At 38.7% G+C, this 72,089-nt stretch overlaps 2 non-coding genes across 2 annotated transcripts; one reads left to right on the top strand and one right to left on the bottom strand.

The window, feature by feature from the left end:
* The first annotated feature begins 25,969 nt into the window (after window positions 1-25,969).
* Window positions 25,970-26,077, top strand: LOC148577670 (small nucleolar RNA R71). Its single transcript, XR_015903280.1, has one exon. It is a non-coding gene; the product is annotated as a small nucleolar RNA R71 (small nucleolar RNA).
* A 4,363-nt stretch (window positions 26,078-30,440) lies between these two features.
* Window positions 30,441-30,548, bottom strand: LOC148577671 (small nucleolar RNA R71). Its single transcript, XR_015904229.1, has one exon. It is a non-coding gene; the product is annotated as a small nucleolar RNA R71 (small nucleolar RNA).
* Between the last annotated feature and the right edge of the window lie 41,541 nt (window positions 30,549-72,089).

The raw sequence follows: 72,089 nt of genomic DNA on the forward strand, positions 1-72,089 counted from the left end.
CATGTAAACTCCTTCTGCGAATTCCATTTGCTCGTCCAATAGTTCTGCATGTTCTATTTGTCTTCGATGCATCTCATGTATGTGTGCACATTGATGTGTTTGGATGTTGATTAGCTTCTAGATGGATTCTTGTTGTTCATTTTGCCTTTGTTCTATCCTGTGGAATGTTTCACTCCATTATTGTCCTTGACTCAGTTGCTGCTCCATCATTTGCTTTTGCCACTCCCCTTGTTGAGTCATCCATCTTGAGAGTGATTCCTCTTGCTGCCCTATCATCTGTAGTTGAAGCTCTTTCTGTGCTCCTTGGCTTTCCAAATATTGTCTAGATAGGCCATCAATGACTTCCTGTAGTTGGTGCATATCCAAAGTGGCTGGTGCTTGCCCCTCTAAGATTTGTCCTTCTACTACTTGAGGGGCGGGCCTCTTCCTTTGCATCCGTTGAGGCAGGGGGGATGCGGCAGCATGCATCCGTCGAACGGTTATTGGAATGTCCTCTTTTATCCACACGGGATCCTCATCTTCAAACACCACCCCAGCTTTCTTGCATAGTCGGTAAATAGTGCTGGGATAACCTAACTTTCCTATTGAGTCGCTTTTCTCTGCCATCTTTCTAATGCCTGCGGCTATGAGTTCATGTACCTTGATCTCTCCTCCTTTGAGTATACAGTGCACTATTGTGGCTCTCTTGAGATTCACCTCCGAGTTGTTCCCTGCTGGGAGGATGGACCTCCTTACAATTTCAAACCACCCCTTTGCTTCCGGAGTGAGGTCTGTTCTCTTGATGAACCTTGGTCTCCTATCCGCATATCTTTCTCAGTCAGCTCTGGGTACACAAATATCTTGCACAATCTGGTCATAATTGGAGCTGTTGTCCATTCGTGAATGATAACTCTCTTTTTCAAATGGTATGGACCATAGCTTTAATGCTCTCATGACACTCATGGGACTGAAATCCACAATCTTTCCTCTCACAAAGCTTGTATATGACTTATCTGCCTTATCGTATCGGACCGCATTTGCATAGAATTCTCTTATAAGATTTGCATTTACCTTAACCACCGGATCAGTGAGGAGCTCCCATCGCCTCTTTTCTACCTTCGTCGTGATTTCCGGGCACTCATTCTTTCTGACTTGAAATCCAAGTTCATAAATTATTTTCTTATCAACCATCCACCCGTACTGCAATGCATGGTACAAGCTTCTAAATTTCTTTTCATCATACGGGTGTTGCTCCATAGGTTCCTTTCCCTTCCTTCTTTTAGAGCTCGAAGATGCCATGAAAATGTGCGAAGGTGGTAAGGGTGTGGAGACTTTTGGTTATTTGGGATTGAGTGTAATGAAGGGAGTGAGGGGGAATGTTTTTAATGTGGTAAGAATGGTTTGGTTCTGAGAGGGGGATGTTAAGCTGGGCGTTTGGAATGTGAAGGGGGTATGGAGGGAGAGCTACTTATATATGGAATTGATGGGCAAATGAAGGGTTTGGATAGATGATTTGAGTGTGAGATGGACGGATGGGGTTCAGCACGGAGAAAGGACAAGGATCATCAACTTTATGAAGGGTGTTGTTCGGTCTTCAAGGGTCTCATCCTTTTCAATGTTGCATGGCAACATTTTCCAATGCGTCCCTCCTTGAGGCACGTGCGTAGTACCCTCCTTTTGTGGTGTCCGAACCTCCCTCATTTAATTGTCCAATCAATCCCCTTCAATTCTCCTTTCCCTTTTCCTATAAAATAAAATAAGAAAAATTAATATAATTGAGAAATCTTATGTCTAGAATAATAAAGAAAAATAACTAGATTGTTTATTCATGAACACCAACTAACTAACTAACTGTGTATCCTTATATGCACATTGGTGGCACCTTGGGTGACACCAAACTTAGTTTTTAGCACTGTGATGAAAAAGTTTTGTTCAAGGCTCCAAGACTAGCATGCTCTGAGTTGCATTCATGCTCCCTTGGCATGCTCTGAACACCAAACTTATTCTTCACTATATACTGCATAATAAGGATTTCACCATGTGTTTGTCAAGTTTGGGTTAGAATTCATGAATATTGACTTATTCAATATTTTCTAAAAGCATATAAAACATGGGTTGCCTCCCATGAAACACTTCTTTAGCGTCACTAGCTTGACGTTTCTCCTTCATCAGGGAGGTTGATAATGCTTCAAGTCCTCCCCTCTTGCTGTGGACCTATATCCATTGGTTGTATCAATGATCTCTACATGTTCCAAGGAGAGAACTCTGTTGATAGTGAAGACCTTAGGTAATTGAGATGGTACAGTGGGGAGATCAGGGGGATATCTGGGAAGTAAGCTGAGATCACTTTATCCCCTGGAGAGAAGTCTTCGGTAGGGATCTTCTTGTTCCTCCACCTCCTTGGTACCCTCTTCTTTGTTCCTTTGTCTGGTGCCTTGCTTTTTGTGGCCTCTTCTTCTAAGGAAATTTTGTTGCTGCCCTCATATGCCTCTGGTGGTTTATGTTCCTCCAGTTTTTCCTTGAGCTGTGACAACTGCTTATTTACTTGTTCATCAACCAAGGGGATCTCCAGATGTACTTGTTGTTCTTTAGTACTTGTCTATTCCTTCAGTGTCTCACTGTGATCCTTCCTTAGTTCCTTGTTCTCTTGATCTGTTTCTTGTGAGAGTTTGAAGACATTAAAGCTGAGTTGTTCATCATGGATCCTCAAAATTAGCTCCCCTCACTCCACATCTATGAGTACTCTGGCTGTAGCTAGGAATGGTCTTCCCAATATGATTGGGTGAGTGTGACTCTCTTCCATGTCCAATATGACAAAGTCTGTTGGGAGGAAGTATTTCCCAACCTTTACCAACACATTTTCCACCACTCCTATTGCTTGTTTTTGAGTTTTATCAGCAAGCCTGATGACTACATCTGTGGGCATTATCTCATTGATCTGCAGCCTCTTCATAAGGGATAAGGGCATTAAGTTGATGCTTGCTCCTAAATCACAGAGTCCCTTATCAAACATGGTTTCTCTGATGGCACAAGGAATGTAGAAACTCCCTGGGTCCTTTCTTTTTGTAGGCAACTCTGGTTGAATGAGGGCGCTGCACTCCTTGTTCATCACTATAGTTTGGCCTCCCTTGAGTGAGCTTTTCCTAGGAAGCAGTTCCTTCATAAACTTGATATATGCAGGCATTTGTTGGATGATCTTGATGAATGGTATGTTTACATGCAGAGATGCAAACAAGTCAAGAAATCTTGAATATATTCTCTTCTCCACAGCACCATTGAGTAGTTGGGGAAAGGGTGCATAGAGTCTCAGCAGCTCCTGTTGTGAGATTTTTGGTTCTTGGTGATCTTTTTCCTTCTTCTCTGCTGAGGTCTCTCCAGGTTGTTCTGGCGGCCTGTTTGGCTTGTCCTCAGTCTCCTTATCACTTGTAGTGACCATCTTACAATCTTCCCATCTTACTTTCTTTGTTTCCCCTCTGAGATTTTTCTCTGTGTCACTTGGGAATCCCTCTGTAGGTTTGGGAATCTGCTCAGAGAGATACCCTACTTGAGATTTCAACCTCTTGATGGTGTCTCCCTGGTTCTTAAAATTTGCTCGCACTTCCTCCTTGAACACCTTGTTGTCTTGAATCTCTTTGCATATGCCTTCAAGCAGGTTCTCAATCCTTGAGAGTCTATCATCAGATGATGGTAGGTTGGGATTGGAGGTAGAAGGATGAGGAGTGTTATTTTGGTTTTGATATGGATGTGGAGAGGTGTTGTTATGGTGGTGTTGATATGTTCTCTGTGTGAATTGTTGGTGAGCTGCATTGGTGTTGGGGTTGTGACGTCTCTGATCTTGGCCTTGATCTTGTTGATTCTCCCACACAAAGTTTGGGTGGTTCCTCCATCCAGGGTTGTAGGTTTTGGAGTATGGATCATGGTTTTACCTAGGTGAATTCCCAATGTAGTTGGCTTGCTCCTGCTCACTCTCTGCCTCTGCATTCACTCCCTCTTGGGTTGTTGATGAGGTGGTGATTGCTGCTACTTGGTTCCTCTCCCTCTTCTTGGTGAGGTCAGCTAATTACTTGGTAATGAGCTTGTTTTGGGCCAGCAGAGCATCTACATTGTTTAGCTCTATCACTCCTCTAGTGTTCCCTCTGTTGGAGGCATAGAAGTAGTCATTCTCTGCTACAGTTTCAATGACATCTATGGCCTCCTCAATGGTCTTCTTCTTGTTCAGAGATCCCCCGGATGAGTGGTCGACTGCCTTCTTGGATTCATAAGAAAGGCCTTCATAAAAAATGTGTAGCTGCACCCATTCATTGAACATGTCTGGTGGACACCTCCTTGTTAGGTCCTTAAACCTCTCCCATGCTTCATATAGAGTCTCACCATCCTGCTGCCTGAATGTTTGCTCCTTAGCTCTCAGCCTGTTAATCCATTGAGGAGGATAGAATCTTGCCAAGAATTTGTTCACCACATCTTCCCAGGTTGCCAAACTCTCCTTTGGGAAGGACTCTAGCCATTTAGATGCTTTGTCCTTGAGTGAGAAGGGGAACAGAAATAGTCTATAGGTGTCAGGATGAACACCATTAGACTTCACAGTGTCACATATCCTCAGGAAGGTGGTTAGATGTTGATTGGGGTCTTCTTGGACACTCCCTCCGAATGAACAGTTGTTCTGAACAAGGGTGATGAGCTGTGGCTTTAGTTCAAAGTTGTTGGCATGTATGGTTGGCCTTTGTATGCTACTCCCACAGTTTCCTGGGTTTGGGTTGATGTAAGAACCCAGAACTCTTCTCTCTTGCCCAGCATGATTTGCTAGACCTTCTCTGCCATGGTTGTGAGCCTCTTCTTCATGATGGTTTTTCATATTTTCTTCCATGTTTGGTTCAAAGTATTCCTCCTCTTCCTCAGCACCAACTACTCTTTTTCCTCTTGCTTCCCTCCTTAATCTAAGGAAGGTCCTCTCTGGTTCAGAATCAAAGGAAGTTGAAGCCCCGCTTCTCCTCCCTGTCATACAACCAACAAGGTACAAGTAAGGAAACAGATCCAGAAAAAATTCTGTTAGAATTACTATTAGTGTGAGTGATGCAATATATCAAACAGTTAGTGGGTTAGTGAACTGAATTGTAAATAACTAAAAAAAAATATAATAAACGAAAAAGTAAGGGGAAGGGAAGAAATTAACTAAAACTGAAAGTGAATTAACTCAACAGAAATTTAAAACAAACAAAAGAAAAATGCTCAATCTAGTGATCCTCCAACTTAATAATTGTTGATACAAAATCAATCCCCGGCAACGGCGCCACAAACTTGATACGCACAAAACCTGTCTCTCAACAAATTTTCTTCGGCAAGTGTACCGAATTTATCGTCAAGTAAAAACTCACAATAGAGTGAGGTCGAATCCCACAGAGATTGATTGATCAAGCAACTTTAATTAGAGGAATGTTCTAGTTGAGCGAACCAGAATTTGATTTGAGATTTACAGAAAATTAAATGGCGGGAAAGTAAATAGCAGAAACAGTAAATGCTAAAAATGAAGAGCTGAATGTAAATGGCGGAAAGTAAATTGCAGAATCTTAAACGGGAATGGGGTAATTGCTCATAAAAGTAAATGGCAAAAATTAAAGAGAATGGGTAAGATCAGAAATGGGGAGTTCATTAGGCTCAATAGATGTTGCATTCTCCGGATCAAGTTCATTTTCATCTCTTCCTCAATCAATGCATTCATTGATCTCCTTGGCAATCTTAAGTGATCGAATTCCAATTTCTTGGTAATTCAATCTCTCAAATCTTGATCAATAGCCAATTCCTTGGTCAATTGCTCATGAGAAGAGATGAAGTATGGTCATTGATTATACCACATGCATTTCCCAAATCAAGTGTTGGTAGGATTATAGTCACATATCCATCCAAACCCAATTTGGTCCAGCATGAGAAAGCATTTCTAGCATGATCTCTTCATTCCTCTTTCAAGGTTCAGAAGAGATCCAAGTATGAATAGCTTCTTTTCCAAGATAACTACCCAATTCGATGAAGATCGAAAGCTTTCAAGTAAAATCAAGAGAAAAGATAGAAGAAGGAGAATGAAAAGTAATATTGATCCATCAAATTACAACAGAGCTCCCTAACCGAATGAAAGGGGTTTAGTTGTTCATAGCTCTGGAAAATAAAAACCAAGATGGAGAATACATGATGAAAGTAAAACTAGAAGTGCAGAGAAAGTAAAATACAGAGAGTAGTTCTATGCCAAAAGCTCCCTAAAGTTTTCAACTCCCTAAACTAATTCAAACCTACTCCTATATATACTACTCTTCTAATCTTCTAGTTGGCTCTTCAAGTCTTGGGTATGGGCCTCTGAATCTTGAGTTTGAAGCAGTTATCCCTTTTCCTTGGGCTTAGCTTTTCTTGCAGAGAGAAAAGGTGAAGTAGGCAGGGACTTTGGCTCAGGATGTTAGTGGTGTCAACGTTATGTGAAAGTGTGGGTTTGAGAACGTTAGTGACAATCACCTTTTTCACTAACGTTCCTAACCCAAATATGATCACGTTATTGGGACTTACCTTTCCCAATAACGTGGAGAGTCCGCCCTTGTCCCTACGTTAGAGTCCACGTTAACTAGGTTAACGTGGCTTCTAACGTAGTAATGCCAATCCTTCGAGAACGTTAGTGACACTTACCTTTGTCACTAACCTTCCAATGTGCCCCTATTTCCCACGTTAGAGTCCACGTTAACTAAGTTAACGTGGCTTCTAACGTAGTCATGCTAGCCGTCTCCAACGTTAGTGACAAAGGTGAGTGTTGTAACAACCCCGATTTTCGAGTATGCGAGTTCTTTTCTGAAAGTACGAATTTCTTCGAAAGATCAGTAAGGGGAAAACCTTTGATATATCATCAAGTATCTCAATCCTCATTGTCATTATGTCATATTTAAGTTAGAACCTTTTCCGAGACAAGCTCGATAACGCGGTCGCGAAGAACCTGGTTTTTGAACCGTATCGGTTAGGAGTTTTAATTCGGTTTTTCGTAAATAGTCTCAGTTTGACAAACCAGACTCGATTTATGAGAGAAGAGAGATAATAGGATGATATTATCATTATATTAGTATTAGAAGCTTCTTGAATAATATTATAAGGTTACCTGGTCAGTTTTAGTTAAAAATAGAAAACCGGTTTAACCGGGTTCACAATTTACTGTTGCAGCTTAGCACCAGCACTCTCTGATGACTTTAGCAATGCTAAGGCCTCATTATACATGTTTTATTCTCATAATAAATATGTTACTAGTGTCATTTATGCTAGTAGCTCAGAAAATAATTTTTAGAGATGTTTTCACAAGTGTTCCGATACACCTAGTTTTAGTAGATATACATCTGAGATATTTTAATATTATTTTAATCCACCTCCAAGCCAACCAATCACAACTCACCCTACACCCCCAAAACCCCCAAGGCTGGCTCATTTTCACTTTGTGGCCGAAAATAGGTAGAGAGAAAAAGAGAGAAAAGTTCTTAGTTCCAAATCTTCAAAGCTTGATTTCTGCTGAACTAAAACTCAAATCAAAATTCCAATCCGACCAAAATGATCCTCTCTTCTTTCTCTACATGATTGTATGACTTATCAAGGTTGAGATCAAGGTGAGTTGGCTGCACCATCTCTCTTTTGATTCAGTTTCAAGGAAACATGCTTAAATATGTCTTTTCTTGATGTGATTTAGGAGGAAAAAGTGCTTAAGGACCACCTGAAAGTTTGATTGAATTAGGAGCAGCAAGACCAGGTAGGGTGCCACGAAATTAATCTTGATTATTTGTGTTTGAGATGTGTGAATGTTGTATAATTTGGCTGTGCTAAAAATTGGTTGCATATATGATTGATTCTTGGTGAAAATTTGGTGAAATTTTGAGGAAATTTGATGAAATTCAAGCTTTAAAGTTCATGTTCTTGGGCAGCAGGAAAAACGAAACCCTAAGCTTAAATTGAGGTTCAATTTGTGTTGAAATCATGTAGAAAAGATGGGGTTTTAGTGGCTGCTAATTTATTATGAATTATAGTAAAAATCGGTTGCTGAAAAGACTGAAAAACGGGTAAAAACAGAGAAAGAATCTGAAGAATTTATGAAGAACATGAAGAACACTTTGAGTGTGGTGAAGAACAATGAAGAACACCTTTTTGATTCATAAAAGGGCAAGGAAGTAAAATTTTTGGTGTTTAAGGGGTTATATGGTAATTTCTGGAAGTTAGGGTGGTAAAAGTAGAAATATTAAAAGTTACGGGTGGTAAAAAGTGAATTTTAAAGGTTAAAGGTTAAAGTAAAGTTAATTTTCGAAAATATATTAATAAAATAATAAATAATAATAAAATATTAAATAATAATATTTAATTAAAAATAATATTTTAATAAAAATAATAAAATAATGCGAAAAAGGCAGTTTTCTGTAAAAGCTTTAGAAAGACAACTTTAAGTGCAGAATCTCATAATTATCTTCATAAAACACCTAGGGAGTGGTAAAAAAACATATTAGTGAGGCAAAGATAAATAAAAGATAAAAAGTTGAAGAAAAGATAAAAATCGAAGAAAAAGTCTGTAAAGTTTTAATGACAGAAAAACAGACAGAGACTAGTGAACGAATTAGGGCAACATAGTTAGTCCTGGAATTGCGAATAGGGTTAGGTATTATATGAAAAGTTAAACTGTTTCAGTATAGACTTAATGAACCTATACTTGGGATAGGCTAACTGTTCATACCGAAATTTATATAAGCTTTAAATACATACGTTAAACTGAGAAATCAGAACAGAGTAGAGAAACACAGAAAACAGAGTAACCAGAGTAAGGTAAAGAGATAAAGAGAAAAAGAGTAATATAGATACAGATGAATAGAGTAATCAGAGAAGAGAAAAGAGATACAGAGAAAAGAGAAACCAGAACAGAGTAAAGAGATATAAAGAGAAGAGTAATATAATAAAGAGATATTTATATATATTAGTTGCTTGATGCAACCCAGAGCTATATTTAATATATATTAGTTGCTTAATGCAACCCAGAGCTTCTGTAGGGAAACTAAGTTACCTACAGCTATTTTCCGCTTCCCCAGAGCAGAGCAGAGTATATATATTTTCCTGCAGTAAGCAGAGGCTGTCTCAAATGAGCGGCTATTATTGTATGCGCATTTATTTAGGAACGGAAAATCGTATTCGGGAAATCGGGATTACTCGTGACCGGATAAATGTCGGGATTGCGGGCAGCCAACCGACACATGAGCTCATGGCCTGCGCTAGGGCTAGACATGCATCATTCTTGTCTGCGCATCACTCTCTGTTGCATTCTTTCTTGTGAGTGAACTATTTCTTTATGTTTGTCTGCTTGAGTGTTATGTCTGTGCTTTATTTCCTTGTGTTCTTCCGTTTGTGTTCTGTTATCTATTTTTTTTATCTATTTAAAATTACTCTTCACTAGTTTACTGTATTCTATTATCCATCTGCTAATCGAATACAAATAGATGAACGTAACTAACAACCCCGACCCTACTAAGAACTCCCCAGTTCTTACCCCTTCACTCCCTTCCTCCCCCCTCAGATGGAGACGGGCGTGATCTTCTATGAGTTCGAGGACCCTTACGTCTACGAGGATGCGGTACATCACAGTTACTTCATCATGGGATTGGAGCCTCGTATTAGACGATATGCGTTACCTAATCAAGCTTTTCAACATCCTCTGTCTAGCCCGCATTTTGACCCTGATGCTCCTTACGACTTTCCCTTATCCTGGTTACACCCTGACGCACCTGGACATCCTTTTCCTGATGATCCTGAGCACCCTATACCAGCTCAACCTTTGAATGAGGCGGTACCTGAGCCTATCATTCCTGATGAGCCTGAGTTAGCTGGTGACTACGTACCTGTGATACCACCAGAGTGGGATTTTCCCCCTGAGCCGATCCCCGACTTTCCACAGCCTGATGAGCCGGCACTACCAGATGGTGGGGTAGCTCCTATATACGCGAACGGACCTGTGCTCGCGAATGGTTTTGTACATAGTGACAGCAGTATTTCTGGTGGATCTGAGGGTATAGCTGTAGCTGTGGATGATGATGATGAGGAGGATCCCGAGATAGAGATAGAGCAGGATGAGGAGATAGACGAGCCTCACGGCGATTCTCCGAACGGCCACGTGTAGATATAGTTTGACTGCGGAAGGGGCATTCTTTTGATGACACTCTAGTCTGACATTATCTGATAGTTAGTCTCTCACTTGTGTTAGTACACCTGAGAGCTAGGAGCTATATAGTGGTTAGGCTAGCCTGGGCGCCAGTTTAGTGGCTTTTTGTATGGGCCAGGCCCTGGGAGTGTCGTGTATATATTAGCTACGTAGGATGACGAGGATGTAAACTGACTTGATCTTGTGTAAACGCTGCATGTTTTGTTATAGTGTACATGATGTATATTATCAGTTGTATTTCTATGTTTCTTTATGCCGCTTTTCTATTACTCCCAATGTATGCTTGTTTATTTTACCGGACCATCCGCAAAAATTAAAAAAAAAATTACTCGTAAAATTGGCATCATTCTAACAAGGAACAGGCTCATATATTAAATAAATAATAATAATTAGGAAGGATAAGTTAGTAACACTTAGCTTCTTGTATGACCATGGCATACTGGAAGTTGGGTCGTTACAAGTGTCACTAACGTTGGCTCATCATCTCTTTATCCACGTTAGCTCCCATGTTAACTAAGTTAACGTGGGAGTTAACGTTGCTCATGGTGGCTCTTGGTGGTTCACCCCAACGTTAGTGACAAAGGTAAGTGGCACTAACGTTGGCTATCAATTGCTCTCTCCACGTTAGCTTCTACGTTAACTAAGTTAACGTGGGAGTTAACGTGGCTTATGGAGGCTTGGCCAACGTTAGTGACAAAGGTGAATGTCACTAACGTTGGCTTCTCTTTTGCTTCTTAACGTTAGAGTCCACGTTAACTAAGTTAACGTGGCTCTTAACGTGGCCACTTATGAGCTTGGCCAACGTTAGTGACAAAGGAGAGTGTTACTAACGTTGGCCTTGTTGTCTTCTTCCACGTTAGAGTTCACGTTAACTTTGTTAACGTGACTCTTAACATGGGCTTATGATGGCTTCGAGGGCGTTATTGGCGATTACCTTTCTCATTAACTTTGCGAGTTAGCACCCATTCCACATTAGAGGTCACGTTAGTGGGACTAACTTGACTGCTAACGTGGTTCTTCTTTGCTTCCTTTCTCCAAACACATGATACATGCAAGAACATTTTGAATGTCAAGATGAACACCAAGAACACTTTGAATGTCAAGATGAATACCAAGAACATATTTTTGAAAATTTTTTAAGAAAAGAAAAACATGCAAGACACCAAACTTAGAAATTTTTAATTTTTAGACACTAACAAATTGAAAATGCATATGAAAAACAAGAGGATTTATCAAGAACAACTTGAAGATCATGAAGAACACCATGCATGAGTTTTTCAAAAATTTTTAGTGAAAACTAAAAATATGCAATTGACACCAAACTTACAAACTGACACAAGACTTAAACAAGAAACATCAAATTATTTTTGATTTTATGATTTTATTAAAATTTTTGGTATTTTTCGAAAATTATTTGGAAAAAGCAAAATAAGGATTTCAAAATTTTTAATAGGAATTCCAAGAATCTTGCAATGTTAGTCTAAAGCTCCAGTCCAGGAATTAGACATGGCTTACTAGCCAGCCAAGCTTTCAGTGAAAGCTCCGGTCCAAAACACTAGACATGCACGAAATTGTGATCCTTAACAACGGCGCCAAAAACTTGGTGCTCGGAACGTAATTCACACACTTTGTCACAACTTCGCACAACTAACCAGCAAGTGTACTGGGTCGTCCAAGTAATAAACCTTACGTGAGTAAGGGTCGATCCCACGGAGATTGTCGGATTGAAGCAAGCTATGGTCACCTTGTAAATCTCAGTCAGGCGGATTCAATTGGTGTTGGAGATTTGATAATTAAAAGATAAATAAAATATAAAATAAAGATAGAGATACTTATGTAATTTATTGGTGATAATTTCAGATAAGCGTATAGAGATGCTTTCGTTCCTCCTGAACCTCTGCTTTCCTGCTGTCTTCATCCAATCATTCCCACTCCTTTCTATGGCAAGCTTTATGTAGGGCATCATCGTTGTCAATGGCTACTTCCCATCCTCTCAGTGAAAATGGTCCAAGATGCGCTGTCACCGCATGGCTATTCATCTGTCAGTTCTCGATCATACTGAAATAGGATTCAGTAATCCTTTTGCGTCTGTCACTATGCCCAGCACTCGCGAGTCTGAAGCTCGTCACAGCCATCCCTTCCCAGATCCTACTCGGAATACCACATACAAGGTTTAGACTTTCCAGACCTCAAGAATGGCTGCCAATAGTTCTAGCCTATACCACGAAGACTCTGATCTCACGATCAGAAGGCTAAGGGATACACATTCAAGCTTGTTTGCATGTAGAACGGAAGTGTTTGTCAGGCACGCGTTCATAAGTGAGAATGATGATGAGCGTCACATAATCATCACATTCATCATGTTCTTGTGTGCGAATGAATATCTTAGAGAAGAAATAGGCTTGAATTGAATAGAAAAATAGTAGTACTTTGCATTAACTCATGAGGAACAGTAGAGCTCCACACCATAATCTATGGTGTGTAGAAACTCTACTGTAGAAAATACATAAGTGATGAAGGTCCAGGCATGGCTGAATGGCCAACCCCCCTAAAAGTCTAAGATAGCATAAAACTAATCAAAAGAACTCACTAACATGATAGTAAAAAGTTCTATTTATACTAAACTAGTTACTAAGTTTACAAAAATCAGTAAATGATGCAGAAATTCACTTCCGGGCCAACTTGGTGTGTGCTTGGGCTGAGCATTGAAGCTTTCACATGTAGAGGTCTTCCTTGGAGTTAAACGCCAGTTTGTAACCAGTTTCTGGCGTTTAACTCTGCTTTGCAACCTGTTTCTGGCGTTTAACTCCAGAATAAGGCAGAGAGCTGGCGTTGAACGCCAGTTTGCGTCATCTAAACTCGGGTAAAGTATGGACTATTATATATTTCTGGAAAGCCCTGTAGCTCCAGAAAATCCACTTTAAGTACAGGGAGGCCAGAATCCAACAGCATTTGCAGTCCTTCTTCAACCTCTGAATCTGGTTTTTGCTCAAGTCCCTCAATTTCAGCCAGAAATTACCTGAAATCACAGAAAAACACACAAACTCATAGTAAAGTCCAGAATTGTAATTTTTATTTAAAAACTAATAAAAATATACTAAAAACTAATAAAATCATACTGAAAACTATGTAAAAACAATGCCAAAAAGCGTATAAATTATCCACTCATCAGCCAGATTCTCAACCCAAGGAGAGTCTGGATACTTGGGATAAAGTGGTCACTAGATTTCTGACTAAATATTTCCCACCACAAAAGCTAACTAAGCTAAAGGTGGAGGTTCAGACCTTCAGACAAAAAGATAGTGAAACCCTCTATGAAGCCTGGAAGAGATTCAAGCTGCTAACCAGGCAATGTCCTCCAGACATGTTTTCTAAATGGACTCAACTGGATATCTTTTATGAGGGATTATGTGAAATGTCCAAAATGTGTTTAGATAATTCTGTACGTGGTTCGTTGTACATGAAGAAGACACTAGAGGAAACTAATGAGCTTATTGAGTTGGTTGCTAACAACCAATATTTATACTCATCTAACAGAAATCCTGTGAAATCTGGGACTCCTCAGAAGAAATGCGTTTTGGAAGTAGAAGCTTTTATGCTCTTCTTGCTCAGAACAAAATTTTGTCTCAACAAATAAATTTGATTACTCAACAATTGAGTGGGATGCAGGTTTCAGCTGTCAACACTCAGAATGTACCTTAAGAAGCCCCTTATGACATTACTAGTAGCTCTATGTAAGGTGAGAATTATGATTATGCTCAATCTTCTTCTGAAAAGGTCAATTACATGGGGAATGCTCCTAAAAACCCCAATAATGATCCATACTCTAAGACCTATAATTAGGGGTGGAGAAATCACCCAAATTTGGGGTGGAGAGAGCAACCTCAGAGACCACAGAATTTTAAAAACAATTCTCAGGGCGGTTTTTAGCATAATAATCATAATAACTGCCAGTTTTAGTCTCATAAACAACAACCACCTCAGCAGGAAAATTCTCAGCCCCAGAAGAACACTGATTTGGAAGTAGTACTAAATAGTTTTATGCAGGAAACTAGAGCTTCCATCAGAAACTTGGAGGTACAAGTAGGCTATTTGAGCAAGCAAATACCTGAAAGGCCTCCAAGTACATTTCCTGGTGATACAGTGTGAACCCAATAGAAGACTACAAGGCCATTCAATTGAGAAGTGGTAAAGTAGCTGGTTTTGAGACTTAGGTCAATGAGGAGCTAGTTGAAAAAAGAAGCTCCAGATAATCCATTCCCAGTCTCTCTTGATACTCATCCTACATTGCCAAAGGCTCCTAAGTACAAGCCTAAAATGCCATATCCTCAGAGACTTCAGAAGGCTTCTAAAGACAAGCAATTTTCTAGATTTTTAGAAGTCTTCAAGAAGCTTTAGATCAACATTCCTTTAGCTGAGGCTCTTGAGAAAATGCCTCTCCCTACTAAATTCATGAAAGAACAGTTGACTAACAAGAGGAATTGGAAGGAAAAAGAGACAGTGGTGTTAACTAAGGAATGCAGTGCTATTATTCAACATAACCTTCCTTAGAAGATGTAGGATCCAAGAAGCTTTGTAATTCCTTGAACCATCGGAGATGTCACCATTCAGAGAGCTTTGTGTGACGTTGGAGCTAGCATCAACCTCATGCCACATCAGTGATGAAAAAGCTCTAAATTGAGGAGGTAAGACCCACTCGTATCTCTCTTCAACTTTCTGATCTTTCTATGAAATTTCCTATGGGGTTGTTGAGGATTTACTTTTGAAAGTGGGACCATTTATTTTTCCTGCTGATTTTATTATATTGGATATGGAAGAGGATAAAAAGTCCTTTATTATTCTTGGAAGACCCTTTTTAGCTACAGGTAGAGCTCTGATTGATGTGCAATAGGGTGAATTAACCCTGGGGGTCAATGAAGAACAGGTTGTCCTTAATGTATTTGAAGCCATCAAACACCCTAATGATTCTAAGGGGTGTATGAGAGTTGATGTTGTTGAGCCACTTATTCAAGAGGTACTAGAAGCTGAGGTACTTGATGATATTTTGGATCCCCTCTCTGAGTATGAATTACTTGAGAATGATGATTCACTACCCCAGAAGAACATATTGAGCACGCCTACGGTGGAGGAAGAAGTCCCCAGGCTTGAGCTCAAGCTTTTGCCTCCTTCTCTGAAATATACATTCCTGGGTGAAAATGATTCATATCCAGTGATTATTAGCTCTTTCTTGAAACCTGGTGAGAAAGAGGCACTGATTACAGTGCTCAAGAGCCATAAAATATCTCTTGGGTGGACCATTGGTGATTTAAAAGGGATTAGTCCAACCAAGTGTATGCACAAGATTCTTCTTGAAGATGATGCTAAACCGGTTGTGCAACCACAAAGCAGGCTCAATCCAACTATGAAAGAGGTGGTCCAAAAGGAGGTAATAAAACTATGGGAAGCCGGCATTATATACCCTATTTCTAATAGCCCTTGGGTAAGTCCTGTGCAGCTAGTTCCTAAGAAAGGAGGGATGACAGTGATCAAGAATGAAAAGAATGAGCTAATTCATACAAGGACCGTCACATGCTAGAGAATGTGCATAGACTACAGGAGGCTCAACACTGCTACAAGGAAGGATCACTAATAGCCTTTCATTAATAAGATGCTTTAGAGGTTAGCTATTCATGCTTTTTATTGTTTTCTTGATGGATATTCTGGATATAACCAAATTGCAGTGGACCTTCAAGTTCAAGAGAAGATGGCATTCACATGCCCTTTTGGAGTATTTGCTTACAGGAGGATGCCATTTGGACTCTGTAATGCCCCAACAACTTTTCAGAGGTGTATGCTTTCAATTTTTTTTGATATAGTTGAAAGGTTTATTGAGGTATTTATGGATGACTTTTCTATTTTTGGTAATTCTTTTAAATCCTACCTTAAGCATTTATCTCTGGTTTTGAAATGGTGTCAAGAATCAAACCTTGTTTTAAATTGGGAAAAATGCCATTTTATGGTTACAAAAGGTATTGTTCTTGGACAGTGGATTTCAAGCAAGGGGATTGAGGTTGATAGAGCCAAGGTGGAGGAAATTGAAAAATTACCACTACCAACTAATGTTAAGGGAGTCCAGAGTTTCTTGGGTCATGTAGGATTTTACAGAAGATTTATAAAGGATTTTTCTAAGATTGCTAAATCATTAAGCAACGTACTAGTTGCTAATGTTCCTTTTGTATTTGATACTAACTGTCTGCATGCTTTTGAAACTCTAAAAGCAAACCTTACCTATGCTCCCATCATAGCTCCCCCTGATTGGGATTTGCCATTTGAATTAATGTGTGATGCTAGTGATTATGCTATAGGAGCTGTTTTAGGACAGAGGCATGGCAAGCTTATGCATCTCTTTACTATGCTAGTCGTGTGTTAAATGATGCTCAAAAGAATTAGACAACTACAGAAAAAGAATTATTAGCTATTGTGTATGCTATTGATAAGTTTAGGTCCTATTTAATTGGTTCTAAGGTTATTGTTTATACTTATCATGCTGCTTTGAAGTACCTTCTAACCAAACAGGATTCTAAACCAAGATTAATCAGATGGGTGCTTGATGAGCAGATAATTTATACGCTTTTTGGCATTGTTTTTAGTATGTTTTTAGTAGAATCTAGTTACTTTTAGGGATGTTTTCATTAGTTTTTACGTTAAATTCACATTTCTGGACTTTACTATGAGTTTGTGTGTTTTTCTATGATTTCAGGTATTTTCTGGCTGAAATTGAGGGACTTGAGCAAAAATCAGATTCAGAGGTTGAAGAAGGACTGCTGATGCTGTTGGATTCTGACCTCCCTGCACTCAAAATGGATTTTCTGGAGCTACAGAACTCAAAATGGCGCGCTTCCAATTGCGTTGGAAAGTAGACATCCAGGGCTTTCCAGAAATATATAATAGTCCATACTTTGCCCAAGTTTAAATGACGCATACTGGCGTTCAACGCCAGCTCTCTGCCCAATTCTGGCGTCCAGCGCCAGAAACAAGTTGCAAAGTGGAGTTCAACGCCCAAACTGGCACAAAAGCTGGCGTTCAACTCCAAGAATGACCTCTCCACATGTAGACTTCAAGCTCAGCCCAAGCACACACCAAGTAGGCCCCGAAAGTGGATTTATGCATTTTTAACGGTAGAGTTTCTACACTCCATAGATTAAGGTGTGGAGCTTTGCTGTTCCTCAAAGATTAATGCAAAGTACTACTGTTTTCTATTCAATTCATCTTATTTCGCTTCTAAGATATTCATTCGCACTTCAACCTGAATGTGATGAACGTGACAATCATCATCATTCCCTATGAACGCGTGCCTGACAACCACCTCCGTTCTACCTTAGATTCAATGAGTGTCTCTTAGATCTCTTAATCGGAATCTTCGTGGTGTAAGTTAGAATGATGGCGGCATTCAAGAGAATCCGGAAAGTCTAAACCTTGTCTGTGGTATTCCGAGTAGGATTCAATGATTGAATGACTGTGACAAGCTTCAAACTCGCGAGTGCTGGGCGTAGTGACAGATGCAAAAGGAGGGTGAATCCTATTCCAGCATGATCGGGAACCTCAGATGATTAGCCGTGCCGTGACAGGGCATCTTGGACCATTTTCACAAGAGGAGGGGATGTAGCCACTGACAACGGTGATGCCCTTGCATAAAGCCAGCCATGGAAAGGAGTAAGACTGATTGGATGAAGACAGCAGGAAAGCGGAGGTTCAGAGGAATGAATGCATCTCCATACACTTATCTAAAATTCTCACCAACGATTTACAAGGTGACCATAGCTTGCTTCATACCAACAATCTCCGTGGGATTCGACCCTTACTCACGTAAGGTATTACTTGGACGACCCAGTGCACTTGCTGGTTAGTTATGCGAAGTTGTGAAAATATGTTTAGACCATGGTTCTGTGCATCCGTTTTTGGTGCCATCGCCAGGGAATCATTTTCGAACAATAATTCACAACCTGAGTAGCAATTTTGCATACCAAGTTTTTGGCGCCGTTGCCGGGGATTGTTCGAGTTTGGACAACTGACGGTTCATCTTGTTGCTCAGATTAGGTAATTTTCTTTTTGTTTTATTTTCAAAAATTCTTCAAAAATCTTTCAAAAATTTCTCATTTGTTTTCGAAAAAATTTTAAAACAAAAATGTTTTCAAAAATATATTTTTCTTCAGAATTTTTAAGAATGAATTCTAGTGTTTCATGAAGCATGTTGAAGCCTGGCTGGCTGTAAAGCCATATCTAATTCCTCTGTAGGGCATGTTAGGCTTGTCATGTCTGAGTTACATACTAAAGCTTGGCTGGCTATAAAGCCATGCCTGACCCTTTGATTGGAGCTTTAGACTAAAGAGCATAAGATTCCTGGAATTCATATTAAAAGTTTTGGAATCCTTATTTTTCTTTTTCAAATGATTTTCGAAAAAATTAAAAGAAAATATAAAAAAATAAAAAAAATCATAAAAATAAAAAATATTTCATGTTTCTTGTTTGAGTCTTGAGTCAAGTTAAAAGTTTGGTGTCAATTGCATAATCATCTTGCATTTTTCGAAAAATTCATGCATTCAGAGTGTTCTTCATGATCTTCAAGTTGTTCTTGGTAAGTCTTCTTGTTTGATCTTTGCATTTGCATGTTTTGTGTCTTTTCTTGTTTTTCATATGCATTCCTGAATTCTTTATGTCTAAGCATTAAAGAATTCTAAGTTTGGTGTCTTGCATGTTTTCTTTGCATTAAAAATTTTTTTCAAAAATGTGTTCTTGATGTTCATCATGATCTTCATAGTGTTCTTGGTGTTCATCTTGACATTCATAGCATTCTTGCATGCATTCATTGTTTTGATCCATAACTTTCATACATTGCATCATTTTTCTTGTTTTTCTCTCTCATCATAAAAATTCAAAAATCAAAAAAATATCTTTCCCTTTTTCTCTCTTAAAATTTCAAAAATTAGATTTGACTTTTTCAAATTTTTTTTTTAAAATCTAGTTATTTTTATGAGTCAAATCAAATTTTCAATTTAAAAAAATCTTATCTTTTTTCAAAATCTTTTTCAAAAATCAGATCTTTTTTTTATTTTTTTTAGTTATTTTCGAAAATTTCAAAAATATTTTTCAAAAATCTTTTTCTTAATTTTACATCATATTTTCGAAAATAACATCATCAATTAATGTTTTGATTCAAAAATTTCAAGTTTGTTACTTACTTGTTAAGAAAGATTCAAACTTTAAGTTCTAGAATCATATCTTGTGATTTCTTGTGAATCAAGTCATTAATTGAGATTTTAAAAATCAAATCTTTTTCAAAAACTAATTTCTATCATATCTTTTCAAAAATATCTTCTTATCTTACCTTTTTCAAAAAAGTGATTGCAAAATATCTTTTCTAACTTCCTAACTTCTTATCTTTTCAAAATTTGTTTCAACTAACTAACTAACTTTTTGTTTGTTTTCAAAACTACCTAACTAACTCTCTCTCTCTCTAATTTTCGAAAATATCTTTCCTCTTTTTCAAAAATTCTTTTTAATTAACTAATTATTTTAATTTTTGATTTTTTATTTTCAAAAATTACTAACCTTTTTCAAAAAACTATTTTCGAAAATCACTAACTCTTTTTCAAAAATTATTTTCAAAATTCTCCCTCTCTCATCTCATTCTAATTATTTATTCATCTACTAACATCTCTTCCTCACATCACTCACCAAATTCGAACCCCCTCTTCCATCTGTGTTCGAATTTTTTTTCTTCTTCTTTTCTTCCACTCACCTAAAGGGAACCTCTATACTTGGGTAAAAAGGATCCCTATTATTATTATTTTTCTGTACCCTCTTCTTTGTCATATGAGCAGGAGCAAGGACAAGAACATCCTTGTTGAAGCAGATCCAGAACTTGAAAGGACTCTGAAGAAGAAACTAAGAGAAGCTAAATTACAACTATCCAGCAAGCACCTGTCAGAAATTTTCGAACAGGAAGAGGAGATGGCAGCCGAAAATAATAATAATGCAAGGAGGATGCTTGGTGACTTTACTGCACCTAATTCCAATTTACATGGAAGATGCATCTCCATTCCTACCATTGGAGCAAATAATTTTGAGCTGAAACCTCAGCTAGTTTCTCTGATGCAGCAGAACTGCAAGTTTCATGGACTTCCATCTGAAGATCCTTTTCAGTTCTTAACTGAATTCTTACAGATCTGTGATACTGTTAAGACTAATGGAGTAGATCCTGAAGTCTACAGGCTCATTGGTGCACAAAATTGTGATCTCTGGTAGTGGCTTCTTAGGCCAGATACTCTGATCTAGTTTTACAGTCTGTCACAACTTCGATACAACTAACCAGCAAGTGCACTGGGTCGTCCAAGTAATACCTTACGTGAGTAAGGGTCGAATCCCACGGAGATTGTTGGTATGAAACAAGCTATGGTCACCTTGTAAATCTCAGTCAGGCGGATATAAAATAATCATGGAGTTTTCGAATATTAATTAATAAAATAGGGATAGAGATACTTATGTAATTCATTGGTAGGAATTTCAGATAAGCGAATGGAGATGCTTTCGTTCCTCTGAACCTCTGCTTTCCTGCTATCTTCATCCAATCAGTCTTACTCCTTTCCATGGCTGGCTTTATGCAAGGGCATCACCGTTGTCAGTGGCTACATCCCCTCCTCTCAGTGAATAATATGCTCACCACCCTGTCACGGCACGGCTATTCATCTGTCGGTTCTCGATCATGCTGGAATAGGATTCACCCTCCTTTTGCGTCTGTCACTAACGCCCAACAATCGCGAGTTTGAAGCTCGTCACAGTCATTCAATCATTGAATCCTACTCAGAATACCACAGACAAGGTTTAGACCTTCCGGATTCTCTTGAATGCCGCCATCATTCTAGCTTACGCCACGAAGATTCTGTTTAGGAGATCTAAGAGATATTCATTCTAGCTTATTTCATGTAGAACGGAAGTGTTTGTCAGGCACGTGTTCATAGGGGAGACGGTGATGAGCGTCACACATAATCATCACCTTCATCACATTCTTGGGTGCGAATGGATATCTTAGAAGCGAAATAAGATGAATTGAATAGAAAACAGTAGTACTTTGCATTAATCTTTGAGGAACAGCAGAGCTCCACACCTTAATCTATGGAGTGTAGAAACTCTACCGTATGAAAATACATAAGTGAAGGTTCAGGCATGGCCGAGATGGCCAGCACCCTAAAACGTGATCAAAGGATCATAAGGTAATCCAAAGATGGTCAAAAAGACTAGTAAAGGGTCCTATTTATAATAAACTAACTACTAGGGTTTACATGAGTAAGTAATTGATGCATAAATCCACTTCCTGGGCCCACTTGGTGTGTGTTTGGGCTGAGCTTATGTGTAGCACGTGCAGAGGCCATTTGTGGAGTTGAACGCCAGTTTCTGTGCCAGTTTGGGCGTTCAACTCTGGTTTTGGATCCTTTTCTGGCGCTGGACGCCAGATTTGGGCAGAAGGCTGGCGTTGAACGCCAGTTTACGTCGTCGATTCTTGGCCAAAGTATGGACTATTATATATTTCTGGAAAGCCCTGGATGTCTACTTTCCAACGCAATTGGAAGCGCGCCATTTCAAGTTCTGTAGCTCCAGAAAATCCACTTTGAGTGCAGGGAGGTCAGAATCCAACAGCATCAGCAGTCCTTCTTCAACCTCTGAATCTGATTTTTGCTCAAGTCCCTCAATTTCAGCCAGAAAATACCTGAAATCACAAAAAAACACACAAACTCATAGTAAAGTCCAGAAATGTGAATTTAACATAAAAACTAATGAAAACATCCCTAAAAGTGACTAGATCCTACTAAAAACATACTAAAAACAATGCCAAAAAGCGTATAAATTATCCGCTCATCACAACACCAAACTTAAATTGTTGATTGTCCCCAAGCAACTTAAAATCAAATAGGATAAAAAGAAGAGAATATGCTATAAATTCCAAACTATCAATGAAACAGAGCTCCAATCATATGAGCGGGACTTATAGCTTTTTGCCTCTTGAATAGTTTTGGCATCTCACTTTATCCATTGAGGTTCAGAATGATTGGCATCTATGGGAACTTCAGATTTCGAATAGTGTTATTGACTCTCCTAGTTCAGTATGATGATTCTTGAACACAGCTTCTTTATGAGTCTTGGCCGTGGCCCTAAGCACTTTGTTTTCCAGTATTACCACCGGATACATAAATGCCACAGACACATAATTGGGTGAACCTTTTCAGATTGTGACTCAGCTTTGCTAGAGTCCCCAATTAGAGGTGTCCAGGGTTCTTAAGCACACTCTTCTTTGCTTTGGACCTTGACTTTAACCGCTCAGTCTCAAGTTTTCACTTGACACCTACACGCCACAAGCACATGGTTAGGGACAGCTTGGTTTAGCCGCTTAGACCAGGATTTTATTCCTTTAGGCCCTCCTATCCACTGATGCTCAAAGCCTTGGGATCCTTTTTATTTGCCCTTGCCTTTTGGTTTTAAGGGTTATTGGCTTTTTCTGCTTACTTTTTCTTTTTCTTTCTATTTTTATTTTTTTTTATTTTTTTTTTCTATTTTTTTTCTCCCCTTTTTTTTTTCTGCAAGCTTTGTTCTTTGCTGCTTTTTCTTGCTTCAAGAATCATTTTTATGATTTTTCAGATTATCAAATAACATGTCTCCTAGTCATCATTCTTTCAAGAGCCAACATATTTAACATTCTTAAACAACAACTTCAAAAGACATATGCACTGTTCAAGCATACATTCAGAAAACAAGAAGCATTGTCACCACATCAATATAATTAAACTAAGTTCAATGATAAATTCGAAACTCATGTACTTCTTGTTCTTTTGAATTAAAACATTTTTCATTTAAGAGAGGTGATGGATTCATAGGACATTTATAACTTTAAGACAAAGTTACTAACTACTAATGATCATGTAATGAAGACACAAACATAGATAAGCACATAACATAGAAAACGAAAAGCAGAAGAATTAAGAACAAGGAATGAATCCACCTTAGTGATGGTGGCACTTCCTTCTTGAGGAATCAATGATGTCCTTGAGCTCTTCTATGTCTCTTCCTTGCCTTTGTTGCTCCTCCTCCAGTGCTTTTAGATCTTCTCTGATTTCATGAAGGATGATGGAGTGCTCTTGATGTTCCACCCTTAGTTGCTTCCAATAATTGTGTGGAAGAAAATGTATCCCTTGAGGTATCTCAGGGATCTCTTGATTTGCAGTCAAATGTTCTACCACTGAGCTATAGACCCTTGATGGAAGCTTTTGTCTTCCCTTTCCTCTTTCTAGAGGTTTCTCTGGCCTTAGGTGCCATCAATGGTTATGGAAAAAACAAAAAAAAGCTATGCTTTTACCACACCAAACTTAGAATGTTGCTCGCCCTCGAGAAAAAGAAGAAAGAATAGAAGAATAAGAAGAAGATATGGAGGAGATGGATGGGAGTGTGTGTTCGGCCATAAGGGTGGGATTGGGTGGGAGAGAGATGTTGAATTTTGAAGGTAGTGGGTGTATGGATGTGAGTGGTAAATGGAAAGTAGAAGGGATGATCATGAATGGGAAGAGAGATGATGAGGTAGGTAGGGATCCTGTGGGGTCCACAGATCCTGAGATGATCCTGTGGGGTCCATAGATCCTGAGGTGTCAAGGCATTTACATCCCTGCACCAATTTAGGCATGTAAAATGCCCTTGCACACAACTCTGGGCGTTCAGCGCCAGGTTGGTGCCCATTTTGGGCGTTCAACGCCCCTTTGCTGCCATTTCTGGCATTGAACGCCAGAACCATGCTTGTTCTGGGTGTTCAGCGCCAGGATGCTCCCATTCTGGGTGTTCAGCGCCAGAACTATGCTCTGTTCTGGCGTTTGAACGCCAGACAGATGCTCCTCCAGGGTGTGATTTTTCTTCTGCTGTTTTTGATTCCATTTTCAATTTTTATATTTATTTTGTGACTCCGCATGATCATGAACCTAAGAAAACATGAAAAACAATAAAAGTAAGAATTAGATAAACATTGGGTTGCCTCCCAACAAGCGCTTCTTTAATGTCAATAGCTTGACAGTGGGCTCTCATGGAGCCTCACAGATGTGCAGAGCTTTGTTGAGACTCTCCAACACCAAACTTAGAGTTTGGATATGGGAGTTCAACACCAAACTTAGAGTTTGGTTGTGGCCTCCCAACACCAAACTTAGAGTTTGACTGTGGGGGCTCTGGTTGACTCTGCTTTGAGAGAAGCTTTTCATGCTTCCTCTTCATGGTTGCAGAGGGAGATCCTTGAGTTTTAAACACAAGGGAGTCCTCATTCCATTGAAGGACTATTTCACCTCTGTCAACATCAATCACAGCTCTTGCAGTGGCCAGGAAAGGTCTTCCTAGGATGATGGATTCATCCTCTTCCTTTCCAGTATCCAAGACTATGAAATCAGTAGGTATGTAAAGGCCCTCAACCTTTACTAATACATCTTCTACTTGTCCATAAGCCTGTTTTCTTGAGCTGTCTGCCATCTCTAATGAGATTTTAGCAGCTTGCACCCCATAGATTCCCAGTTTTTCTATTACAGAGAGGGGCATGAGGTTTATTCCTGAACCAAGGTCACACAGAGCCTTAAAGATCATGGTGCCTATGGTACAAGGTATTATGAACTTTCCAGGATCCTGTCTCTTCTGAGGCAATGTCAGTTGATCCAGATCACTTAGTTCATTGATGAACAAGGGAGGTTCAACTTCCCAAGTATCAATGCCAAACAATTTGGCATTCAGCTTCATGATTGCACCAAGAAACTTGGCAGTTTGCTCTTCAGTGACATCCTCATTCTCTTCAAAAGAGGAATACTCATCAGAGCTCATGAAGGGCATAAGGAGGTTCAATGGAATCTCTATGGTCTCTAGATGAGCCTCAGAGTCCTTTGGTTCCTCAGAGGGAAGCTCCTTATTGATCACTGGACGTCCCAGGAGGTCTTCCTCCTTGGGATTTACGTCCTCTCCTCTCCTTACAGGTTCGGCCATGGCGCTTATGTCAATGGCCTTGCACTCTCCTTTTGGATTCTCTTCTGTATTGCTTGGGAGAATACTAGGAGGGATTTCAGTGATCCTTTTACTCAGCTGGCCCACTTGTGCTTCCAGATTTCTAATGGAAGACCTTGTTTCATTCATGAAACTCACAGTGGCCTTAGATAGATCAGAGACTAGATTTGCTAAATTAGAAGCATTTTGTTCAGAGTTCTCTGTCTGTTGCTGAGTGGATGATGGAAAAGGCTTGCTATTGCTAAACCTGTTTCTTCCACCATTATTAAAGCCTTGTTTGGGCTTTTGATCCTTCCATGAGAAATTTGGATGATTTCTCCATGATGAGTTATAGGTGTTTCCATAAGGTTCACCTAAGTAATTTACCTCTGCTAATGCAGGGTTCTCAGGATCATAAGCTTCTTCTTCAGAAGAAGCCTCTTGAGTACTGTTGGATGCAGCTTGCATTCCATGCAGACTCTGAGAGATCATATTGACTTGCTGAGTCAATATTTTATTCTGAGCCAATATGGCATTCAGAGTATCAACTTCAAGAACTCCCTTCTTCATAGGCGTCCTATTGTTCACAGGATTTCTTTCAGAAGTGTACATGAACTGGTTATTAGCAACCATGTCAATGAGTTCTTGAGCTTCTGCAGGCATTTTCTTTAGGTGAATGGATCCACCTGCAGAGGTATCCAATGACATCTTAGATAACTCAGACAGACCATCATAGAATATATCCAGGATGGTCCATTCTGAAAGCATGTCAGAAGGACACTTTTTGGTCAACTGTTTGTATCTTTCCCAAGCTTCATAGAGGGATTCACCTTCTTTCTGTCTGAAGGTTTGAACATCAGCTCTAAGCTTGCTCAGCTTTTGAGGAGGAAAGTACTTGGCTAAGAAAGCCGTGACCAGCTTATCCCAAGAGTTCAGGCTGTCTTTGGGTTGAGAATCCAACCATAATCTAGCTCTGTCTCTTATAGCAAAAGGGAAAAGCATGAGCCTGTAGACTTCAGGATCTACTCCATTAGTCTTAACAGTATCACATATCTGCAAGAATTCAGTTAAGAACTGAAAAGGATCGTCAGAAGGAAGTCCATGAAACTTGCAGTTCTGCTGCATCAGAGAAACTAACTGAGGTTTCAGCTCAAAGTTGTTTGCTCCAATGGCAGGAATGGAGATGCTTCTTCCATGTAAATTGGAATTAGGTGCAGTAAAGTCACCAAGCATTTTCCTTGCATTGTTGTTGGGTTCGGCTGCCATCTCCTTTACTTGTTCGAAATTTTCAATCAAGTTGCCTCTGGATTGTTGTAATTTAGCTTCTCTTAATTTTCTCTTCAGAGTCCTTTCAGGTTCTGGATCAGCTTCAACAAGAATGCCTTTTTCTCTGTCCCTGCTCATAAGAAAGAGGAGAGAAAAAGAAAAGTAATAATAATAATGGAGATCCTTTATACCACAGTATAGGGATTCCTGTGTGAGTGGAAGAAGATGGGGAGACAAAGAATGTGATGTAAAGGAAGAAACACAACTGTACGAATGGAAGAGATGTGAGATGAGATGTTAGGATATGACTGAATAAATAGAATAGGATGGAGGAGGGATAATTTTCGAAAATTATTTTGAAAAAGAGTTAGTGATTTTTGAAAATGGTTTTTGAAAAATGTTAGTAATTTTCGAAAATTTTTGAAATCAAAAATAAAAAATAAAAATAATTAGTTAATTAACAAGAAATTTTTGAAAAAGAGGGGAGATATTTTCGAAAATTAGAGAGAGAGAGTTAGTTAGGTAGTTTTGAAAAAGTTAAGAAACAAACAAAAAGTTAGTTAGTTAGTTGAAACAAATTTTGAAAAGATAAGAAGTTAGGAGGTTAGAAAAGATATTTTGGAAAGATATTTTTGAAAAAGATAAGATAAGAAGATATTTTTGAAAAGATATGATTGAAATTAGTTTTGAAAAAGATTTGATTTTTAAAATCTCAATTAATGACTTGATTCATAAGAAATCACAAGATATGATTCTAGAACTTAAAGTTTGAATCTTTCTTAACAAGTAAGTAACAAACTTCAAATTTTTGAATCAAAACATTAATTGATTATGTTATTTTCGAAAATTTGATATAAAAATAAGAAAAAGATTTTTGAAAAATATTTTTGGAATTTTCGAAAATAACTAAGAATTTTGAAAAAGATTTGATTTTTGAAAAAGATTTTGAAAAAGATAAGATTTTCAAATTGAAAATTTGATTTGACTCATGAGAAACAATTTGATTTTAAAAATTTTTGAAAAAGTCAATCCAAATTTTCGAATTTGATGAGAGAAAAAGGGAAAGATATTTTTTTTGATTTTTGAATTTTTATGATGCAAGAGAGAAAAACACCAAAAGATGCAATGCATGAAATTTTTTAGATCAAAACATGTGATGCATGCAAGAATGCTATGAATGTCAAGATGAACACCAAGAACACTTTGAAGATCATGATGAACATCAAGACACAATTTTGAAAAATTTTTAATGCAAAGAAAACATGCAAGACACCAAACTTAGAGTTCTTTAATGCTTAGGCACTAAGAATTCAAGAATGCATATGATAAACATGAAAAGACACAAAACAAAAAATCATCAAGATCAAACAAGAAGACTTACCAAGAACAACTTGAAGATCATGAAGAACACTATTAATGCATGATATTTTCGAAAAAATGCAAGATGCATATGCAAGTGACACCAAACTTATGATATGACTCAAGACTCAAACAAGAAATAGAAAAATATTTTTGATTTTTATGATTTTCTAATTTTTTTTGGTAATTTTTTTCGAAAATTATATGAAAAAGAAAAATAAGGATTCCAAAATTTTTAATATGAATTCCAGGAATCTTGCCATGTTAGTCTAAAGCTTCAGTCCAGGAATTAGACATGGCTCACTAGCCAGCCAAGCTTTCAATGAAAGCTCCAGTCCAAAACACTAGACATGGCCAATGGCCAGCCAAGCTTCAGCATTTAACATCAGAGTATATTGATCTTGATAACAAATTGCTGCTCATCATTTATCAAGTATGTAACTTAACTCTGATAGTTTGGAAGCCTCAATCCAAAAGAATTTAGACATGGCTTTACAGCCAGCCAGGCTTCACATGCTTCATGAAACACTAGAATTCATTCTTAAAAATTCTGAAGAAAAATATTTTATTTTTGAAAACATTTTTATTTTTTTCGAAAACAGATGAGAGATTTTTGAAAATATTTTTGAAAGATTTTTGAAAACAAAACGAAAAGAAAATTACCTAATCTGAGCAACAAGATGAACCGTCAGTTGTCCAAACTCAGACAATCCCCAGCAACGGCGCCAAAAACTTGGTGCTGTTGCCGGATCAAAAGGGAATCTGGCACTGATGTTACCGGACCAAAAGCTTGCCGAAAACTCAAACAATCCCCGGCAACGGTGCCAAAAACTTGGTGCACGAAATTGTGATCTCTGGTAGTGGCTTCTTAGGCCAGATACTCTGATCTAGTTTTACAGTCTGTCACAACTTCGATACAACTAACCAGCAAGTGCACTGGGTCGTCCAAGTAATACCTTACGTGAGTAAGGGTCGAATCCCACGGAGATTGTTGGTATGAAGCAAGCTATGGTCACCTTGTAAATCTCAGTCAGGCGGATATAAAATAATCATGGAGTTTTCGAATATTAATTAATAAAATAGGGATAGAGATACTTATGTAATTCATTGGTAGGAATTTCAGATAAGCGAATGGAGATGCTTTCGTTCCTCTGAACCTCTGCTTTCCTGCTATCTTCATCCAATCAGTCTTACTCCTTTCCATGGCTGGCTTTATGCAAGGGCATTACCGTTGTCAGTGGCTACATCCCCTCCTCTCAGTGAATAATATGCTCACGCACCCTGTCACGGCACGGCTATTCATCTGTCGGTTCCCGATCATGCTGGAATAGGATTCACCCTCCTTTTGCGTCTGTCACTAACGCCCAACAATCGCGAGTTTGAAGCTCGTCACAGTCATTCAATCATTGAATCCTACTCAGAATACCACAAACAAGGTTTAGACCTTCCGGATTCTCTTGAATGCTGCCATCATTCTAGCTTACGCCACGAAGATTCTGTTTAGGAGATCTAAGAGATATTCATTCTAGCTTATTTCATGTAGAACGGAAGTGTTTGTCAGGCACGTGTTCATAGGGGAGACGGTGATGAGCGTCACACATAATCATCACCTTCATCACATTCTTGGGTGCGAATGGATATCTTAGAAGCGAAATAAGATGAATTGAATAGAAAACAGTAGTACTTTGCATTAATCTTTGAGGAACAGCAGAGCTCCACACCTTAATCTATGGAGTGTAGAAACTCTACCGTATGAAAATACATATGTGAAGGTTCAGGCATGGCCGAGATGGCCAGCCCCCTAAAACGTGATCAAAGGATCATAAGGTAATCCAAAGATGGTCAAAAAGACTAGTAAAGGGTCCTATTTATAATAAACTAGCTACTAGGGTTTACATGAGTAAGTAATTGATGCATAAATCCACTTCCTGGGCCCACTTGGTGTGTGTTTGGGCTGAGCTTATGTGTAGCACGTCCAGAGGCCATTTGTGGATTTGAACGCCAGTTTCTGTGCCAGTTTGGGCGTTCAACTCTGGTTTTGGATCCTTTTCTGGCGCTGGACGCCAGATTTGGGCAGATGGCTGGCGTTGAACGCCAGTTTACGTCGTCAATTCTTGGCCAAAGTATGGACTATTATATATTGCTGGAAAGCCCTAGATGTCTACTTTCCAACGCAATTGGAAGCGCGCCATTTCAAGTTCTGTAGCTCCAGAAAATCCACTTTGAGTGTAGGGAGGTCAGAATCCAACAGCATCAGCCGTCCTTCTTCAACCTCTGAATCTGATTTTTGCTCAAGTCCCTCAATTTCAGCCAGAAAATACCTGAAATCACAGAAAAACACACAAACTCATAGTAAAGTCCAGAAATGTGAATTTAACATAAAAACTAATGAAAACATCCCTAAAAATGACTAGATCCTACTAAAAACATACTAAAAACAATGCCAAAAAGCGTATAAATTATCCGCTCATCACTCATGCTTTTCCCTTTTGCTGTAAGAGACAGAGCTAGAATATGGTTGGAATCTCAACCCAAAGACAGCCTGAACTCTTGGGATAAGCTGGTCACGGCTTTCTTAGCCAAGTTCTTTCCTCCTCAAAAGCTGAGCAAGCTTAGAGCTGATGTTCAAACCTTCAGACAGAAAGAAAGTGAATCCCTCTATGAAGCTTGGGAAAGATACAAGCAGCTGACCAAAAAGTGTCCTTCTGACATGCTTTCAGAATGGACCATCCTGGATATATTCTATGATGGTTTATCTGAGCTATCAAAGATGTCATTGGATACTTCTACAGGTGGATCCATTCACCTAAAGAAAATGCCTACAGAAGCTCAAGAACTCATTGACATGGTTGCTAATAACCAGTTTATGTACACTTCTGAGAGGAATCCTGTGAGTAATGGGACGCCTATGAAGAAGTGAGTTCCTAAAATTGATACTCTGAATGCCATATTGGCTCAGAACAAAATATTGACTCAGCAAGTCAATATGATTTCTCAGAGTCTGAATGGAATGCAAGCAGCATCCAACAGTACTCAAGAGGCATCTTCTGAGGAAGAAGCTTATGATCCTGAGAACCCTGCAATAGCAGAGTTAAAATACATGGGTGAACCATATGGAAACACCTACAATCCATCATGGAGAAATCACCCAAATCTCTCATGGAAGGATCAAAAGCCTCAACAAGGCTTTAATAATGGTGGAAGAAACAGGTTTAGCAATAGCAAGCCTTTTCCATCATCCACTCAGCAACAGACAGAGAATTCTGAGCAGAATCCATCTAGCTTAGCAAATTTAGTCTCTGATCTATCTAAGGCCACTGTGAGTTTCATGAATGAAACAAGGTCTTCCATTAGAAATTTGGAAGCACAAGTGGGCCAGCTGAGTAAAAGGATCACTGAAATCCCTCCTAGTACTCTCCCAAGCAATACAGAAGAAAATCAAAAGGAGAGTGCAAGGCCATTGAATTAATCACCATGGCCGAACCTGTGAAGGAAGGAGAGGACGTGAATCCCAAGGAGGAAGACCTCCTGGGACGTCCAGTGATCAATAAGGAGCTTCCCTTTGAGGAACCAAGGAATCTGAGACTCATCTAGAGACCATAGAGATTCCATTGAACCTCCTTATGCCATTCATGAACTCTGATGAGTATTCCTCTTCTGAAGAGAATGAGGATGTTACTAAAGAGCAAGCTGCCAAGTTCCTTGGTGCAATCATGAAGCTAAATGCCAAATTATTTGGTTTTAAAACTTGGGAAGATGAACCTCCCTTGTTCACCAATGAACTAAGTGATCTGGATCAACTGACATTGCCTCAGAAGAGACAGGATCCTGGAAAGTTCATAATACCTTGTACCATAGGCACCATGATCTTTAAGGCTCTGTGTGACCTTGGTTCAGGAATAAACCTTATGCCCCTCTCTGTAATAGAGAAACTGGGAATCTATGGGGTGCAAGCTGCTAAAATCTCATTAGAGATGGCAGACAATTCAAGAAAACAGGCTTATGGACAAGTAGAAGACGTGTTAGTAAAGGTTGAAGGCCTTTACATCCCTGCTGATTTCATAGTCCTGGATACTGGAAAGGAAGAGGATGAATCCATCATCCTAGAAAGACCTTTCCTAGCCACAGCAAGAGCTGTGATTGATGTGGACAGAGGAGAATTGATCCTTCAATTAAATAAGGACAACCTTGTGTTTACAACTCAAGGATCTCTCTCTGCATCCATGGAGAGGAAGCAGAAAAAGCTTCTCTCAAAGCAGAGTCAACCAAAGCCCCCACAGTCAAACTCTAAGTTTGGTGTTGGGAGGCCACAACCAAACTCTAAGTTTGGTGCCAAACCCCCATATCCAAACTCTAAGTTTGGTGTTGGGAGGTCTCAACAAAGCTCTGCACATCTGTGAGGCTCCATGAGAGCCCACTGTCAAGCTATTGACATTAAAGAAGCGCTTGTTGGGAGGCAACCCAATGTTTACTTATCTAATTTTATTTTTGTTTTTCATGTTTTCTTAGGTTCATGATCATGTCGAGTCACAAAATAAACGAAAAATTTACAAACAGAATCAAAAACAGCGGAAGAAAAATCACACCCTGGAGGAAGCACCTGTCTGGCGTTCAACGCCAGAACAGAGCATGGTTCTGGCGCTGAATGCCCAAAATGGGCAGTATCTGGGCGCTGAACACCCAAAATGGGCAGCATCTGGGCGCTGAATGCCAGAATTGCACCCTGGAGAAGAGCTGGCGCTGAACGCCCAGAACAAGCATGGTTCTGGCGTTCAACACCAGAAATGGGCAACAAATGGGCGTTGAACGCCCAAAATGGGCACCAACCTGGCGTTGAACGCCCAGAGTTGTGTGCAAGGGCATTTTACATGCCTAATTTGGTGCAAGGTTGTAATTCCTTGAACACCTCAGGATCTGTGGACCCCACAGGATCCTCTCAGGATCTATGAATCTCACAGGATCCCCACCCACCTCAGCCTCTCTCTCTCCATTCATGGTCATCCCTTCTGTTTTCCATTCACCACTCACATCCATACACACATCCCTCTATCTCCTCTATATCTTCTTCTTCTTCATCTATTCTTTCTTCTCTTGCTCGAGGGCGAGCAATATTCTAAGTTTGGTGTGGTAAAAGCATAAGCTTTTTGTTTTTCCATTACCATTAATGGCACCTAAGGCCAGAGAAACCTCAAGTAAGAGGAAAGGGAAGACAAATGCTTCCACCTCTGAGCCATGGGAGAAGGAAAGATTCATCTCACAATCCCATCACTAAGAAAAGTATGGAGCAAACAAGAGAGCACATTCATGAATCTCAACAGGCACATGAAGAAGCTCATCATCAAGAAATCCCTGAGATACATCAAGGGATGCACTTGCCTCCACATAAATTTTGGGAGAAAATCAACCCTCCCTAGGAGAATTAAGTTCCAACATGGGACAATTAAGGGTGGAACATCAAGAACACTCCATCATCCTTCATGAAATTAGAGAAGATCAAAAAGCAATGAGGGAGGAGCAACAAAGACAAGGAAGAGACATAGAAGAGCTCAAGGACATCATTGGTTCCTCAAGAAGGAAACACCACCATCACTAAGCTGTATTCATTCCTTGTTCTTATTTCTTCTGTTTTTCGTTTTCTATGTTATGTGCTTATCTATGTTTGTGTCTTCATTACATGATCATTAGTAGTTAGTAACTTTGTCTTAAAGTTATGAATGTCCTATGAATCCATCACCTCTCTTAAATGAAAAATGTTTTAATTCAAAAGAACAAGAAGTACATGAGTTTTGAATTTATCCTTGAACTTAGTTTAATTATATTGATGTGGTGACAATGCTTCTTGTTTTCTGAATGTATGCTTAAACAGCGCATATGTCTTTTGAAGTTGTTGTTTAAGAATGTTAAATATGTTGGCTCTTGAAAGAATGATGACAAGGAGACATGTTATTTGATAATCTGAAAAATTATAAAAATGATTCTTGAAGCAAGAAAAAGCAGCAAAGAACAAAGCTTGCAGAAAAAAAAGAATAGGCGAAAAAGAAATACAAAGAAAAAGCAAGCAGAAAAAGCCAAAAGCTCTTAAAACCAAGAGGCAAGAGCAAAAAGCCAATAACCCTTAAAACCAAAAGGCAAGGGCAAATAAAAAGGATCCCAAGGATTTGAGCATCAGTGGATAGGAGGGCCTAAAGGAATAAAATCCTGGTCTAAGCGGCTAAACCAAGTTGTCCCTAACCATGTGCTTGTGGCGTGTAGGTATCAAGTGAAAACTTGAGACTGAGCGGTTAAAGTCAAGGTCCAAAGCAAAAAAAAAAGAGTGTGCTTAAGAACCCTGGACACCTCTAATTGGGGACTTTAGCAAAGCTGAGTCACAATCTGAAAAGGTTCACCCAATTATGTGTCTGTGGCATTTATGTATCCGGTGGTAATACTGGAAAACAAAGTGCTTAGGGCCACGGCCAAGACTCATAAAATAGCTGTGTTCAAGAATCATCATACTGAACTAGGAGAATCAATAACACTATCTGAACTCTGAGTTCGTATAGATGCCAATCATTCTGAACCTCAATGGATAAAGTGAGATGCCAGAACTATTCAAGAGGCAAAAAGCTATAAGTCCCGCTCATTTGATTGGAGCTATGTTTCATTGATAGTTTGGAATTTATGGTATATTCTCTTCTTTTTATCCTATTTGATTTTCAGTTTCTTGGGGACAAGCAACAATTTAAGTTTGGTGTTGTGATGAGCGGATAATTTATACGCTTTTTGGCATTGTTTTTAGTATGTTTTTAGTAGAATCTAGTTACTTTTAGGGATGTTTTCATTAGTTTTTATGTTAAATTCACATTTCTGGACTTTACTATGAGTTTGTGTGTTTTTTTGTGATTTCAGGTATTTTCTGGCTGAAATTGAGGGAGTTGAGCAAAAATCAGATTCAGAGGTTGAAGAAGGACTGCTGATGCTGTTGGATTCTGACCTCCCTACACTCAAAATGGATTTTCTGGAGCTACAGAACTCAAAATGGCGCGCTTCCAATTGCGTGGGAAAGTAGACATCCAGGGCTTTTCAGCAATATATAATAGTCCATACTTTGCCCAAGTTTAAAGGACGCAAACTGGCGTTCAACGCCAGCTCTCTGCCCAATTCTGGCGTCCAGCGCCAGAAACAAGTTGCAAAGTGGAGTTCAACGCCCAAATTGGCACAAAAGCTGGCGTTCAACTCCAAGAATGACCTCTCCACGTGTAGACTTCAAGCTCAGCCCAAGCACACACCAAGTGGGCCCCGGAAGTGGATTTATGCATCAATTACTTACTTCTGTAAACCCTAGTGACTAGTTTATTATAAATAGAACTTTTTATCATTGTATTCGGAGTCTTGGTTACTCCGGTTCCCCTCTGGGGCCGAGAACAATGAACTCCATTATCACTTATGAATTTTCGACGGTAGAGTTTCTACACTCCATAGATTAAGGTGTGGAGCTCTGCTGTTCCTCAAAGATTAATGCAAAGTACTGCTGTTTTCTATTCAATTCATTTTATTTCACTTCTAAGATATTCATTCGCACTTCAACCTGAATGTGATGAATGTGACAATCATCATCATTCCCTATGAACGCGTGCCTGACAACCACCTCCGTTCTACCTTAGATTCAATGAGTGTCTCTTAGATCTCTTAATCGGAATCTTCGTGGTGTAAGCTAGAATGATGGCGGCATTTAAGAGAATCCGGAAAGTCTAAACCTTGTCTGTGGTATTCTGAGTAGGATTCAATGATTGAATGACTGTGACGAGCTTCAAACTCGCGAGTGCTGGGTGTAGTGACAGACACAAAAGGAAGGTGAATCCTATTCCAGCATGATCGGGAACCTCAGATGATTAGCCGTGCCGTGACAGGGCATCTTGGACCATTTTCACAAGAGGAGGGGATGTAGCCACTGACAACGGTGATGCCCTTGCATAAAGCCAGCCATGGAAAGGAGTAAGACTGATTGGATGAAGACAGCAGGAAAGCGGAGGTTCAGAGGAACGAATGCATCTCCATACGCTTATCTGAAATTCTCACCAACGATTTATATAAGTTTTTTTATCCTTCTTTTATTATTAATTTCGAAAACTCCATAACTACTTTATATCCGCCTGACTGAGATTTACAAGGTGACCATAGCTTGCTTCATACCAACAATCTCTGTGGGATTCGACCTTTACTCACGTAAGGTATTACTTGGACGACCCAATGCACTTGCTGGTTAGTTATGCGAAGTTGTGAAGATATGTTTAGACCATGGTTCTGTGCATCCGTTTTTGGTGCCATCGCTAGGGAATTAATTTCGAACAATAATTCACAACCTGAGTAGCAATTTCGCATACCAGTGCTACTCCTTCAGGAGTTTGATATTGAGATCAAAGACAGGAAAGGGTCCGAAAATCAAGTAGCTGACCACCTTTCCAAGATTGAACCTAAAGAGGGCTTGCAATGGTAGCATGAATCCCCACACTTTTTTACTGTTGTACCAGCAAGTGCACTGGGTCGTCCAAGTAATACCTGAGCGAGTCAGGGTCGATCCCACGAGGATTGTTGGCTTGAAGAAAACTATGGTTATCTTGTAAGTCTTAGTCAGGTAGATCAGAAGGTTCATTATGTTTGAATGCAGTTTGATTATGAATTTGAATGGAATCAGTAAAAGAAATATGAGAGAAGGGTATAAGGTATTTTATCAAAGAAATCAGTAAAAGGGTTATAATTAAGGAATGGAGTTGCTTAGCCTTTCTGAATTAACTCTGGTATTACTGTCTTCCTTGCTTGGGAGTGATCTCTTCTATGGCAGGCTGTATGTGATCAAAGCCATGGGCCGTGGTCATTGATCTCCTCTACTATAGATTGAACACCATTGGCCGTGGTCATCCAATCTGATGAAGGGTGAAGCGCTAGCAGCTCATTCTCTTGGCGATCCTACTCAAAACGCCACAAACAAGGCCGAATCTTCCAAATCAGAGGATGCTACTTTTTAGGATTCTAGCATATACCATGGAGACCCTAATCTCCCTTGAAATTAACTGAACTGGTGTCTCGAGAAGTCCCCAACAAAGTCGTGGATTAACCGTCTGAGAGATATATAAACATAGCTGTTGGCTCGTGCTTTCCAGTCACGTATTCACACGAACCCAAGTAGACGCGGGTGTTTGTCAAGCACGTTCGTCTTAATGTGATGAACAGAGCTGATTGTCACTGATCATCCTATCCACCACGATGAAGATCGAATATACATCTTAGAAATAAATCAAACAGGAATGAAGAAGAAACAGTAATACTTTTATTAATTCATAGGACTCAGTAGGGCTCCTCCCCTCAACTTATGAGGTTTAGAAACTCATACTGAAAGGAAATACAATGGTAAAACTCGAATATAATGTGTAATTGTTTGAATGGTTATGTAAAATAACTCTTAAATACTAAACTAATGACTAGTAAGGGTATAACAGTCTTTTTAGTGCTAAAATCCACTTCTGGGGCTACTTGGTGAGTGTTTGGGCTGAGCATTGATGAGATCCACGTGTTAAGAGGTCTTTCGGGCGTGAAATGCCAGTTAGAGGGTCTTCTCTGGGTGTTTGGATGCTGGGCTCTGCTCCTTGGGCGCTGGATGCCAGGAAAGGGGCAGGAGGTTGGAGTTGGATGCCAGTTTTAGGCCTTCTAATCCGAAGCAAAGTATGGACTATTAAATATTACTAGAAATCTCTAGAAGTTAGCTTTCCATAGCCGTTGAGAATGCCCCATGGGGACTTCTATATCTCTAGAAAAGCTCTTCTGAGTGTAAGGAGGTCATATTTGGATAGCATCTGCAGTGCTTTCTCTGTCTCTGAATTAGACTTTTGCTCCAACTCCTCAATTTCAGCCAAAAATTACCTGAAATTGTACAAAAACACACAAACTCAGAATCTAAAAATGTGATTTTAACAATAAAACCTGTAAAAACTTAATAAAAACTAAACAAAACATACTAAAAACTATATGAAAACTACGCCAAAAAGCGTATAAAATATCCGCTCATCACATCACCAAACTTAAACTGTTGCATGTCCCCAAGCAACCCAAAACCAATTGGATTAAAAGAAGAGTAAGATACAATAAATTCCAGAGTTTCCAATGAAGCTCAGTTTCAATTAGATGAGCGGGACTTAGCAGTTTTTTGCTTCTAAATAGTTTTGGCATCTCACTATCCATTGAAACTCAGGATGGCTAGCATCTTTAGGAACTTAGAGTCCAGATGATATTATTGATTCTCCTAGTTCAGTTCTTTTTTATTCTTGAAAACAGCTTTTTAGAGCATTGGCCATGACCCTAAGCACCTTGTTTTCCAGTATTACCACCGGATACAATAATGCCACAGACACTTTAGATGGGTGAACCTTTTCAGATTGTGAATCATCTTTGCTTGAGTCCCCAGATAGAGGTGTCCAGAGTTCTTGAGCACACTCTTTTTGCTTTGGATTATGACTTTAACCGCTCAGTCTCAAGCTTTTCACTTGACAACTTCACGCCACAAGCACATGGTTAGGGACAGCTTAGTTGAGCCGCTTAGGCCAGGATTTTATTCCTTGTAGGCCCTCCTATCCATTAATGCTCAAAGCCTTGGATCCTTTTTACCCTTGCCTTTTAGTTTAAAGGGTTACTGGCTTTTTGCTCTTACCTTTTGGTTTAAAGAGCTATTGGCTTTTTCTGCTTGCCCTTTTTTTTCTATTTTCTTTTCTTTTTTGCCACTTTTTTTTTTGTATGCAAGCTTTTTCTTTTTCTTTTTGCTACTTTTTCTTGCTTCAAGAATCAATTCTATTGATTTTTCAGATTATAAATAATATTTTTTCTTTTTCTTCATTCTTTCAAGAGCTAGCATCCTAAAATTTAACTTCAAATATGCACTATTTATTCATACATTCAGAAAACTAAAGCAATGACACCACATCAAAATAATTAACTATTCTTTATTGAAAAACTCAAAAATTTATGCATATTTAATTCTTCTAAAAAAATCTACTATTTTAAGTTAAAGCTAATTGGAAAAAAATTAATTAATTACTACTAATGCTTATGTAATACTAGAAATTAAAAGACATAAAATAAAAATAAAAATAAAGACATAAATACTACTAGTAATCATGCAACTCTAAATTAGGATGGAAATATGTGAGACAGGAATATGAATAGTCATAGAGTTGAAACTCAACAACCTTCAGCTTGAGAGGCTCTGGGCTCTTCTGGTGAGGGATGTATGGCTCTTCAGGGGAGAGCTTCTGGTGCTTCAGCTCCTCCAGCTACACCCTTGCTTCTCCTGCTCCTTGATCAGTTTATAAATCATGCTAGTATGATCTTTCTGCTCCTCTCTGAGCTGATCTAAAGTACTCTGCAAGTGTATTACAGATGCCTTTAGCTGGTCCGAATACTCCATTAGAGGGATCTCTTGGGGAGGCTCAGGTGCCTTCCTTTTGAGTTGATCCTCTTCTATCTTGGAACTCTCCATCACCTACTTGGTGATTGGTTTTTCCACTAGAATAAAATGGTCTGATGGGACCTGAACCTTAGCCTCTTGGCATAGGCGAAAGATGAGATTTGGATAAGCCAGCATGGCATTAGTAGACACCCTATTTGCCAACTTGTAAATCTCACGGGGGATTATTTGGTGGACTTGTACCTCATTCCCCATCATGATGCAGTGAATAATAACAGCTCTCAGAATATTAACTTCAAAGTGGTTACTTGTGGAGAGTATAGAACGCCCAATGAAGTCTAGCCATCCTCTAGTAATAGGCTTGAGGTTTGCCCTTTTTAGCTGGCATGTCTCCCCTTTTATGTACTCAATCCGTTGAGTTCCGGGTAGGCATATGTCTTCTAGGACTTGATCCAGATTTTGGTTGGCTTCAACCCTTCAACCCTTTTACAGAGCTAGTTTGAAGATCTCTTTCACCCTGTCTAGATGAAAGTACATGATCTTCCCTCTGACCATAGTGTGAAAAGTATGGAAGGCTGTTCCATCATTCTTTTGCTTATCTGTCATCCACAGATTTGCATGCGCCGATACTCTCATGTGGCCCACTTAAAGGCAAAATGCTGGGGGCAATTTCTGAGCTGCACAGGGCCAAATCCAACTTGTATCTGAGTGTATTTCATGCAGAATTGAAGTCCAAGCAAAGGGGGAGCAATTAGTTTAGCCAACATGAGCCTTTAGTTAGTTTTCTAGAGAGAGAAGCTCCCTCTTCTCTCTAGAATTAGGTTAGATTGTCATAGATCCATGTTTAATTGCTTGATATCATCTTGTTTCTTTTAAAATTCCTCATTTCTACATCTTAATTCTCTTATTTGTGATGTTAATTTCTCATTTTTCTCCCTTTTGTGATGATGAACTCATGTTGGATTTAGTTTACATTTAATGCAATTTGATGTTGATGTTTCTTTTTATTGATGAATTGAACTGTGATTTTACTTTCCTTGCAATTAGTAGTTGGTAGATTTTACTATTTCTCGCAATTCATGATGTTTACTTCTATTGCACTCTATGTGTTTGATGAAATGTTCTCTTTAGCTCTTGAGTAGTTTTCTTGACTCTTGGTCTAAGCTAAGAGAATTGGGTAAACTTGAGTCATTATGTATAATGGATTTGGTGATTCGAGAACCCTTGGTGATCAATTTGATACCCATTGACGCTAACCCACTACTAAGTTAATTAGTAGGTAGGTTGGGACTTAAGGGTTGATGTAATCAAACCTATTTGACGTACTTCAAGCTTAGGAGTAGATATTACGTACTTAATAGGTTGGCCTCTCACAATTATCAATATTGGGTTTGTTGACAAGGATGGTGATCTCAGTTACCTAAGTCTTAGCCAATAGTTCTTTATCTTGCTTTCTTTAATTACTTGCTTGATTTAATTTTCTTGCCCTCTTATAAACCAAAACCATCCTTTTTACCCCTTTATAGCCAATAATTGACCACTTCATTGCTTCCTAGGGAGATGACCCGGAGTCCAAATACTTCGGTTAATTTTCATTGGAGTTTGTTATTCGTGACAAAACTATAAATTTTTTATTGAGAGGATTGTTTGTTAGTTTGGAGCTATGCTTACAACGAAGTTATTATTTCTACTAGAGAAATTCTAAACTATCGAGCAAATCTCGTTATCAAAATGGCGCCGTTTCCAGGGAATTGTAATGGTGCTATGTTATTGGCTATTGTATATATTGTGAATAGCTTGAATTTTGGTTTGTTTGTTAGTTTTTGCTAGTGTAGAATTTTGCTCTCTTTGTTCTTATTTTCTCTTTCACTATGAATTCTCATCCTTTTAGCTATGAATATCGTTCAATCTCTGTTGTAGGAAATGGAAGCTTCAATGAGGATGTGCATTAAGGATTTGGAAATCAATGATGGGAAGAGCCCCAAGTTTATGGACAACCTTCTTATCAACAACCTCCTCCGAACTCTTATGGGTATAATCCTAATCCTAATGCATATCGACCCAATGTGTGTGATGACTTTTATTGTGATTGTCAACCACAATCATCATATGCTTATGATCCTACTCCTCAATATAGCCCTCCACCATAATTACAAGCCTCATACCACCATTCACCTCCATTTAACCCTAACCCATATCCACCATACCAACCAACATATGAACCATTGACGTTAGAATTTTTGCCAGTAAAGAATTTCATAAAAATAGTCGTGTTGTAGATATAGTCTCTAAATCTGACAGAAATCCCTTCGTACAAACGTTTTGGTTGTCACAAGTAACAAACCCCTTTAAAATTGATAACCGAGTATTTAAACCTCAGGTTGTCTTCTCAAGGAACTGCAGGGAAGTATGTTCTTATTATTGGTTATGGAGATTGTAAAATTGGGGTTTCAAGAATGAGGAACGAGTAATTTGATAACAAGTGAATTAAATGGCAATTGAAAATAGATAAATACTGTAAAGCAAACTTTTGGCGAGGTATGAGAAATTAGAGGTCATATCCTAGCTATCCTTAGCAATGATGATGATGGTTGAATCCTAATTCCACTTTGTTAACCTTTACTAAGATAAAGGAAGGTCAAGGGGTTAACTGGTTTGATCTTCGAATCCTATTTATTTCCAAAGGAAATATCGGGATTATAGAAGTTCAATTCAATTAACAAAGATAACAATTATCAATTACGCTGTTGAATTGGATAACTCCTGAGTTGCTGATTTCTTAACCAAGACCAAAAGGAGAAAAATAAATCTACTTGGAATAAAGGTGTCTTCAGAGTAAAAGTAACAATAGCATAAATAAGAGAAATCAATATTAAACTGAAATACCTCAAATAACATTAATAAAAGAGTAATCTGTAACATGAAAGGATTCATAAAGTCGCTTGCAAAAGTAAATAAAAGGAATATTGAACCTGATCAAAAGAGATAATCCTGAAAGTGAATGAAAAATCCTAAATCTAAATCCAAATCCTAAAGAGAGAGAGAATCTCTCTCTAAACTAAATCTAATTCATGGAAAGTAAAAATTGGCGAGCCCCCTCTGAATGGATGCATTCCCCCACTTTATAGCCTCTAATCTGTGTTTTTCGGGCCAAAAACTGGGTCAAAAACAGCCCAGAAATTGCCCCCTGCGTATTCTGGTACGTTCAGGTCGCGGACAAGTGACGCGGAGGCGTCGTCCACGCGGCCGCGCGGATTGAAGTTCGTAGATGCGACGCGTCCGCGTGGATCACGCGTTCGCATCATCTAGCGTCAGGGAAACTGTGGCATATTATATATCAAATCGAAGCCCCGGACGTTAGCTTTCCAACGCAGCTGGAACCGCGTCGTTTGGACCTTTATAGCTAAAGTTATAGTCGTTTGAGTGCGAAGAGGTCAGGCTGGACAGCTTAGCAGTTTCTCCAACTTCTTGTATTCCTTCCACTTTTGCATGCTTCCCTCTGAGCCATTCTTGCCCGGTAATCTCTGAAATCACTTAACACACATATCAAGGCATCTAATGGTGATAAGAGAGGATTAATATTAGTAATATAAAGGCCAAAGAAGCATGTTTTCAGTCATAGCACATAATTAGGAAGGCAAATGTAAAACCATGCAAATAGTATGAATAAGTGGGCAAAGAGTTGATAAAATCCACTCAATTAAGCACAAGATAAGCCATGAAATAGTGGTTTATCAACCTCCCCACACTTAAACAATAGCATGTCCTCATGCTAAGCTCAAGAGAAACTATAAAGAATGAAGAATGTATGAAATGCAACCTATGAATGTAACAACATGCAGAATGTTTCCACCTACTTAGTTAAAAGTAAACAAATCTTTCAAGAGGAAATATGAACTGGATTTCACTAATTCAAATCATGAAAATGAAGTACAAATAGACTTGCAAGAAGAAAATAGCTCATAAAAGCAGGGAACAAGGGATTGAGCATCGAACCCTCACTGGTAGTGTATACACTATAATCACTCAAGTGTTTTAGGTTCGATTCTCTCAATTCTCTACTAACCTTGCTTTCTAAGGCTTGCTCTTCATCTAACAATCAACATAAATTTAATGCATAAATACACAAATGAAGAGGTCTTTTAAGGGTTGTAATGGGGTTAGGGTCAAGGTAGGATTGTGTTTGGCCAAGTGGACTAAAATTTGAATCCTTAATTAACTTAAACTTTCCACCTAACTTTAGACAATTCATGTAATCATAATACAACATCTAACTATCCATTAGCCATGTTTTCCACATATTCATGCATTCTAATTTCAAGTACAATACATATGCATTACTTTCACCATTTACTTTGGGGCATTTTGTCCCTTTTTATTTATTTGCTCTTTTTTTTTCTTTTCTTTTTCTCTCTTCTTCTTCTTTTTTTTTTTATATTATATTTTTATTTTCTTTGTTTTTCACAATGCATATGATTAAATTATTGAATGCATGAATCATGTCCTAAACATTTCTTTCACATTTTCATAAAGATATATAACACCCAATTCTCAAACCAAATGTTTCAAAACCCACTTTTCCCACACTCAAATCATAAGCACCCTCACTAGTCTAAGCTAACCAAGGATTCAAATTAAGGATATTATTGTTTTCCGCTTAGAGTTAGTGATGAGCTAAAATAAAGAATAAAAGCGGTAAAATAGGCTCAAATTGGTTTGCAAAGGATAATGAAAGGTAAGGCCATATAGGTATTTAAGCTCAGTGAAACAAAGGCCTCAATCATATAAGTGCATGTATACATCAAACCATGGAAATATAGAATTAAGCAAGACAAAGATCACAATTTTAGAGAGGAAAACACACATCAAAAATAAAATATTGGTTGAAAAATGCAACCAATTCAAATAGGCTCAAAATCTCACAGGTTTTGTGTGTTCGAGCTCTAAACCATGTTCCAGTATAATATCTCTTCAAACAAGTGTAACAAATTTTTTTTTTCAAATTAGTGAAATGCTCTTAAAAGGTTTCTTGAAAAAGAAAATATTACTTCAACCAGGTGGTAAAATATGCACAAAATCAAATAATCATGCAATCACACATGCAAATACAATAACTAACAAGAAAAATAAAATATTGGTGTTTGAGAAGAAAATACTAACCCATGGAGATCGCTATCGACCTCTCCACACTTAAAGATTGCACCGTCCTCGGTGCATGCTAAGATGTGCAGGTGGACGGGTTGTTCCAACTGATGCTTTTCTCATCGAGGAATGTGCTGATGGACTTGTTTGTCTCCCCATGTAAACGTCTTCTGGTTCTCTTTCTGGTGGCCATCCTGAAAGAAAAAGGGAAGAAAGGTAACCGAATAATAGAGATAAGAAAATAAATGAAGTATGGTTGGGTTAATGCCAAATGAATAGGGTCTCAATTACATGGTAGCTACAACATGCAAATGAGAAAACAATAGAAGCCATGGCATACCAGTGGTACAAAATGTACAACAATGGGCAAGAGAGTGTGGGTAAGGAGACAAAATAAAAATTCATGTCAATATAAAAGTAATACAGGTATAAAAGATTGGCATTGATATAAATAATATTACCTTTCCAGAATAAAACAAGTCACTAAGCACCCAAAATAATTCAAGAAAATATGCAACAGTTAAATAAGAAAATTTTAACACCAAAGGGAAAATAATGAATTTAGAAAAGAAAACAAAAATATGCACAAAATTAAGATGCAATGAATGAAATATGAAAATAAATTAAGTAAAATAAAATAAAAGATAAGAAGAATGAGAAGGGAAAGAAGGGAAGAAGAAGCAAGTAAGAAAGGAGGGAGGAAAAATTAGGATTGGGGGACAAAAGATAAGATATTTGGCAAATTAGGATAAGCTGTGCGGCGCAATCGACGCGGACGCGTGGGGCACGCGGTCGCGTGACATGCACTTAAACTGATTGACGCGGTCACGACCGCGTGACCCGTTTTATGCTACTGGCGCGAGGGCAGCCTCGCTCTCGCACAACTCTCTGTTCAAAAATCATTAATTGCCAAATATTGGGTGACGTGATCGCGTGAAGCACGCGATCGCGTGAGTGGGCACTTAGTAGAATGTGACGCGGCCGCGTGGGACACGCGGTCGCGTAAGATGGACTGCGCGTCCAGCGCCAGTCCAGCACCACTCTAGCACAACTTTCGGCTCTGCACCATTATTACGTTGAAATCCTAGTCACGCGGCCGCGTGGGGCACGCGGTCGCATAGGAGGCCATTATTCCCATATGATGCGGTCGTGTGGGACGATTTCTGCCATTGGCACGCCTCCAGCCACACTCTCGCATGACTCTCTGTTCAATTCTTTTCTTCCCAACGCACTTGTGACGCAGACGCGTCAGCGACGCTGCCGCATCGCGTGCGTGTTTTCCCTTTTTTTTTTTTTGATGAAGTATGCTGAATGCAATGCTTATATGAATGTTATGCAAAACTCCAGGTTCAATATAATAAAATAAAATAAAATTCAAAATCAAATAAAACTAAATAAAAATGAAAAGGGACGATCATACCATGGTGGGTTGTCTCCCACCTAGCACTTTTAGTTAAAGTCCTTAAGTTGGACATGGGAGGAGCTTCCTGTTATGGCGGCTTATGTTTAAATTCATCTAAAACTCTCCACCAATGCTTGGAATGCCAATAGCCTCCGGGGTCCCAAACTAGGCATGTGAAGCTTCTGAGCAGCTTCAAATAGATTTTCAGGCTCCCGGGGTGATGAATATCAGAGTATTTTCAAGGATCCCAAACTTTGGTACTAAATTCGCCTTCGTTTTGATCTATACTTTTCCATCCAGGAGGTTTGGAAATTAGATTTCACCAGGATAACCAAACGTTCTCCATGATCCATTCGATTGAGCATGAGACCAATCCGTGCACTTCGAGTCGAAGCGTGGAACCTTATTGAACCTTGTGCACCAGCTCTGAGTGCGAGCCATTTCCCTCTTACTCTTAAAGCCGCATAGAGCTCTAAGCTGGCCATCTGTTTCAAGCAAACCATATTCAAGTGAAAAAGTAAAGTTAAAAGTTAAGGATTGTACCCACTTGAAGCTTGTATTAGGTGGTAATGGCCTTGGGGTAGGTGATTCCAATGGTTCTGTGAGTTCTACTCCCTGATAATCTTCTGTGAATTCCTCCACTTCCTTGCAAGGATCTTCAAATGCATCATCACCCTGGTCAAAGTCTTCTATGTCTTCCTCATCACTTGAGTCATAGATTGGAGGTTGAGAGAAATCTACCTCTGCATCATCTTCGTATTCATTTGGGAAAGATTCGTCGATCTCAGAGAACTCACTTGCAGATGCAAGTTCATTGCTAAGAGAGCTTGACTTGTGACTATCATCATCAAGGGAATTTGTGTCTTGGGTTATTCCGTCTAGTTCTTCATAAACGACTTGCCTTGGGGATTGTGCAATATCCTCTTTAGCATCAACTGTAACGTCTTTGACGGAGTTCTCTCTGAATTCCCATGGAGGTTCAGCGTCTCCAAGATCTTCAACCAACTCTTCTTCTTGTACAATGACAGCTTCTTCTACTTGTTCTAGTACGAATTCATGCTCTGTCTTGTCCACTGGAGTCTCTAGTGTCTCCTTCATGCTACGCTCTTCATTAGATTGTCCATATGGGGCTGTGGTTGGTCCTTGAATGTTCGCGCGTCTAGAAACTAATTGAATTACTGCTTGCTCCAGTTGTTGAATGGTTGCTTGAAGTTTATTTACTGTTGCCTTGAGGCGAACCTCTGATTCTCGGGGTGGTGGATTTGGACATGATACATAGGAAAGTGGTGGTACTTGGGAGTGATTGGATTGGAACTGGGGTAAGGAAGGATTATACAGTGGCGAATGGTGAAAAGAAGCTTGTGAGTGTGGTTGTTAGAGGTTATGTTGAGAGGATGGTCTATAGGCACGGGGTGGGGCTTGTTGGTAGTCACAAGGTTGTCCACCATATCTATCAGCTGGGTATGCAGTGTAAAATGGTCGTTATCCATGATATCTTGGAGGGTGTTGTTGCCTGAAGGGTTGATTAGATCCTCTTGGCTCCATCCATCCTTGATTGGTCTGACTTTGATGCATATTCCTGCTGTAACTTCTATTTCCTTCAAGAAAGATAGAGCCAAACTCTAAGCGAGAGGGGTGAGAGTCCATAGTAGCAAATAAAATTAAAAAGGAAAAACAAAAATAAATAAACAAGTAAACGAAAAATATTTACACTAACCAATAATAAGGCACACGTTAGCAGTTCCTCGGCAACGGCGCCATTTTGATGTTAGGATTTTTGCCAGTAAAGAATTTCATAAAAACAGTCGTGTTATAGATATAGTCTCTAAATCTGATAAAAATCCCTTCATAGAAACATTTTGGTTGTCACAAGTAACAAACCCCTTTAAAATTGATAACCGAGTATTTAAACCTCGGGTCGTCTTCTCAAGGAACTGCAAGGAAGTATGTTCTTATTATTGGTTATGGAGATTGTAAAATTGGGGTTTCAAGAATGAGGAACGAGTAATTTGATAACAAGTGAATTAAATGGCAATTGAAAATAGATAAATACTGTAAAGCAAACTTATGGCGAGGTATGAGAAATTAGAGGTCCTATCCTAGCTATCCTTAGCAATGATGATGATGGTTGAATTCTAATTCCACTTTGTTAACCTTTACTAGGATAAAGGAAGGTCAAGGGGTTAATTGGTTTGATCTTCGAATCCTATTTATTTCCTAAGAAAAGATTGGGATTATAGAAGTTCAATTCAATTAACAAATATAACAATTATCAATTATGCTGTTGAATTGGATAACTCCTGAGTTGCTGATTTCTTAACCAAGACCAAAAGGAGAAAAATAAATCTACTTGGAATAAAGATGTCTTCAGAGTAAAAGCAATAATAGCATAAATAAGAGAAATCAATATTAAACTGAAATACCTCAAATAACATTAATAAAAGAGTAATCTGTAACATGAAATGATTCATAAAGTCGCTTGCAAAAGTAAATAAAAGGAATATTGAACCTGATCAAAAGAGATAATCCTGAAAGTGAATGAAAAATCCTAAATCTAAATCCTAATCCTAAAGAGAGAGAGAATCTCTCTCTAAACTAAATCTAATTCATGGAAAGTAAAAATTGGCGAGCCCCCTCTGAATGGATGCATTCCCCCACTTTATAGTCTCTAATCTGTGTTTTTCGAGCCGAAAACTGGGTCAAAAATAGCCCAGAAATCGCCCTCTGCATATTCTGGTACGTTCAGGTCGCGGACAAGTGACACGGAGGCGTCGTCCACGCGGCCGCGCGGATTGAAGTTCGCAGATGCGATGCATCCGCGTAAATCACGCGTTCGTGTCACCTAGCGTCAGGGCAACTGTAGCATATTATATATCAAATTGAAACCCTAGACGTTAGCTTTCCAATGCAACTGGAACCGCGTCATTTGGACTTCTGTAGCTAAAGTTATAGCCGTTTGAGTGCGAAGAGGTCAGGCTGGACAGCTTAGCAGTTTCTCTAACTTCTTGTATTCCTTCCACTTTTGCATGCTTCCTTTCTATCCTCTGAGCCATTCTTGCCCTGTAATCTCTGAAATCACTTAACACACATATCAAGGCATCTAATGGTGATAAGAGAGGATTAATATTAGCAATATAAAGGCCAAAGAAGCATGTTTTCAGTCATAGCACATAATTAGGAAGGCAAATGTAAAACCATACAAATAGTATGAATAAGTGGGCAAAGAGTTGATAAAATCCACTCAATTAAGCACAAGATAAGCCATGAAATAGTGGTTTATCAACCATATCTAGAACTACCACCATTCCAACACCAATAATCCCATGAACCATAAAGTCCATACACATCACCTCAAGAATTTTACCAATACGAACCACCTTCCAACTACAATGTCCTTCCCTCAAACAATGAATCCTCTTTTCTACCACTACCTCCCGATGAAGCCCTCATGCTAGAACTAAGAGACCTTAAATCTCATATCATAAGGCAACAAGAGGAGGATGAAAAGAAGTTTGAAGAGTTAAGAGCTAAGATGGCTTCCATGGTAGAAGCCGTTAGCAACATATACTCATCCTGCCTAAGCTTGTGAGATCAAGGCACTCCCATTGTTGAATGTGAAGAAGCACCCAAAGAGATTAGTGAGGGAGTAAACTTGAAGCTCCAAGGTGAAGAAGAGGACTTAAAGTATGAAGTAAAACAAGAGGAAGAGGTCGATATTATGGAACAAGAGAAAGTAGTGGATGGCATTTTAGGATATGTTGAATACATGGAGGGATTACAAATTGAAGAACCTTCTTCCATGGAGTTTGAAGTTGATGTTAAGAAGGAGAGTGCACAACCTCCAACGCACAATGTGATTGGAGAATTGGAAGAAGTATCCCAAGCAATAGGCCCTCCTATCTATGATGATTCCGCATCAACATATGATCCTTTTGAGCTTGATAAGTCCTTTCCCACCATGTTTGGGATTGATGAGGAGGTAGATTTCACTAAACCTCCTATTTATGATTTGAGTGATGGAGAAGAGCTAGATGACATTGGTGAAGAAGAATGTAAACTTGAGGAAGCTTGGCAAGAGGTAGAGCATGAGGTATCCTGCCAAGTGGTGGATGCCTTCCAAAAAGGATGGACGGGAGTAGAGCGTGCTTTATCATGATCGTTGGGAACTCCTCCACCTAGGTTGTCATCTAATCCTTCATTTGAGTGGGTAAAACTTCTAACTCTTAGCTTTATTATCCCACTCTAAGCAAAAACGGAAGCAGGAGAAGAACACGCAGCATCGGTTGACCTACCAGCTGAAGGTAGCAACTAGGAAAGTCGCTGATAAACCACTATTTCATGATTTATCTTGTGCTCAATTGAGTGGTTTTTATCAACTCTTTACCCACTTATTCATACTATTCACATGTTTTACTTTTTCCTTCTTGATTTTGTGCTATGATTGAAAACATGCTTCCTTAGCCTTATATCTGCAAATATTAATTCTTTCTAATTACCATTAGATGCCTTAATATGTGTGTTAAGTGTTTTCATAGATTACAGGGCAGGAACGGCTTGGAGGATGGAAAGGAAGTATGCAAAAGTGGAAGGAATACAAGAAGTTGAAGGAACTGCAAAGCTATCAGCCTGACCCTCTCGCACTAAAATGGTCATAACTTGAGCTACAGAGGTCCAAATGAGATGGTTCCCATTGCGTTGGAAAGCTAACGTTCGGGGCTTCCTAACGATATATAATTTGCCATAGCTGCCCCGACACCAGGCGACGCGAACGCGTGGATCACGCCGACGCGTGACCTGGCAGAAACGCAATCCACGCAAACGCGTGAACGACGCTTCTGCGTCACTTTCCCGCGACCTGTACGTACAAGAATACGCTAAGGGCAATTTCTGGGCTGTTTTTGACCCAGTTTTCGGCCTGGAAAATACAGATTAGAGGCTATAAAGTGGGGGAATGCATTCATTCATAATCATCAGCTCATAATTCATAACTTTTAGGATTAGATGTAGTTTTTATAGGGAGAGGCTCTCTCCTCTCTCTTAGGATTAGGATTTAGGATTTCTTTTACTTTATGGTTATTACTTCAATCACAGGTTCAATGTTTCTTTTATTTATTTTATTACTTTTGTTTATGAACTCCATGTTAGAATTGATTTCTTGATTTAATATAATTTGAGGTATTTCAGACTTATGATTGCTCTCTTTAATTTATTAATGTTCTCGATTTATCCAAATTATTTTCATCCAAGTAGAATTTCTTCCCTTTTGGCTTTGGTTAAGTAATTGATAATACTTGAGTTGTCAAACTCAGCAGTGATTGAAATTGGCATATTACTAATTGATCTGGATTGCTCCAAGGCTAGTCTTCCCACAGGGATTGACTAGGACTTGAGGATCAAGCTAATTAGTCCATTTGACTTTTATTTACTTTAGTAAAGGTTAACTTAGTGGGATTAAAACCCAATTCTCATCACATCTGATAAGGATAACAAGGACAGGATTTTCAGTTCTAATACCTTGCCAAGAGTTTATTTTATTATTACTATTTTATTTTTCTTATCATTTAAAATACTTCTTCCTTAATTTCAAAACCCCCAATTTACAAGACTTATAACCAATAATAAGAACACCTCCCTGCAATTCCTTGAGAAGACGACCCGAGGTTTAAATACTCGGTTATCAATTTTAAAGGGGTTTGTTACTTGTGACAACCAAAACATTTGTAAGAAAGGACTTTTGTTGGTTTAGAAACTATATCTGCAACGAGGATTTATCTGCGAATTTCTAGACCATGCAAAAGTTCTCTCTTCAAAATGGCACCGTTGCCGGGGAATTGCAAACGTGTGCCTTATTATTGGTTATTGTAAATATTTACTTTTTGCTTGTTTATTTGTTTTTATTTTTGTTTTTATTTTTGCTTTTTCATAAATTAAGAGGTTATTGGTTTTTATTTAGTTATTAAAATTTTTTTTTCAAAAATTTCTTCTTCGTGTTCATCTTGACCTTCAAGTTGTTCTTAGTTGTTTTCTTTGTTTTGATCTAAAAATTTTAAGTTTGGTATCATTTTATTGTTTTTCTCTTTCCTCATTTAATTCAAAAATATCTTTTCTCTTTATTTTTAATTGAATTTTCCAAATTTGCATTAAAAAAAATTCAGATTTTTATTTTAAAATTTTGTATCTTATCTTATCTTATTTCAAAAAATAAAATTTCAAAATTCAAATTTAAAAATTTTCAAGTTTCAAATTTCAAATTTCAAAAATTAAAATTTCAAAATTAAAATTTCAAAAATTTCAAATTTCAAATTTTAAAATTTAATTTTCAAATTCAAAATTTCAATAACCTTTTAATTTAAATTTGTTTTTATTTTCATTTTTAATTTTTATTTGCTATTATGAGTTCTCACTCCCGTCGCTTTGAGTTTAGTTCCAATGTTGTTGCAAGGAATGGAGATTATAACAGGAACATGCATCAAGGTCAAAACAATCAGAGATGGAAGGAGCCACGAGGATCTGATCAACCCTTCCGGTAGCAACACCTTCCACAATACCACAGACAAAGACAATCCTATAATGCATGCCAAAACAATAGATATGGTGGACCCCATCATATACCTATGACCCACCTCCTCAACACAACTCTGGACCACCATACTCACAAGCCCCTTTCCACCATTCACCTCCATATGACCCTAACCTGATGCACGGAAAACTTGTCTCGCAACAAATTTCCTTCGGTAAGTGTACCGAATTGTCGTCAAGTAATAACTCACAAAAGAGTGAGGTCAAATCCCACAGAGATTAACGGATTAAGCAATCAATGGTTAATTGATTATCCTAGTTAGACGAATCATATTGGAGTAATAAGCAACAAGGAATTGTAAATTGACAGAAAAGTAAAGAAAGCAATAAAGTGCAGAAAAGTAAAATGGCATGAAAAGTAAATGTAAGAACTAAAAATAAAATGAACATTGGGATCAAGAGATATTGGAATCCTCCGGATCAAGTTCATTCTCATCTCTTCCTCAATCAATGCATTCATTGATCTCCTTGGCAATCTTAAGTGATCAAATTACAATTCCTTGTAATTCGATCTCTCAAATCTTGATCAATAGCCAATTCCTTGGTCAATTGCTCATGAGAAGAGATGAAGTATGGTCACTGATTATACCACATGCATTTCCCAAATCAAGTGTTGAAGGATTATAGTCACATATCCATCCACATCCAATTTGGTCCAGCATGAGAAAGCATTTCTAGCATGATCTCTTCATTCCTCTTTCAAGGTTCAGAAGAGATCCAAGTATAAATAGTTTCTTTTCCAAGATAACTACCCAATTGGATGAAGATCGAAAGCTCTCTAGTAAAATCAAGAGGAAAGAAAGAAGAAGAAGAATAAGAACTACACTTAATCCATTGAATCACAATAGAGTTCTCTAACCCAATGTAAAGAGTTAGTTGATCATTGCTCTACAAAAATAGAAAAGAAAGAAAGTGCAAAAAAGTAAAGATGAAGATTTAAACTGAAATTGAAAAGTCAACATTCATAAATGAAAATTACAACTAAAAGAAAGAGAAGGAAAAGTGTGTGAGGGGAGGGAGTCCGAAGACCCCTCTTCAATCCCCCATTCCAGAATTTCCAGAATGCTTTCAATGTAAAGACTAAGGCCTTTATATAGGCTCTCCTAAATTACAAAATGAATTTTAAAAGCAAATTACAATTAAATGAAAAATTCCTATTCTAGATGCTTCTTGTGGTCTTGATTGGTTGACAATTGTGGGCTTGCTTGCTTGAGCTTTGAAGTGGACTTGAGAGAGAAGTGATTCAAGTTGAGGTCCAGGTGCTAAAGTTAGTGCTAAAGTTAGCCACACTAACGCTACAAGTGTGGCGTTAGTGCTAAAGTTATTGTGGCTAACGTTGCACTTGCTGCCCAGTTGGTGTTTTTGGGGCTTAAAAGATGCCTCTTGTTTGTACTCTAATTTCATGCCCACTATAGAGTATTATATATCGTTGGAAAGCTCAGAATGTCAGCTTTCTAATGCAACTAGAATCACCTCAATTGGATCTCTGTAGCTCAAGTTATGCTCCTTTGAAGTGGACATGGTCGCTGGCATAGTCGCTAGCGTTACTGGAAAACTTGAGTGCCAATAACGCTAGCGATCAGGGCTTCATTATTGCCAGTTTCTGAAGCTCAAACTTATTGTCCACCCCATACTATTATATATTGTTGGAAAGCCCTGGATGTCTACTTTCGAATTCCTTTAGAAGCGCATCATTTGGAGCTCTACAACTCGAGTTACACTTCTTGGAAGGTGAAGAGGTCAGCTGGCCTTACTACATGTTGATACCATGTTCATCTTTGCACTTTTGGGGCAGGTTTTCTCCCTCAAATTCAGTGTCCACCATGTAGTGCCATATATTCTTGGAAAGCTCTGGAATCCTACTTTCTAATGCCACTGGAATCACTTCATTTGGAGCTTTGTGGCTCAAGTTATGCGTGTTTGAAGAAGGCATGGTCAGGCTGCCAGGTGGGACTTTTGCCCACATTAACTACCACGTTAACTTAGTTAATGTGGAAGTTAACGTGGGTCTTTTTGCTTCGCCAACGTTAGTGGAACTCACCTTTTCCACTAACGTTGGCATTTCTCTTTCCTTCCACGTTAGTTCCCACGTTAATCTAACTAACGTGGAGACTAACGTGGGTCTTCTAGCCTTCGCAAACGTTAGTGGCACTCTCTTTTTCCACTAACGTTAGCATATACCGCTTTCGCAAGCGTTATTAGGGCTCACCTTCCCCATTAACGTTGCTTGGTGCCTTTTGTCTCTACGTTAGAGTTCACGTTAGTGTAGCTAACGTGACTCTTAACGTGGGTCTTCCTTGCCATCGTTCCATGCTCTCCTTCTTCAAAGTTAATGCCACTAGCTTTTCTCACTAACGTTGGGGCTTTCCTTCCTTCCACGTTAGTGCCCACGTTAGTGTAACTAACGTAGCCACTAACGTGGCTTCTTCTCTTCTTCTTTTGGCCTGAAATCAATCAAACAAAGTGCATCAAAGTCTTGCTCTTAATCATGGGATCATGCATCATCCAATTTATCATATAATTCATGCAAAATTCTCATGAAATCATATAAAGTGTACAATGTATGCTTGAATCAAGATGTAAGTGAATATCTACCCAAAACTAGCTTATTTTCCAAGAAAATGCATGAAACTACCTTAAAAATAGTAAAGAAAAGGTCAGTGAAACTGGTCAAAATGCCCTGGCATCATAACCCGTATCCATCATACCAACCACTTTATGAGCCAAATGAACCATACATAGAACCACCCCCATTCCAACAGAATTACTCTCATGAACCACCACCTTCATATACACCATGTCCATATCCATAGACCCAAGAATCAGAGGAGCGTCTCAAGGAAACAGTGAATAAATTTCATGAAACCCTTCACCAATTTAATCAAGCGATCAATCGATTACCTTCCCGACGTTCAGATACTCAAGGAATCCACATGGCTTCATGTGGAGAATCTACTGAAGAACGCAGCATGAAGGAGAAGATAGAAACTCCAATGAACAGTGAGCAGCATGACTTTGTATTGGAACAATTGGAGGAAGCCGTAATCATTAAAGAGGAAGAAGTGATTGAAGACTTAGGAGATGCAGAACGTCCATGGGAAAGCCCAGTCATAGAACCCCCTTCTAAGGAGTTTGAATTTGATGTTGAGGAGGGTGTACAACCTCCAAGGCATGTCATGATGGAAGACTTTGAAGGGGATTTTCAAGAGATGGATTCAATCATTGATGAATTCTTATCTACAATTGAATCCTCTCCCATTGGACTTGACATGGAAATTAAAGAAGAAGAGGCACAACCTCCCATTCCCTTGGTGAACAATGAAGAATAGATCAAATTAGAAGAAATCTACCAAGAGGAAGAGGTTGATATTGAAGAAGCTTGCAAAGAGGTGGGAGTTGTCAGAGAAGAGCACAAGGGAGTGGAGCTTGCAAGTTCATTAGAAACACCTCTCCCAAGGCCATTACCGTCCAACACAACGTTCAAGTGGGTAAAATCCTTATCCTTAACCTTTACTTTCCCACTTGAATATGGGCTACTAGAGACGGTTCGTCAGCTTAGAGCTCTTTGTGGCATTAAGAGTAAGAGAAAGATGATCAGTGGTAAGAATTGTCCTGCAAGGTTCGTTATGGTTGGAAGCTTTAAGTTTAAACGCAAAGGTTGGTGTAGAGCTCAATTGAATGGGTCTAGGAAGCTGTTTGGCCACTTTAGTGAGAATTCAGATTGCTTGCTACCCAGATGGAATCATGATGATCAACAAGAAGACGGGTGCAAAAGCAAAATTTGGGACCCCGGAATTCATTCTGGCAATCAACACTCTTGGGGCCTTGTCACTTGCTTTAACTTACTTGAAGGCTTTCTGCGCCTAGTTGGGGATCCAGGAGGCTACTAGAATTCCAAACATTGGTCGAGATTTTTGGATGAATTCAAGCACAAGCTACCATGACAAGGAGCTCACCAAGTGTCCAACTTAAGGATTCTAACTAAAAGTGCTAGGTGGGAGACAACCCACCATGGTATGATCGTTCCCTTTTCCAATTATAATTTTATTTAGTTTTATTTGTTTTTGAGTTTTATTTTACTTCATTGAACCTGGAATAATTCATAACATCTGCATACTGCATTCTGCATTTTGCATAATAAAAAAAATGCACGCGACGCGTAAGCGTCGATAACGCGTCCGCGTCACAAGTGCATTAGGAAGAAAAGAAAAGTGAACAGAGAGTCACGCGAGAGCGTGGCTGGAGGCGTGCCTTTGGCACAAATTGATCCACGCGACCGCGTCGCTGACGCGTCCGCGTCATGTGGGAAAAATGCCTCACACGCGTCCGCGTCACCCACGCGAACACGTGGCCCTGTAAAATCGACGTCAAAAGGTGTATGGCAGTATGTTAGGTTGGAGTGGGGCTGGAACCATGCTAGAAGCACAAGCCCTACCACGCAAACGCGTACCCCACGCGGCCGCGTCGTTTTCCAAAAATGGCCATCCACGCGATCGCGTTAACCACGCGACCGCCTCACCCAAAAATTTGGCAAAAAGAGTTTCGAACAGAAAGTTGCGCGAACGTGAGGCTGCACTCGCGCCAATCGCATAATCAGGTCACGCGATCGCGTAACCCACACGTCCGCGTCACCTGACCTTATCGCGCACCACGCAACCGCATCACTCACGCGTCCGCGTCGCCTGCAGCGCACAGAATATCCAGATCAGCCAAATTATCTTATCTTTTCTTCCCCAAATCCTAATTTCTTTCTTCTTCTTTCTTCTTTCTTTCTCTTCTTCTCCCCCTCTACTTATCTATCCCTTTAATTCAATGCATTTATTTGTTCTTTTCTTTTGGTTTCTTTTTCAATTCTTTTTCATGCATTTTTATGTTGGTGTTGGAGTTTTATTTGGATAGTACCTTATTTTATTTGAGCATGTGGCTACTCTGAGGAGAGATTTGACAATTGACATTTACTTATGGCTCTCATATACATTTGGATTACATTATTTTCATCCCTATTTTAACTTGCACACCCAATGTATTTGGAATTATCATGCACAATTGTCATCATTACACATGCTCTTTAATTTGGCACATTTATTACTTGATGCTTGAGCTATGCTTCTCATGCCTATTATTTGTATGTTTTTACCCTCTTGCGTCTAATTATTTTGAATTGCCCTTTTTGATCTTTATTGTTGTCCTCCCTACATGTTGTAGCTACCATGTAGTTGGGCTATCATCTTTCTTTTGGCATTCCTTATCACTTGGAATTTCCTCCCTTCCGGTCTGAGTTTTCTATATTTCACACTCTTTTTTTTTCCTCTTCCTTAGGCATAGGTACCAAAAAAGGAAAAGAGAAGGCCACTGACAAGACACCGGCACGGAGAGGAACCAAGAGACCTCCAGCTAAGACGCCTCTATCTACAAGCGTTAGTTGTAGCAACCCGTCCACTTGTACATCTCAGCATGCACCGAGGATGGTGCAATCTTTAAGTGTGGGGAGGTCGATACCAATCTCCATGGGTTAGTTACTCTTCTATCTCAACACCAATGGTTTATTTTCCTTGTTAGTTGTTGCACTTACATGTTTGATTGCATATTTGTTTGATTTTGTGCATATTTTACCACTTGGTTGAAGAAATATTTTCTTTTTCAAGAAACTTGTTTATAGTATTTCACTAATTTGAATAAAATTTAATGTTAAACTTGTTTGAAGAAATATTATACTGGAACATGGTTTAGAGCTTGAACATACAAAAACCAGTGAGATTTTTGAGCCTATTTGATTGGTTGCATTTTATCAACCAAAATTCTGTTTTAGTATGTATTTTTCTCTCTAAAATTGTGACCTTTGTCTTGCTTAATTCTATATTTCCATTATTTGATGTATGCATACACTTACATCATTGAGGCCTTTGTTTCATTGAGCTTACATACCCATATGGCCTTACCCTTTTATTATTCCTTGCAAACCAATGTTGAGCCTATTATACCACTTTGTTCTTTACTTTAGCACATCATTAACTCTAAGCGGAAAACAATAATGTCCTTAATTTGAATCCTTGGTTAGCTTAGACTAGTGAAAGTGCTCATGAATTAAGTATGGGGAAATTTGAATTTGGAAACATTTGGTTTGAGAATTGAGCATGTTAGAATTTTCTGAAAATGTGAAAAAATGTTTAGGACATGATTCATGCATCCAATAATTTAATCATATGCATTGAGAAAAATAAAAGAAAAGAAAAAAAAAATATATATATATATATAAGAGAAGTGAGAAAAAGAAGAGAAAAAAGGGCAATTAAGCAAAAAGGGGACAAAATGCCCCAAAGTAAGTGGTGAAAGCAATGCATATGTACTGTACTTGAAATTAGAATGCATGAATATGTGAAAAACATGGTTAACGGATAGTTAGATGTGGTATTATGATTACATGGATTGTCTAAAGTTAGGTGGAAAGTTTAAGTTAATCAAGGATTCAGATTTTAGTCCACTTGGCCAAATACAATCCTACCTTGACCCTAACCCCATTACAACCCTTAAAAGATCTCTTGATATGTGTATCTGTGCATTAAATTTATGTTGATTGTTAGATGAGGAGCAAGCCTTAGAAAGCAAGGCTAGTAGAGAATTGAGAGAATCGAACCTAAAACACTTGAGTGATTAGAGTGCATACACTTCCAGTGAGGGTTCGATGCTCGATTCTTTGTTCCCGGCATTCATGAGCTATTTTCTTCTACAAGTCTATTTGTACTTCATTTTTATGATTTGAATTAGTGAAATCCAATTCATATTTGTTCTTGAAAGATTTATTTACTTTTAACCAAGTAGGTAGAAACATTTTGCATGTAGTTGCATTCATATAGATAGGTTGCATTTCATACTTTCTTACTTTCCCCATTCACCCTTATAGCCTCTCTTGAGCTTAGCATGAGGACATGCTAATGTTTAAGTGTGGAGAGGTTGATAAACCACTATTTCATGATTTATCTTGTGCTCAATTGAGTGGTTTTTATCCACTCTTTACCCACTTATTCATACTATTCGCATGTTTTACTTTTTCCTTCCTGATTTTGTGCTATGATTGAAAACATGCTTCCTTGGCCTTATATTTGCTAATATTAATCATTTCTTCTTACCATTAGATGCCTTAATATGTGTGTTAAGTATTTTCAGAGGTTACAGGGCAGGAATGGCTTGGAGGAAGGAAAGGAAGCATGCAAAAGTGGAAGGAATACAAGAAGTTGAAGGAACTGCAAAGCTGTCAGCCTGACCCTTTCGCACTAAAACGGTCATAAATTGAGCTACAGAGGTCCAAATGAAATGGTTTTAGTTGCGTTGGAAAGCTAACGTCTGGAGCTTCGCAACGATATATAATTTGCCATAGCTGCCCCGACGCCAGGCGACGCGAACGCGTAGATCACGCAGACACATGACCTGGCAGAAACGCAATCCATGCAAACGCGTGGACGACGCTTTCGCGTCACTTTCCCGCGACCTGTACGTACTAGAATATGCTAGGGGCGATTTTTGGGCTGTTTTTGACCCAGTTTTTGGCCCGAAAAATACAGATTAGAGGCTATAAAGTGGGAGAATGTATCCATTCATAATCATCAGCTCATAATTCATAATTTTTAGGATTAGATGTAGTTTTTAGAGGGAGAGGCTCTCTCCTCTCTCTTAGGATTAGGATTTAGGATTTCTTTTAATTTATGGTTATTACTTCAATCACAGGTTCAATGTTCCTTTTATTTATTTTATTTCTTTAGTTTATGAACTCCATGTTAGAATTGATTTCATTATTTAATATAATTTGAGGTATTTCAGACTTATAATTGCTCTCTTTAATTTATTAATGTTCTCGATTTATCCAAATTATTTTCATTCAAGTAGAATTTCTTCCCTTTTGGCTTTGGTTAAGTAATTGGTAACACTTGAGTTGTCAAACTCAGCAGTGATTGAAATTGGCAGATTACTAATTGATCTGGATTGCTCTAAAGCTAGTCTTCCCACAGAGATTGACTAGGACTTGAGGATCAAGCCAATTAGTCCACCTGACTTTCCTTTGCTTTAGTAAAGGTTAACTTAGTGGGATTAAAATCCAATTCTCATCACATCTGATAAGGATAACAAGGACAGGATTTGCAGTTCTAATACCTTGCCAAGAGTTTATTTTATTATTACTATTTTATTTTTCTTATCATTTAACATACTTCTTCCTTACTTTCAAAACCCCCAATTTACAAGACTTATAAACAATGATAAGAACACCTCCCTGCAATTCCTTGAGAAGACGACCCGAGGTTTAAATACTCGGTTATCAATTTTAAAGGGGTTTGTTACTTGTGACAACCAAAACATTTGTAAGAAAGGACTTTTGTTGGTTTAGAAACTATATCTGCAACGAGGATTTATCTGCGAATTTCTAGACTACGCAAAAGTTTTCTCTTCAGTCGCCGTACCCCCTTTGCTCTTCTTTGGATGCATCGAGGACAGTGCAATCTTTTAAGTGTGGGGAGGTCGTCCGACCGCTCGGCATTTTGGATGACAAGTTTCTAATCCCAATACTTTTGCATTTCATTTTTATATCTTTTAGGATTTTTGGTTGCATTGCATATGTATATATTAAGCTTAGTTAAAATCACGATATTTTCCAAGGATTTTATCTATAGGGCACTCCAATTGATTGAAAAAAAAAATTTTTTAGCACTTGCTTGAATTATATACTTTGTGGATCATGTTTTGAGCTAAGAACAGAAGCATGTGAGATTTGAACCTAATTGTGTGGTTACATCATACATAACCACTTACTTTTATTCTTGTGTGCATTATTCTTTTCCTATGAGTGTAATCTTTGATTTGTTTGATTCTTTATGTCCATTATTTTGTGTATACATGCATTTACATGATTGAGGCCATTGTTCAATTAGCTCACTTAACCAAATAGCCTACCTTTTATCTTCCGTTGTTAACCGATCTTGAGCCTATGCTTAACCCTTTTGTTCATAAATGTAGCACATTACAAACTTAAGTGAAAAACAATAAATGTCCCTTGTTTGAATCTTTGATTAGCTTAGGCTAGTGAGAGTGTTCATCAATTAATTTTGGAAAAGTTAGAAACATTGAGTAGAGATAAAAGTGTATTTGTATTTTTGTTGAAAAATTCTTGGGAATTGGGTGCACACTCATATATATTAATCATGTGTAAACCATATTCATTGATGTTCTTGTATATATTTTAGCTAAAAAAAAATTTTGCAACAAAAAGCGAACAAAATGCCCCAAAGCAAGGTTCAATAAAAGTCAATGCATATGGGTGGTGATCAAAAAAAGAATGCATGAGTGTGTGAAAAAGTGAAGAATGGATAGCTAGGTTTGTTTAGAATTGTTTAGATTGTCATAGGTTAGGTGGAAAGTTTAAGTTAATCAAAGATTCGAATTTCAAGCTCACTTGACCATATGCATCCTACCTTGACCGTAGCCCCATTACAACCTATGGGAAAGTCCTCATGATACTTGTATGCATGCATGAAATAATTGTTGATTGTTAGATGAAAAATAAATCTTGGAAAGCATGAGCCCATACACTTGAGTGCCTAGAGCGGATACACATCCGGCGAGCGTTCGATCGCTCAATTACATGCTTCCGCCCATGATCATCTTTTCTTGCAAGTTTGTAAAATCTTTCAATGATTCAATCCAGTTGTGGTTTGCTTTGATTGCTAATACCTTAGCCCTTGTACTTGCATGTGTATTCTTGGAGATTGATTTATTTTGACTAAGCCATTTTATTCATGTAAATAGGTTGCATATAGATAGATTGCATTTAGTTAGTTTGCATTGAATAAATGTTAATACCCTTTGCTTATTTCTTGATTTTAGCATGAGGACATGCTTAGTTTAAATGTGGGGAGATTTGATAAACCCCGATTTCGTGATTTATCTTGTGCTTATTTTTGGGAATTTTACCACCTGTTTCCACATTTATTCAATGAAATAGCATGGTTTTGTAATTCTCCTTTGAATTGTGCTTAAGTGTAAAAACATACTTTTTAGGCCCTTAAATTGGTGATTTTGATTCACTTTAATTCCATTCGATGCCTTGATGTATTTGTTGAGTGATTTCAGGTTCATAAGGCAAGTATTGGATGGAAGAAATGAGGAGAAAAGCATGCAAAGGGGAGAATACATAAAGAAACAAAGATTGGGAATGCATTAATGGGCGTGCATGCGTACAAGGCGCGCACGTGCAGAAGTGGTTTCGCATAGAGACGCGTACGCGTACATGACGCGTCCGCGCGGATGAAGAATTTGCCAACCGACGCGCACGCGCCGATACTCTCACGTGGCCTACTTAAAGGCAAAATATTGGGGGTGATTTCTGAGCTACCAGGCCTAAATCCAACTTGTTTCTGAGTGTATTTCATACAGAATTGAAGTCCAAGCAAAGGGAGAGCAATTAGTTTAGCCAACATGAGCCTTTAGTTAGTTTTCTAGAGAGAGAAGCTCCCTCTTCTCACTAGAATTAGGTTAGGATTAGGTTAGATTGTCATAGATCTATGTTTAATTGCTTGATATCATCTTGTTTCTTTTAAAACTCCTCATTTCTGCATCTTGATTCTCTTATTTGTGATGTTAATTTCTCATTTTGCTCTCTTTTTTGATGATGAACTCATGTTGGATTTAGTTTACATTTAATGCAATTTGATGTTGATGTTTCTTTTTATTGATGAATTGAACTGTGATTTTACTTTCCTTGTAATTAGTAGTTGGTAGATTTTACTATTTCTTGCAATTCATGATGTTTACTTCTATTGCACTCTATGTGTTTGATGAAATGTTCTCTTTAGCTCTTGAGTAGTTTTGTTGACTCTTGGTCTAAGCTGAGGGAATTGGGTAAACTTGAGTCATTGTGTATAATGGATTTGGTGATTCGAGAATCGTTGGTGATCAATTTGATGCCCATTGACGCTAACCCACTACTAAGTTAATTAGTAGGTAGGTTGGGACGTAAGGGTTGATGTGATCAAACCTATTTGACGTACTTCAAGCTTAGGAGTAGATATTACGTACTTAAGGCTTTTGGGAAGTAGACTTAATAGGTTAGCCTCTCACAATTATCAACATTTGGTTTGTTGACAAGGATGGTGATCTCAGTTACCTAAGTCTTAGCCAAGAGTTCTTTATCTTGCTTTCTTTAATTACTTGCTTGATTTACTTTTCTTGCCCTCTTATAAACCAAAACCCCCCTTTTTACCCCTTTATAGCCAATAATTGACCACTTCATTGCTTCCTAGGGAGACGACCCGGAGTCCAAATACTTTGGTTAATTTTCATTAGAATTTGTTATTCGTGACAAAACCATAAATTTTTTATTGGGAGGATTGTTTGTTGGTTTGGAGCTATGCTTACAACGAAGTTATTATTTCTACTAGATAAATTCTAAACCATTGAGCAAATCTCATTATCAAACATCACTGACAAGACCCTTAGGCACTCCATATCTAATAAAAATGTACTGCTTAAGGAATTAAAGGACAATTTATGCATCACATGTGGTTGTTGCTATGGCTTCCACCCACTTTGAGACATACCCTACTGCTACAAGTATGTATTTGAAGGAATATGAAGGCGAAAAAGGGCCCATAAAATCTATGCCCCAAAGATCAAAGAGTTCTACCTCCAGGATGTAGTGTTAAGGCATCTCATTCCTTCTTGTTAATCCTCCAGCTCTTTGGCACTCGTTGCATTGATGAACAAACTCTCTAGCATCCTTGAATATGGTTGGCCAATAAAATCCGCTTTGAAGTACTTTGGCTACTGTTCTTTCTGGCCTAAAATATCCACCATAAGCTGAACCATGACAATGCCATAGTATGTCTCTCATCTCACTCTCAGGAACTGATGAGCGGATAATTTATACGCTTTTGGCATTGTTTTTAGGTAGTTTTTAGTATGTTTTAGTTACTTTTTATTATATTTTTATTATTTTTATGCAAAAACCACATTTCTAGACTTTACTATGAGTTTGTGTATTTTTCTATAATTTCAGGTATTTTCTGGTTGAAATTGAGGGACCTGAGCAAAAATATGATTCAGAGGCTGAGAAAGGACTGTAGATGCTGCTGGATTCTGACCTCCCTGCACTCAAACGTGTTTTTCTGGAGCTACAGAAGTCCAATTAGCGCGTTCTCAATTGGGCTGGAAAGCTAACATCTTGGGCTTTCCAGCAATGGGTAATAGTTCATACTTTGCCCGAGATTTGATGGCCCAAACTGGCGTTCAACGCCAGCCAGAGACCCCTTTTTTGGCGTAAAACGCCGGAACTGGCACCAGAATTGGAGTTAAACGCCCAAAATTGGCATCCAAGCTGGCGTTTAACTCTAGAAAAGGCCTATGCACGTATAAAACTCAATGCTCAGCCCAAGCACACACCAAGTGGGCCCCGAAAGTGGATTTCTGCACTATCTGCACTTAGTTACTTATTTTCTGTAATCCTTAGTAACTAGTTTAGTATAAATAGTACTTTTTACTATTGTATTCATATCTTATGCCATTTTTCACATTGGGAGGCAGGCCACACGGCCATGCCAAGACATTTTTCTCTTTTGTATTTTCTACGGTCGATTTTCTACACCTCATAGATTAAGGAGCGGAGCTCTCGCCGTTCTTCATGAATTAATGAAAGTACTATTGTTTCTCTTTCAATTCACTCATGTCTCTTCTCCAAGATATACTCTCGTTATTAATTCAGTTAAGTCAGAATGAAGGGGTGACCCATGACAATCACCCACTATCTTCATTACTCGATTAGCCAAGATCCGTTTGCCTAACAACCACAAGCGGTCTACATGATGTTCAACGTAATCATTGGACGACAGCTGTAGTATAATCTCTTAGGCCTCAGGTTCGTGACTTTGACTTGTATCTCCTGACAACAGAGTAGTCGAACTCACAGAGATCAGAACCTTCGTGGTAAAGGCTAGAACAAATGAGCTTCAATCTCACGAATGTTGGGCACAGTGACAGCGTGCAAAAGGATAGAGAGATCCTATTCCGACACAAGTGAGAATCGACAGATGATTAGCCGTGCGGTAGCTGTGCCTGGTATTCTTCATCCGAGGCAAGAGATCCGACAGATGATTAGCCGTATAGAAGCCGTGCCTGGACCATTTTCACTGAGAGGACGGATGGTAGCCATTGATAACAGTGATCTAGCAACATACAGCTTGCCATGGAAGGGAGCATGCATGATTGGATGAAGACAATAGGAAAGCAGAGGTTCAGAAGCAACAACGCATCTCCAAATGCTTATCAATTCCCACCAATGAATTACATAAGTATCTTTATTTTAATTTACGTTTTATTTATCTTTCAATTATCAAAACTCATAACCAATTGAATCCGCCTGACTAAGATTTATAGGATGACCATAGCTTGCTTCAAGCCGGCAATCTCCGTGGGATCGACCCTTACTCGTGTAAGGTTTTATTACTTGGACGACCCAGTGCACTTGCTGGTTAGTTATACCGGAGTTGTGAAGAGTGTGATCACAATTCCATGCACCAAAAACACATTTCCTATCCATCTGGACACCTCCTGAATAAGAATGGTTCATCCCATAAGAATTTCTTGGCCTCATTGAGCAGCTTCTTCACTTGTTGCTTGGTGAATTCTTGGGGAATCTTCCTTCCAACCTTGTAGTTTGCAATATCTACAAACCAGGGAGCTTGTTGGATTCGAAGAAGGTATTCATCCGGGAATTTTTCATTCACTGGTTGTGGTGTATCTTGGTTAGCTTCTTGTGATAGTCTTGACAAATGGTCTGCCACTTGGTTCTCATTCGCCTTCCTATCTCTCACTTCAATGTTAAATTCTTGTAGCAGCAACACCCACCTAATAAACCTTGGCTTTGAATCCTGTTTAGACATGAGATACTTGAGAGCAGCATGATCAGTATATACTATAACCTTTGAACCAATCAAGTATTGTCTAAATTTATCAAATGCATATACAATTGCCAAGAGCTCTTTCTCAGTGGTGGTATAATTTTTCTCTGCTTCATTCAACACCTTGCTAGCATAGTATATAACATGATGCAGCTTGTCTTTCTTTTGCCCCAATACAACACCATTTGCAACGTCACTTGCATCACACATAAGTTTAAAAGGCAATTCCCAATCTGGGGGTGTGATGATTGGTGCTGTAGTGAGTTTTCTTTTTAAAGTTTCAAAGGCATGCTTGCAATTGTCATCAAAGATGAAAGGATTATCAATCACTAGCAAATTGCTTAGTGGTTTTGCTATTTTTGAAAAATCTTTGATAAATCTCCGGTAAAAACCAGCATGTCCAAGAAAACTTCTTACTGCTTTCACATTAACAGGTAAAGGGAGCTTTCAATGATTTCTATTTTTGCTTTGTCAACTTCTATACCTTTGCTTGAAACCTTATGCCCAAGAACTATCCCTTCAGGAACCATGAAATGGCATTTCTCCCAATTCAATACCAGATTAGTTTCTTAGCATATTTTCAAAACAAGAGTTAAATGATGCAAGCAGGTGTCAAATGAATTGCCAAAGATAGAAAAATCATCCATGAAGACTTCTAAAAATTTTTCCACCATGTCAGAAAATATAGAAAGCATACACCTTTGAAAAGTTGTAGGGGCATTGCATAGCACAAAGGGCATCCTTCTGTAAGCAAAGACTCCAAATGGACAGGTGAAGGAAGTATTTTCTTGATCCTTGGGATCCACCACTATTTGATTGTATCCAGAGTACCCGTCCAGGAAGCAATAGTATGCATGGCCAGCCAATCTTTCCAGCATCTGGTCGATGAATGGGAGAGGAAAATGATCTTTCCTTGTAGCATCATTCAGTCTTCTATAATCGATGCACATTCTCCACCCCGTCACTGTCCTTGTGGAAATGAGTTCATTCTTCCCATTGAAGATGGCAGTCATGCCATCTTTCTTTGGCACTACTTTTACTGGGCTCACCCAAGAGCTGTCAGAGATTGGGTATATGATTCCAGCATTCCATAGCTTCATCACTTCTTTTTGAACCACCTCCTTCATGGTTAGGTTAAGCCTTCTTTGGCGTTGAACTACAGGCCTTGAATCTTCCTCCAGTAGAATTTTGTGCATACAGATGGCAGGGCTTATGCCCTTGTTATCATCAATCGTCCAACCCAAGGCTGTCTTGTGAGCTTTTAACACTTCAATTAGCTTTGTTTTTTCTTCTATGTTTAAAGAAGAGTTTATGATCACTGGCAGGGCCTCTGCTTCTCCAAGAAATACATACTTGAGATGAGGAGGAAGGGGCTTTAACTCTTGTTTTGGCCTCTCTTCTGTGTTGCCTTCAGAGGAGATTTCTGCCACTTCCTCTTCTATGAAATCTTGTTCCACTTCTTGTTCCTCCTGGTTGTTGGCCTCAAGTAACCCTCTCTCTACTTCTTCCACCATTTCCACTCACATATGCTTTTCTTACTCAGGGGGTATTGCATGGCTTTAAAGACATTGATGATCATCTTTTCATCATGCACTCTGAGTGTCATTTCACCTTTCTCTACATCAATTATAGCCCTTACTGTGGCTAGAAAGGGCCTCCCCAAGATTATTGAGCTATGTCCTTCTTCCTCCATGTCTAAAATGACAAAGTCAGCAAGAAATATGAATTCTCCTACTTTCACTAACAAATTCTCCACAACTCCACTCGGTATTTTGAGCGATCTGTCAGCCATTTGGAGTGACATTCTGGTAGGTCTGACTTTATCTATTGCAAGCTTCTTCATCAGTGAAAGTGGAATTAGATTAATGCTGGCACCTAGGTCACATAGTGCTTTTTCCAAGATTATATTGCCTATGGTGCATGATATAATAAAACTCCCAGGATCTTTGAGTTTGGGTGGGAGTCCTTTTTGAATCACTGCACTGTATTCTTGTGTTAAAATCACCGTTTCCTTCCCATTCCAGCTTTTCTTCTTGTTGATGAGCTCTTTGAGAAACTTAGCATATAGAGGCATCTACTCCAATGCCTCAGCAAGTGGAATGTTGAACTCCAGCTTCTTAAAAACTTCTAAAAACTTTGGGAACTATTGATCTTTGAGCTCCTTTTGCAATCTTTGAGGATATGGTAGAGGAGGAGTGTAAGGCTTCACTTCTTTCCTCTGTTCTTGTGAATGTTCCTCAATAGCCTACTTTCCCTTCTTTGAAACTAGTGGCTGTTCCTCTTTCTCCTTGAGCTTCTCTTGGTCTTGCTTGTCTTTTTCTCCTACTAACTTCTTGCTGCCAATATCATTCTCCACAGGTTTCTTGTTAGCTTTTTTGTCACTCTCCAAGGTTCTTCCACTCCTTAATTGGATTGCTTTGCATTCTTCTTTGGGATTGAGAATGGTGTCACTTGATAATGGATTGGGTGCTCTTTCAGCCACTGTTTTCCTGAATAATTGGCCAATTTGCCTCTCTGTATTCTGCAGTGAAGCTTCATGGTTCTTATGGGCCAATTCTTGATGCTTTATCATCTTTTCCATCATTATCTCCAGATTGGAGATTCTTTGGGCTTCTTAGGGTAGTTGTAGTTGAGTGTGAGATGAAGGTGGTTGTTGAAAATTATTTTGGTTAGTTGATGGGTTGTGGGGTGGATAGAAGTTGGAATTGGGGTAGTTGTTTTGTGGTTTTCTATATGGATTTTGGTTAGTGTTTTGATGATTCTGGTGGTTTGTGTTGCGGGAGTTGTTTTGGTTGGAGCTCCTTTGCCATGAATTTTTGTTCTGGTTGTCTCCCCACCTTAGATTGGGATGGTTCCTCCAAGAGGGGTTCTAAGTGTCTCCATGAAATTCATTCTATCCAGCACCTTGGTTGTGCATATAGTTCACTTGCTCTTGCTGCTACTCTTTATAAACTTCTTCATTATGCCCCCATCCAGCTGATGGTCGATTTGGAGTGCTCATTGCTACAATTTGAAGACCATCAATCCTCTTAGTCATCAATTCCATTTGCTGTTGAATCTGTTGGTGCATCACCTTATTTTGTGCCAAAATGGTGTCCACACCTTCCAGCTCTAACACACCTTTCCTTTGAGCTGGCTGGCGTTGCCTTTGATGATCATAGAAGTATTGATTGTTAGTCACAGTGTCTATGAGGTTTTGGGCTTCCTCGGCTGTCTTCATGAGTTGTAAGAACCTCCTGCTGAATAATAAAGGGCTTCTTGAGCCCTCAGTGTCAGTCCTTCATAGAAATTTTGGAGTTTATCCCATCCATTGAACATCTCTGGAGGACACTTTCTAATCAAGGCTTTGTATCTTTCTCAGGCATCATATAGTGATTCTCCATCCAATTGAGTGAATGTTTGCACCTCTGTCTTCAGTCTAATGATCCTCTGAGGTGGGTAGAATTTGGCTAGGAATTTGCTAACTAGATCTTTCCAATTGTTGATGCTTTCCTTGGGGAATGTCTCTAGCCATTGAGAAGCCTTGTCCCTTAAAGAGAATGGGAATAGCAACAGTTTATAGATGTTTGGATGCACACCATTAGTTTTGACAGTTTCATAAATCCTCAGAAAGATAGATAAGTGTTGGGTTGGATCTTCAAGTGGACCTCCTCCATAGGAATAGTTGTTCTGCACCAGAGTGATAAGTTGAGGCTTCAACTTAAAATTATTTGCATGAACATTGGGAGTTAGTATGCTGCTCCCAAAGTTTCTTGGATTGGAGAAGTTGTAGGAAGCTAGGACTCTCCTTTGAGGTGGGCCATTATTGTTGGCCACATCCTCAGGGTGATTTGGGATGTTATCCTCCATCTCTTGATCCTCTTTTTCTGATGCTTCTTCTCCAATAATTCCGTTTCCTCTTGCTTCTCTTCTTCTTCTCAGTAATGTTCTCTCTGGCTCAAAATCAAAGGAGGTGGATTCACCTCTCCTTCCTTCCTGCATACAAACAACACCAGAAAATGAAAATAAGACACTCTACTGCTAGAGTGTCCTTAAGGTTAGTTGAATTAACCCTAGACACTTGAGCGATTAGAGTGCATATACACTTCTAGTGAGGGTTCAATGCTTGATTTTGTGTTCCCGGCTTTCATGAGCTATCTTCTTACAAGTTTACTTGTCTCTAATTGTGTGATTTGAATTAGTGGAATCTGATTTATGTTTGTCTTGGAGAATCTTTTTTCTTTTAACCAAGTAGGTTGAAGTATTTTTGCATTTAGTTGCATTCATATAGATAGGATGCATTTCATAAGTTTTACCATTCCTCTTCACTCTCTTATAGCTTCTCTTGAGTTTAGCATGAGGATATGCTAATGTTTAAGTGTGGGGAGATTTGATGCACCACTATTTCGTGGTACATTTTATGCTAAATTGAGTGTATTTATCCATTATTCTCACACTTATGCATATAAACTTCATGTTTTACATTTTCCTTCCTGATTCTGTGCTTTGATTGAAAACATGCTTCTTTGGCATTAAAATTGCTAATTATTAATCCTCTCTTATTACCATTCAATGTCGTGATATGTGTGTCAAGTGTTTTAAGGGTTTATAGGGCAGGAATGGCTTAGAGGATGGAAAGGAAGCATGCAAAAGTGGAAGGAATACAAAATATTGAAGGAATTGCTAAGTTGTCAAGCCTGACCTGTTCGTACTAAATCGATCATAACTTGAGCTACAGAGGTCCAAATAATGCGGTTCTAGTTGCGTTGGAAAGCTACCTTCTGGAGCTTCAAAATGATATGAAATTTTCTATAGTTGCCATGCAGTTAGGCAACACACACGCGTACGCGTGACCTTGCGAAAGTTCAGCGACGCGTACGCGTGGGCGTCGCATACGCGTGACAGAGCCACGTGCTGCACGTATCAGAAAATGCTGGGGGCAATTTCTGGGCTGTTTTTGGTCCAGTTCCAAGTCCGAAAACATAGATTAGAGGCTGCAGAGTGGGGGAATCATTCATACAACTCTCTCTAGGTTTTAGGATTCTTAGTTTTATTCCTTTTCAATTTCTAAATTCTATCTTATTTCAATTTAGTTTCTCTTCTACTTTTAATTGTTCTACGATTCTAGTTTATTTATTTCCCTTATTGATTACTTTATGTTGCCACTTTAGTTTATGAATTCTCATGTTAGATTCAATTTCCCTTTTTAATTCAATTTGAAATATTTCATAATTATTGTTCCTTTCTTCGTTTGTTATTATTGATGTTTGCAATTGTTTGTTTAGATTTAATATTCCCTGTTAGTTTCTATGTTTTTATGTTGTGCCTACCAAGTGTTTGATAAAATGCTTGGTAGGATTTTAATTTAGCTTTTTACGTTTTTAACTTGGATTGATTATTTGGAGACTCTTGAATTATCAAAGGTCTTTTGTTGATTGGTGTTTGAAAGTTGCTACCTGGCTTAAGCTTCACTAATGCTAATCTTTGATTAGCACTTGTGATGTTAAGTTAATTATTTCTCACTTGACTTTCCTTCATTTGTTAGAGGTTAAATAAGTGAGTGCAATTTACAATTACCATCACAATTAACATTGGCAATGAGGATAGGAATTTTGATTATCAATCCTTGCTAGGACTTTTCTTAATTGTTAGCTTATTTTTGTGTCATTTAAATTCCTTGTTCAACATTTAAAAACCCAAAAAAATACTTTTCCATAACCAATAATAACTACACTTCCCTGCAATTTCTTGAGAGACAACTCGAGGTTTAAATACTTTGGTTTA

The sequence above is a fragment of the Arachis ipaensis genome, chromosome B1, assembly GCF_059453495.1.
Source record: "Arachis ipaensis isolate K30076 ecotype BB chromosome B1, ASM5945349v1, whole genome shotgun sequence".
NCBI lineage: Eukaryota > Viridiplantae > Streptophyta > Magnoliopsida > Fabales > Fabaceae > Arachis > Arachis ipaensis.